Source organism: Saccopteryx bilineata, chromosome 5 (assembly GCF_036850765.1).
Source record: "Saccopteryx bilineata isolate mSacBil1 chromosome 5, mSacBil1_pri_phased_curated, whole genome shotgun sequence".
Classification (NCBI taxonomy): Eukaryota; Metazoa; Chordata; class Mammalia; order Chiroptera; family Emballonuridae; genus Saccopteryx; species Saccopteryx bilineata.
The window spans coordinates 49,598,627-49,670,715 of NC_089494.1; the positions used below are offsets into that span (position 1 = coordinate 49,598,627).

Sequence of the window (72,089 nt, forward strand, 5' to 3'; positions counted from 1 at the left end):
TAAGGTGTCGCAATGCGCAATGAAAACTAAAACTAATGATTGATGCTTCTCATCTCTCCGTTCCTGTCTGTCCATCCCTGTCTATCCCTCTCTCTGTCTCTGTAAAAAAAAAAAAAAAAAAAAAAAAAGAAATGAGAAAGAGATCAAAGACAATTGAAAACTAGCAGAAGAAAGAAAATAAAAATTAGAGCAAAAATAAATAAAATAGAGAACAGAAATACTATAGAAAAAATTAATACAACAAAGAGCTGGTTCTTTGAAAAGATCAACAAAATTGATATACCACTGGCTAGACTTACTAAGGAAAAAAGAGAAAGGACTCATAAACAAAATCCGAAATGAAAGAGAAGAAATTACCACAGATATCATAGATATACAAAGGATCATTGTAGAATACTATGAAAAACTAAATGCCACCAAATTCAACAATCTAGAAGAAATGGATAAATTCCTAGAACTATACAATCTTCCTAGACTGAATCACAAAGAAGTGGATAGCCTAAATAGACCCATAAGCAGGGAGGAAATAGAAAGAACCATCAAAAACCTTCCCAAAAATAAAAGTTCAGGGCCAGATAGTTACACTAGTGAATTCCATTAAATATTCAAAGAAGATTTGGTTCCTATCCTTCTCAAAGTCTTCCAAAAAATAGAAGCAATACTTCCAAACACATTTTATGAGGCCAATATAATCCTTATACCAAAATCTGGCAAGGACAACACAAAAACAAACCCCCCCCCAAAACCAACAAAACATACAGACCAATATCTCCAATGAATACAGATGCAAAAATCATACCCCAAATACTAGCAAATTGAATACAACAACGCATTACAATACATCACGATCACGTGGGATTCATCCCAGAAGCACAAGATGGTACAAAATATGTAAAATGATTAACACAATACACCATATCAATAAAACAAAGAAAAACCATATGATCCTATCAACAGATGCAGAAAAAGCATTCGATAAAATACAACATCCCTTTATGTTCAAAAAATAAAATGAGTACAGAAGGAAAATACCTCAACATAATAAAGGCCATATATGGCAAATCATTAGCTAACATTATATTAAATGGTAAAAAAACGAAAACTTTTCCTCTAAAACCAGGAACAAGACAAGGCTGCCCACTCTCTCCACTACTATAAAACACAGTGCTGGAAGTTCTAGCCAGAGCAATCACACATAAGAAAGAAATAAAAGGCACTCATATCAGAAAAGAAGTCAAGGTTTCACTTTTTGCAGATGACATGATCCTGTATACAGAAAACCCCAGACTCCACAGAAAGACTATTAGAAACAATAAACCAATACAGTAAGGTTGCAGAATACAAAATTAATAACAAAAACCTATTGCTTTCATAAACACCAACAATGAAACTTCGAAAAATGAACTAAAATAATAATCCCTTTTATAGTTGCAACACAAAAAAATAAATAAAACACCTAGGAATAAACAACAAAGAATGTAGAGGATTTATATATGAAAACCAACAAAGCATTATTAAAAGAAATCAAAAAAGACACAAGAAAATGGAAAAATGTCCCATGTTCTTGGATAGGAAGAATAAATATAGTTAAAATGGCTATATTACCCAACGCAACATACAAATTTAATGCAACTCCCATAAAAATTACAATGTCATTTTTTAAAGAAATGAAACAAAAATCATCAGAATTGCATAAAAACTTTGTAACCAAAGTAATCCTGAGAAAAAATAAAATGAAGCTGGAGGCATTACAATACCTGACTTCAAACTAGACTACAGAAAAATCAAAACAGCATGGTACTGGCAGAAAAATAGACACACAAACCAATGGAACAGAATTGAGAGCCCATAAATAAAACCACATATATATAGACAAATAATCTTTGATAAAGGAGCCAAAAATACACAGTGGAGAAAAGAATGCCTTGCCAATAAATGGTGCTGGAAAAATTAGAAAGCCACATGCAAAAGAATGAAACTTGACTACAGTTTGTCTCCTTGTACCAAAATTAATTCAAAATGGATCAAAGACCTAAATATAAGACCTGAAACAATAAACTACATAGAAGAAAATAGAGGTACTAAACTCATGTACCTTGGCTGTAGAGAACATTTTATGAATTTGACCCCAAAGGCAGGGGAAGTGAAGGCAAAGATAAATGAATGAGACTATATCAAACTAAGAAGCTTCTGCACAGCAAAAGAAACTGACAACAAAATAGCCAGCCAACTAAATGGGAGATGTTATTTGCAAACAACAGCTCAGATAAGGGGTTAATATTCAAAATATATGAAGAACTCACAAAACTCAACAACAAACAACCCAATAAAAAAATGGGAAGAGGACATGAACAGACACTTCTCCCAAGAAATACAAATGGCCAACAGATATATGAAAAGATGCTCATCTCTACTAGCTATTAGAGAAATGCAAATCACAACTACAATGAGAAACTATTTCACACCTGTTAGATTGGCTATTATCAATAAGACAGGTAGTAACAAGTGTTGGAAAGGCTGCAGGAGAAAAAATAACCCTCATTCACTGTTGGTGGGAATGTAAATTAGTACAATCACTATGGAAGAAAATATGGTGGTTCCTAAGAAAATTAATAGAACTACCTATGACCCAGCAATCCCTCTACTGGGTATATACCCCGAAAACTCGAAAACATTGGTACGTCAAGACATATGGACAGCCACCTTCATTGCAGCATTATTCAGTGGCCAAGACATGGAAACAATCAAAGTGCTCTTCAATAGAGGATTGGATAAAGACATGGTACATACTATATATACAACGGAATCCTACTCAGCCATAAGAAACAATGACATAGTGTCATTTACAACAACATAGATGGACTTTGATAACACTGAACTGTATGATTCCATACATAGGTGGGACACAAAATGAGTCTCACTGACATAAATAGGAGTGCAGTGGTTATCAGGGGGAGGGAAAACTGGGGAGGGGGAAGGGAAAATGGGGAGGGGGAGGTGGATGAGGGAGGAGGAGAGACATTAAGAAGGACAAATATAAGGTGATGGAAGATGATTTGACTTTGAGTGATGGGTATATAACATAATTGACTGTCCAAATGATGTGGAGATGTTTACCCAGAATCTATGTACCCTCTTGAACAATGTCACCCTGTTAAATTTAATCGTCTAAATAAAAAGAAAAACAGAACAAACCACATTTTGTATTAATGTTTCATTAAGGTCTATTTCTGAAGATAGGATATTTTACAGATGTTGCTAAATTCTACTTTCTAGTTCAAGTACCGTAAACTTCTACAATTTCTACCTCTGTAATTTAAACACAGCTATTACCAATAGGATATACTTAAATACAAAAACCTCAAACACAAGATTTTGTTAGTCTATCTGTTCATCTGGTATTCACATATTTATTCTAACACATGAGTTCACACAATATGAATATAATATATTCAGTACCTGGAAGTATTAACATAACAGTACACCATACATATCAGAATCACAGTCCTAAACTTAAAATAGTGAGTAGTCCCTGGCCGGTTGGCTCAGTGGTAGAGCGTCAGCCTGGCGTGCAGGAGTCCTGGGTTCAATTCCCGGCCAGGGCACACAGGAGAAGTGCCCATCTGCTTCTCCACCCCTCCCCCTCTCCTTCCTCTCTCTCTCTTCCCCTCCCACAGCCAAGGCTCCACTGGAGTAAAGTTGGCCCGGGTACTGAGGATGGCTCTGTGGCCTCTGCCTTAGGTGCTAGAATGGCTCTGGTTGCAACAGAGCGACGCCCCAGATGGGCAGAGCATCGCCCCCTGGTGGACATGCCGGGTGGATCCCGGTCAGGCGCATGCGGGAGTCTGTCTGACTGCCTCCCCGTTTACAAATCCAGAAAAAAAAAAAAAATTGAGTGGTAAGCAGTCTAGTGTATAATCATTCAAATTCTTTATACAAAGTTAATTGTCTAGAGTAGATCTCATACAATACCATAAATTATCTTTATGAACTTGTCAAAAACATCCTCTGTCCACGCTGTGTGTTAAAACCTGAGGATGAATGTGATACTTTATTAATGATGTGTTACAAAAAGTCTGATCCAGTAGTTTCATTGCTATCACATTTTTTTTTTTTTTTTTTTTAGTGAATGAGACAGAGAAAAGGACAGATAGGGACAGACAGGCAGACAGGGAGAGAGATGAGAAGCATCAATACTTTGCTGAAGCACTTTACTTGTTCATTTATTGTGTTTTCATATGTGCCTTGACTGGAAGTGGGGGGTGGGGAAGCTACATCAGAGCGAGTGACCCCTTGCTCAAGCCAGTGACCATGGGGTCATGCCTATGATCCCATGCTCAAGCCAGCAACCCCATGCTCAAGCTGGTGAGCCTATTGCTCAAGGTGGATGAGTCTGCACTCAAGCCTGCGACCTCAGGGTTTTGAACCTGGGTCTTCCGTGTCCTAGTCCGATGCTCTAACCACTGCACCACCATCTGGTCAGGCTCCTATCACATTCTAAATCAATTAATTAATGGTTAGTTAGCTAATTCAAGCACTAAAAATATATGGCATAATCATAAAATTTTATATCAGTCCACTCATGGTGGGCTTAGAGTATCATATGTCATTTGTACATAAATAGGAAAAAATGTATTACTTTGAATTAAAAACTGGGATCACTGTAGGCTGTAAATGTTAATGAAAATATGATAAAAAGTGTAGGTTATGTAATCTCCTAGATAAATCAATGAAAAGTTCTTATATTTGGGAAAATGATCTTATTTTTCAGACTATAAGGAAGTAAGTGCAAAGCCATGGTTCCCCTCCCATGGAAGGTTAAATTTAAGTTTCTGAATTTCTAAACCACAAATCTTTTAAAATGAAGCTAAATTACATAATGGGAAACTGGATTAGCAAGATCTACTGTGTTAACGATAGGAATAATATAAAAGAGCAATCTGTAAGAACTAACTAAAGATATGTATAAACAAGTTTAAAAATGAAGAGCCAATTTCAGACTTACAGTATTAACAGAGGGTGACTGTACTGTGAACAATACATAAATTATATATACTAAACTCTGAAATGTACCATGTTACTTTAGAAGCAGATTTTTCCATTTTAATATTCTCAGATTAAAATGTTTTTTGCATTCTCTGAGCATATATTGTATTTATAATAAAAGAAACCTAAGGGCAAGATAAATGAAAGCTATCCTAGATTTAAGGAATAACAGGTATCAAAAGTTACCTCAACACTGTAGTATTTTCCCCTTTAATTCACTTATTAAAGAAAATTTGGTTTTCAAAACAACATGCTTGCTGTAAGATAGTAATGCTTTAAACTAAAAGCCTCTGGCATACTTTGTTTACATAGGCCTACTTTATATACATTAAAAAAAAAAAAACCAATTTAAAGTGTACCATAAATAGATTCTAATTTTTATGAGATAATTCTTAGGAAAAGTTTTAGATGGTTTCAAAAGTGGGAAAAAAGATTGCTTAGGTAAAGCTTTAGAAAGATTTAAGCTCATCAGATTGTTTTTAAATGTTTCATTATTAAAAAATGTAATAACGTAAAATAAAACTTTTCATAAAATGAAACAATCTTATAATAGCTATAAATTAAAAGTTAAGCAGTCTTTTTAATAAAGAAATTATTTAAAGTACATTTTCATTGTAGACGGGAAACATTGGCTATATTCTATATTTAAAAAATGCCAATTATAGTACTAGTGCTGAACAGGCATGAAGTCAATTTCTTTATTGACTTTGATATTACCATTTAACAAGATTTACGATCATGTATTCTTAGGTTTTACACTTCAGAAGTATAATCATACAACTTACCTGAAGCAGAAATGGGATTAGGGCCCAGGTCACGTGACATTTTAGTGATATTATTTTAGCTGCCTTAATATCCATTTATATTTGTTAGTAACAAAAGTGCTTATACTTGAAAATACATTTATATGAAAATAAAGTGGTGTAACTAGTACTAAATATGTCATTAGCAAATTATGCCCATTTTAAATGTATTACTCTTATTTTTCAGGCGATCCCAATATCAAAGGCCCTCAGTTCAGTTTTTGATGGATTTGTTTCTACTCTTCCAAATATAATAACCAAATTCGGTATGTGCTATTACACCACCATAAAGCGCCACCAGGACGCTTAAGTAGAATTTGGTTAAACTGTAGGTGATATTTAATTAGGTTGATGATCGATCAATTCGGGAATTATCCTTTCATATAACATAACCTATAGTATCTTTTTGAGACTAACTGTGGTGCTAAACTCACAGTAGTACTGTCAGTACTCTATGTAGTTACATCACCAGCATTAAGAGAACTCTTTAAATGTCTGTGCCTTCTGTGATAGTTAACTATAATAAATATAGTTAGAATCCTCAAGACAGAAATGCTAAAAATCTTTCATAGAAAAAAAAAAGGCTCATATTTGGATTTTAGTGTATGATGGTCTTTATTTACAACTTTATTGGCAAAAAAGAAAAGGGGTAAGTTTAAAACAGTTTATCACAGGGCATTGCAGCTGATCCTGTCAGATTAAAGAAGTTTCACTTTAAATGTCCATTTAATTGTCCAAAGACATACAACACTGAATCTGCATATGCAGTTTCCTTTATGAAGTACAGCACTTGTATTTTAGGCAGTCTTTTAGACATATAAATACAAAAGAAATAAAATCACCCATTAAAAACTGCATTAAATAAAGGGTATTTTTAAATTTAAATTTATGCTGTCCTTATAGTAAACATATGCCCAATGAAGATCAAAAGCTGGAAAAGCAATAACACTTCCTACTTGAATAGACAGTTACAACAACCATTTTCTGCAATGACCATATTTTCAATTTATCATGAACTACTCTGAACTTACTATGAGATGTAGTCAAAGTCAGAAGACAAGATGTAAGGAGAATATTCTTTCTGGAGGAGAGGAAGCCCTCCAAAATCAGCATGAAAAATAAATCATTCTGTTGAAGAATTCTAGGTGGAAAAAAAATTAACGTAGTCAATTCTGATTCATGCTGAGCTGGTTTAATTTTTTCACTGATTTTTTTGGTGTCATTCTTCTAAATCAAGTGTGTTTAATTCTTCTTCTAGTTCATCCAAATCTTCCCCGGTAAAAAGATTTTCATCAACAGGAACAGCATCGATGATCCCATTTTCTTGTCCCTCCTCTTTGGTGTCTTCTTCTAAATCACTTCTTTCACCATTTTCAGCCCTACCTCCAGAAGCTTCACTTAATTTGTTTTCTAAAAGTAAAAGTTGAAATCATAAGGCACAGAAACAGAAAGCACTGTTCCATTAGTAACCGACAGTCACAGACTGGTACTACGTTTCCCCCCTTTCCAGGAAAGCCTCGCCTAAGATTACTCCAGTAAGAACTGACTTCATTTCTGGGCTTATTTATACCAATTACCTACACCTGCAGAAAATGTCTTTCACTTTAAATATCTGACTGCTTAATAGTTCATACCTTTGAGGGCAAGACTTTGTGTTCCCCACCTGACCTAGCAGTTAGGTTTTTAAACAGTCAATATCCACATATTTTGTCTGAAGAAACGGTTATGGAATCAAAAATGTTTATGATATAAGTAGCTTTTGGTTTTGCAAATAGTAATTAAATCAACTAGTTGTAGTGCTACAAATGAGTATGAATCCAGAAACATTTCATCAAGTCATCAAAATGTGAAAAAGGAGCACAAGGCCATGCAGCTACTTTACCTTACAGGATGTAAATGAGAAAACAAAAATGCTGTCTTTCCTTGTTCAGTAATAGCAACGTTCAAAGACAATTTTTAATAGTCTAATTTATAAATATTTAAAAATATTCTACTTTTTTTTCTCATAGCAAATGTACCAAATTTACTACTCAAGGCATACTCTGACATAAACTGTGGAAACAATCCTTATTTCCAAACACACCTAGTCAGACTTCCCACCATTTTCATTCTTAACTAAATTCTCTATTTATATTTCTAGATCTGTGATGGTGAACCTTTTTATAAAAACCACCCACTTTTGCAGTGCAGATCAACATGGTCCCTCCCGCCCACTAGTGGGCAGTCCAGCTTTCACGGTGGAAGGTAGCGGAGCAACCAAATGGCGCCATGATTGGCCCACCATGAAAGCTGGACCGCCCACTAGTGGGCAGGAGGGACCATATTGATCTGCACTGCAAAAGTGGGTGGTTTTTATAAAAAGGTTCGCCATCACGGATCTAGATCTTGCTTCTATAACTAACATTCATTTTCAATTTTTTTGCTTTTTAAAAATGATATATTTTAAAGACAGAGAGAGGCAAGCAAAGGGGAAAAACGGGAAAAAGAAAAGAGAAATGGGAGAAGGGGAAAGGAGAGAGGGAGAAAGAGAAGCATTCATTTGTTGTTCCACTTAGTTGTGCATTTATTAGTCATTTCCTGTATTTGCCCTGACCTGGATCAAACCAACATCCTTAGAGTCCTGGGATATGCTACCAACTAAGCTAACCGGCCAGATCCACACCTTCACTTTTTTCTCCTCTCCCAGATCCCTTTCCTCTGGCCTACAGCTATACCGTGTTTCCTCATGTATAAGGCACACCATTTTCCAAAAAATTTGGGGTAAAAAAACTGGGTGCATCTTATACAGTGGTTGCAGTTTTTTTACTTGCATTTCCCAATTTTTTGTACTTATTTTTGCGCTCTTTATTGTAGACAACTTGACACCAGCAGGAAGAGCGAAGAAACCAACTATAGAAGTTTGTACCTGGGTGAAAAGATCCTGCGATAATATCAAGATTGAGACCACTGTCAAGTCATTTAAGAAGTGTGGCATTTCAAATGCCATAGATGGAACTGAGGATGAGGCAATATATGAAGACAGTGATTTGTCATCGGACACAGATGAGGACAAGCTAATGGATGGGAGTTTTGACAGTGATGAAGAGTTGTATGAATTTTATGATGAAAACTTGAGTTCAGTAACTTTATGCAATACTTTTCAAATTTTGGGCCCCCAAATTAAGGTTTGTCTTATACTTTGGAAAATACGGTACTTAGATTTTTCATTTCCTATAAAGCCTCTTCTCATAACCATGTCTCCCTGTAAGTACAGACCATGAGTGAGTGGTATGTACTCATTTTTCTCCTCATTCCTCATATTCTTGCAGTCCTGATGAACTCTGGAACCCTATTTCTAAACTTCTTCCCTAACTGCAACTAAAGAATTATTTCCAATTCACCCTATTTGATTTTTCCAAACTCTTCTTAATTTTTCTGTCCTTCTCAGTCTTTCCCAAGCTCTTCCTCTTTTGATTACTCTAAACACTGATGTTTGCAGTGTGCTCCACAATGTTTTCATCCTATTATTACACTTGGGTGAATTCATTCTCTCAGCTATATGACTTTCAAACATTTTCCTCCTGCCAATGTCCCCATACAGTGTCATAGACAATGCCACTTTTGATAACCAAAATATCTGTATCTCATGAGGTCCCAAACTGAACTCATTAGCTCCAAACTCATTTTTGAAACCCTTCTAGTTTCAGTTAATGGCTTCAATAACCTCCCAGACACCCATTTCTATCGCCTCCACTATCCACTAGTTTTACATGCACTCAAATCATACACTTATATTACCCGTCTGCCGCCTATAGGCATCTATCTAAGTTTGCCAAGCCTGGTCTAACCCCCTTTAGACAGCTTATTAGTCCTAAGAATGACACAAAAGTTAGCATACTTACCATCTTTTTCTGAAGTATATGTGCTGAATCTTTCAAGACTGGCTACTGTAATACCTGTCTCATCTACATCCCTTGGGATGTACAGGCTTAAATCTATGTCATTAATGCTCACTGAATCATCAACCTTTAAAAATACATAGAAAAAAAAGTTGTTACTAACAAGAACGATTTTCATAAATTACTTGCCCTTTACTTTGGACATTTACCTTAATGAAACAAATTACTACTGTTGAGTGAAAACAAATGATTGACAACTGTCAAAATTTACTGTTTTCTAAACTTCTTAAAAAAATAGCAATGCCATACTTGAGGTTTCTCCCTCTGACTTCACATTCTTACACACGGAATATGATATTATCTTTCAATTGGCAAGACAGAAGTCAGAATTTTATAAACATACAAAAAAAGGTCAGCTCTCTGCTATTATTACTACATTTGCCTATAACCAAACAATTCTGCTTTTTTCTCCTGCTTCCTACTCTGTACTTTTCTATTTAGTTTCTCTGTCCCATAATAATTTTAGTATAAAATATTAAACAAAATGAGTTTTTTTACAGGAAGAATAAAATACATACTTTTTATATAGGTAATGAATATAAGCACTTAACTATATAAACGGGCACTGCTTTAAGTGCTTTAAAGAAAATATAAATTTAGTAACTCATTTGATTCTCACAAGTACCCTGTGACTAAGGGATTATCCTATGTCTACATTATGGATGAAGGGGGAGGCTTAGAGCCTTAGAGCATAGGTAATTTCCCAGGTACAAGTCAGGATTTGAACTCAGGCCCCGAGTTGACACTTAACCAAGCTGCTTTACTGTCACTCTCAATTCTCTATCTTAATCAACATGAGATGAGGTGTCAAACTTTCTCTTACCTCATCAACACCTGTTTCCTGGGTATAGCGGGTATCATCTGCTTCTTCATCATCATCATTAACCAGTTCAGGACGAAATTCAAACACTTCACGACCACTGATCTATTCAGATATAAAAACATATCAACTCAGGAATTAAAATATTTCCTGGTTACTGATTTTAGACATACACACACATGATTAAATAAGGATAAAACCTCACATGATGCAGAAATTATAAAATGAAATAATAAAGAATCTATTTGGGTGCATTTGAAACATACCACTAATGCTTTCCCTGCTTTGAAGTCTGCTTTTCTTCTTTCCATATCTTGCTCAAGTTTATCAATCTTTTCTTGTCTTTTCCTTTTCTTCCACGCAAGGAAAGATTCTAGAGTAATTTTGGTAACATTCGGACCTAGGGCAGAACGCTGCAAATATAAGAGAGTCAATTTTTTTCCCCAAGTCATCTATAATAGTGTTTAGTAGTTTTCTCTTAATGCAATTAAGTCCTTGTTACGAAGACATTAAATTTAAAACAAACTGATTTATTTTTATTTTACAAGGTAATGAGTAAAATAGGTGTCCAGAGATTAACATTTCTAAATAAAATATAGTTATGAATGACATATCCTTTCAAAACTGAAGATGAGTAAGACTCGCCATGAGAAATTATAATATGTCAACTGCTGAAAACAATAAATATGAGAAGCACCATGAGAATATCCAAGTTTCATTTGTGTTCCTCAGTAGACAAGAAAAGAAGCAAGCAAAAAATACCACCTGCTCCTAAGGGCCAATAATCAAGTAATAAACACAGAGAAAAAGAATACTTGATGACTGTCTGCCAGGTATTCATAGTTAATGCTTTATACCTATAAGCTAACACACCGATCTCCACAAGTAAACAGAGGCTGATGGGAAACTTACCAAAGGATAACAGTTAATCTGCAGTGGAATCAGAACACAAACAATCCTGAATGTACCTGACTCTAACATCTACCTTTTCCTATTAGTTTAAGTGCGAGACATCACACAACATGTACACTTAAGAACAAAAGTATAAAACCCCAACATTAGACATTTACATAATATATTTAAATTATTCAAGATATGGCAAAATAAATATAGTTTAAAATGTACAATCCTAAATCTAGTATTTCCAATAATTTCAACATTTCTGTGTCACACTCAAAGTCATATCTGCTAACTCATAGAACAAAATTCTTTTGTGCTAAGCCAGGGATGAGCAGTTGAAGATTATTTTCACTAAGATCCATTTTCCTTTTGAGTGCAGAGATAATAAAATATGTAACCAAAAAACTGCAGTGAAGGTATCTCCTTCTATATGACTTTTTTTTTAAAAATTCAGTGAGAGGAGGAGAGGCAGAGACGGACATCTGCATGCACCCTGACCAGGATTCACCTAGCAAGCCCCCTGGAGGGCAATGCTCTGCCCCACTGCTCAGCAACTGAGCTCTTCTTAGCACCCAAGGCAGAGGCCAAGGAGCCATGCTCAGTGCCTGGGACCAACTTGCTCTAATTGAGCCATGGCTGTAGGAGGTGGAGGAAAAGAGGAAGAGGTGGAGAGAGAGAGAGAGAGAGAGAGACAGACAGGGGGAGGGGGAGGGGGTGGAGAAACAGATGGGTGCTTCTTCTGTGTGCTCTGACTGGGAATCAAACCCAGGACAACCACAAGCCAGGCCAATGCTCTACTACTGAGCCAACTGGCCAGGGCCTATACAATGTTAATAAATAATAAAATGGTGGAAAAATAAGACACCAGGGGAAAGAAACATCTAAAATTTCAAGTTCAATCAATCTGAATACTAAGCATTTCAATGAGCAGATAAACTAGTATATCAATCTATAGAAAGAACTCATTTGATAAGCCAGCAGGCAGTACTTAAAAACTGTTTCATAATCCTAAAGTTAATGTCTTTTTTTTTTTAAGTGAGAGAAAGAGAGAGGTGGTGGGGAGAGGGAGAGGGGGAGGGGGAAGAGGGAGAGGGGGGAGAGAGAGAGAGAGAGAGAGAGAGAGAGAGAGAGAGAGAAAGGACAGATAGGGATAGACAAGACACAAGGGAGAGCCAGCAACTCCATATTCAAGCTGGTGAGTCCGCAGTTAAGCTGGCAACCTCAGGGTTTTAAACCTGGGTCCTCAGCATCCCAGGCCGACACTATCCACTGCGCGGTCAGGCCTAAAATTAGTGTCTTAATTGGCTTATGATTATAGGTAGGTTTACATTTTAGACATATAAAAGAAATCACTTTTTCCCTTTCTTAATAATATGCTATTGCCCCCAAGTGGTAAATATTAAATTTCACAATAAATACTACTTTTTCTTAAGATTCTAGTTACCTCTCTTTCAATTAGATCTTCTAATGAAATTTCATCTTCCTTCTCTTCTTTCTTTTTATCTTTCTTCAATACAAATCCAGGAGGAAGTGCATGACGATACATGCAAACATCACCCCCTCCAGGGCATACCCAAAACCAGCCATATTTGTTGTTTTCAATAGCTTCCAGGAAATGCTTGCACACCTACAGAGACAATATGATTCACAAGCAGTGGTTCAGTGTAGTTCATTTCCAAGGTAAATGCTTAAGTATGTGGAACAAGCATATTCTTATTCACATCCTTAGGTGAACTCATTGTGTATAGATCCTTCTTTGTGCAGAAATGTTTATATAATACTTAATAGTAACTTCTCTCAGAGAGGATCTATATAAAATTTGTCTTTGACACTGTTCTAAGTTCTGAATTATACAAAAAGACTAGCCTCGGTTTAGCCTTTGTAAATGTAATCTGAAAAATCTGGTTTTTAAATAAGAGAAAATATAAATGTCTATTAAAAAAAATAAGACCAATAATTTTGTTTTTGTTCAACCTAAAAACTAATCATATACAGTAATGATATAAACACTATTAAGTTATTTGAAATTATAGGTAATTTCTTATATTTAAGAAGGGAACAAGGTATAAAAGGAACACAAAACAGTGACCCTTCAAAACATGAATAGGTGCAAGATGCAATTGTACTGAAGCCTCAGGTTAACAAATACAAAGGAAAAATTAACTAATGAACATTTCTTTCCTGAAGAAATACAAGACGTAATAAAACTAGCACTTAGAATTTTTATTCATGTACGTTATGCATTATCCAATAAAAATTTGGTGTTGTCCTGGAGGACAGCTGTGACTGGCTCCAGCCACCCGCAACCATGAACAGGAGCGGTAGGAAATGAATGGATTGTAATACATGAGAATGTTTTATTTTTTAAGGTTATTTCTTTTTATTAAAGATTTGTCTATGAGCCAGATGCAGCCATCAAAAGAGCCATATCTGGCTCGTGAGCCATAGGTTCCTGACCCCTGTTTTAGCACAAGCTAAGTTTTTTGCTGTAACTGCACTAGAGACAGATACTGTGAACATGAACGGAGGATCTGAGAAATAAGGCACCAAAAAGTTTTAAAAGTACATTTCCTGAAATCATAGAGCCATTACCTACCAAAAACTCACTCTGCAATTCATATGTAACAGTATTTTCACCATTGTGATTTAACATCTCCCTACCATTAAAACAGAATAAATTATTAAGTGAATTAGTTTAGCAGTTCTGCCTCCATTCACTTTGCACAAAAAATAAGGAATTCTCATCTGAATATGTCACTGTGTTCATCTATATTTGAGAAAGATCACCTCAAAAAATGACAGTTGGAAGACTTCAGTCATAGGGTTTTCCAAGGGTGCTTTTGAACAAGAATTTAATTTGTATAGCTTACACTTGTAAATTCCAAAAACAAAGCTCAATACACCTCATCTTTATGAAAACATTCAATAACTTGAATAATTCAATACAAAAAAGCAGCAAATATCCTGCCACATAATTGTCCCTAATGGTAAATACCACTCAATTCAAAAAAAGGACATACTATTTGAGTTTTTGGTTTTTTCTTTTCCGCCTCACCGTGCTTCTTGTTCACTACTTCTTCCAGTTTTTTCTCATCCCAATTATCCATAGTATCTAAATAAAAGAGAAATGAAGACTAAATGCTCTATTTTTATGTGCTGTTCGTAAAACACACTGAGTGTTTTAGGAAAGTGGTATTATAAGACTCATGACTTAACATTTTCTTTAAAACATCAAAGGTAGGAATAAACAATGTTGTGAAATTATTGAACAAAATCCTTTGCAGTCTAGGCAAATGAGAAGGTAATAGTATAAGAAAGGTGAAAGACAAATCTAAAATAAGTCACTTGTTTTTAAACACCTTCATTTATTTAATCAAGGGTATAATATAGCAAATTCAGATTTTATGAAAACCAAGAACAATTACTCTTCACAAATAGCCTACTAAGACTGAAACACTCTTCAAATAGTAAATATCTTAGTATTTACAATAACTTAAAAGTCAGAGACATTTATCGTTAAGAAAATGTTTTTTTATAAAATACCTTTTTCAAGTTCTTCATCTCTTGCATCAATGTAAACACTTCGCTTTTCACACTTTCTCTCCAGAGTGAGGTCATGAGAGAACTTACACTTATCTCCTTTAGTACACTGTCCTTGCTTGAAGAATGCACATACCACAGACTTAGGATCTGCACCTGTCAAATGGCATATAGTATTTGTATTTCAGTCTGCCAGAATTTGGGTCTTACTACCCTAGGTTTGCCTTGTATACTACCAAAGATTGAATATTATAAATCAACTTTAACAGACTGTCTAAATCAGGGGTCCCCAAACTACGGCCCACGGGCTGCATGCGGCCCCCTAAGGCCATTTATCTGGCCCCCGCTGCACTTCCGGAAGGGGCACCTCTTTTATTGGTGGTCAGTGAGAGGAGCACAGTTCCCATTGAAATACTGGTCAGTTTGTTGATTTAAATTTACTTGTTCTTTATTTTAAATATTGTATTTGTTCCCATTTTGTTTTTTTACTTTAAAATAAGATATATGTAGTGTGCATAGGGATTTGTTCATAGTTTTTTTTATAGTCCGGCCCTCCAACGGTCTGAGGGACAGTGAACTGGTCCCCTGTTTAAAAAGTTTGAGGACCCCTGGTCTAAATTCTTAATTTTGCTGTAAGTTAAGGGGGGCTGGAGTTATACCTGTCTGATGACAATGCTGTGTACATATGTAGAAAAATCGTAAGAAAGTCACTGATATAGATAATCCTAAGGGAGTATCATTTTCATAGCAAATATAATCAGCTTATAATTTGAATATATATCAAAACATTACAAATTTTTAAACATGAATCACATTTGATAAAAATAACACTTCTGAAATTAAAATTTTACCTTTACTGATTTTCTGAGCAGCAACTACAGGCTTAAACAGTTCATTTAGCTCTTGTAATTCTTTCTTCTTGTCATCTTTCTTCAACTTCTTTTCCGCTTCACTTTGTGCTATCTATAATATTCCCAGGTATAACATAAAAATGTTTTCATATAATTTTTTTCATTATACGATATATATAACACTAACATAACAAAGGCATTTGCGTTTTTTATATGTATATAGTCCTTACCTCTGAATACCAGTATCACGAAGGTCTTTCAGTATATATTTAATGGTGTGGTTAAACTTGTAAACAAAACTGCTAAGTCTTGTGGCAATTACTTAAAAAAATATAAAATCTATAAATGTACCATGCCAAGTTAAAAGCATATTCAAAAGCTTAGAGCCATAAGCATTTATTAAGCATTTGCTACATGCCCAGCAAGAAAAATCTATGACTTTCTTCTTGTAACAAAAACCCACTCCCGAGAAACACATGGGCACTTTTTGAATATCAGAGATGCAAACTTTCTGAAATGCATAGTCCCACACAATAAAGAACTGTATCACCCCAAATACCTGAAGTACCCTTGTGAAAAAACACTGGGCCAAGTCAGTGTGGGAGATTAAACAAAACAAAACAAACATTACATATGACATAGTTTCAGGCATACAATTTACATACCTAATATGATTAGAGGATTCATCCAAATATTTATATGTCAGGTCCTATGTTAGATGACAGGGAATACAAGGATGAAAAGACAAAGATGCTTATTTAAAGAAGCTCAGAATCTAGTGGGAAGACATGTCAACAACTGTAACATAATACACAGTGCTCTGGCAACAAGAAATTCCCATATGCCTAAGAAAATGAGATTCATCTAGTGGGCAAGAAAAGGAGTGCAGAGAGAGCCAGTTGAAGCAAAGATACGGGAAGAGTAGAAACAGGCATGAGAAATATGAGAAGTTTGGACTTTCTCAGTAAGGTGACAGAGTAAGATTCAAAGGTTTAAAGCAGGGGTCTCAAACTCGCAGCCCGTGGGCCGCATGCGGCCCACAGACTAATCCACGAAGTTCAAAATATTTTGGATAAAATTAAGTAAGCCTAGGGGCCTACTTGTATTTTTCATTTCTCTAGCATCCTAGCTAGATATTAGCTTAGTTAACAGCAGTTGTGATGCGAACTACAGTTTCTGGTTGTTTTGTGACACTGAGTAAACTGCATGTATGATTGTGCTTGTTGTACTGATTTTTTTTGTTTTCAACTGCAGTGAGAAAAGTGTTGCGTAACAGTTGCCTTTTGTAGACCTAGTGTGGCCCGCCAAACGGCTGTGATCTTGCTCTGCGGCCCACATGCTGAGTTGAGTTTGAGACCACTGGTTTAAAGTAAGCCTGTGACCCAGCAGATTGATATAAAGATCATGATGGCAAGTTTGTGGAGTGGACTAGAAGAAACTCAAGAATGCGTAGAAGGAAAATTAGGAGGCTAATGGAATTGCAATAGGCAAGAAAGCATAAAAGCTTAAAATACGCATTGGTAATTCTTTCATGTAACACAGGGATGGAAAAGAGGCGAGAGAGTGAGAGAGAGAGAGAGAGAGAGAGCACACGTGCTCTTAAGGAGGTAGAACTGATAGGACTAATTGTCTGGACATGGAATACAAAGGAGAAGGAGAAAGCAGGATTATCATATGTATGCTTAGTGCTGTTAAAATAGGGAATACAGGAGGAACAGGTTTCAGGGTAGATAGTGGAGATAAGCTCAGTTTTAGACATACTTATGAGATGTTTACAGAGCATAGGTGGAGCAGATAAGGCAGCTGAACATGGATCTTGATGCCTAGAGTGGACTGCTTTGAGATCAAGATTTTAGAAACAGCAGCTTACAGGTAACTGATGAACACTTTGGGTGTATATGAGGTTACTCAAAGACAGCTTAAAAAATGATGAGCAGAAGATAGTTCCCTGAAGAACAGCAATGTTACACGAGCCTAAAGAATCTAAGAAGTCCATGAAAAGGATCAAGAACCATCAAAGAAATAGGTAGAAATCCAGGACAAAAATGTATTCAAGGAAGAGGAAATTTTAAGAAGGTAATGGCCAAAGGCTAGAATAAGATGAAAACACTTTCCAATGCCTGACTCTGACCATGTGGTGGATGTATTTAAACAGAAAAATGGGGGAAAAATTTAAGCCACTTTATTTTTAACAAAAGTATCCTTTGCTCTTTAGGCTCATCTCAAACATTTGTAGGGCCCAGAGCAAGAGTAGAGTGGAGACCCACAGACCATTTTTGTAAATATTTGTAAGTTAGGAATAAAATTAATGTTAAATACAACATGGTTTGTACCCCTACTTGACACATATACCGTATGACATGGAAGGACAGGTTCAAATTTAAAATGCTTAAGTTCAAAGGAGTTTAGCACTGGAGCATGCCTATAAAACAAGAATCTACCCCTGGTGTCTCCTCTTCTCATCCTGAGTTTCACCCTCCCACGAGCAGGAAGGTGGGAGGCGCAGGGGAGGACATGGCTCGAATCCAGACTCTGTTCCCACTGCTAGCACACATCCTCCCTTTGACTACTTCAGGCAGACTGGCAGCACAGAACACACGATGATGGACCTAGGGTCACACGAACTGTTTTATATGCTTTGTAGGCCCTGAGCTGTGTGGAGACGGCTGGTGCGCAGTCTGGGTGGGCACACACCCCTAGCACCACTAACTCCTTGCCTCGGAGAAGAGCTATATCTGGAAGTAACAGAGTAGGGTCAACCTCTGTAGTCAGGGCCTGTGGAAGGGCACCTTTTGCCCAGGTTTGACAGCAGGACTACGCTCTTTTCCAATGTTGAATATTGTAAGAGTTAGGTACCTCCTGTTTGCAGATAAAAGCCCAGGTAAGGTACCCAAGAAACTAAAAAAAAAAATTATAATACTGAATGTACTATCAAACCTAATTATCACCACACATTATATGGCTTCCTTGGGTCTATGACATCTGAAATTACAAGTCAACATACTTCCCACCAGAAGAAAAAGTAGGGGAAGAAGGAACAGGATTGAATAAAGGAAGAAAGTGAATTCTTTCTACATATCTATATTATGAATAAAGATTTTTATTATGTTCTCATTTATCACCATAGGAACCCTGCCGTTTCACTATATAAAAGGCAGAATCACTAGATAATTTAAGCTCCTATAACAAAAAAAAGACAGGGGAATTCATACCCAAGTTGACCTGACTCCAAGGCTTGACAAACATTTTTACTAAACTAGGTGTGAAAGATCAATAGTTTTTGGATCTAGAATTAAGCTGTGTAAGAGAAAAAAAGTGTTGAAGGCATAAATTTGTAAACAGCATGAATAAGAAAAATGTTTTAGATAGGGTTAATAATTTCTCAAATATGTATTCTCATATTAAAAAAAAGTATTTCCAAAAGTTAAGGAAAAGGAGATAGTGTGGTGACAAAAGTACTTTTAAAAATAAAGTGAAAGACCTAAAACGCCTAAAGAAAATGGGGCTAAATTTTTTTAAATAAGTCGCGAATGAATAAAATAATTTCAAACTTCATACAGAATAAATGCATAAGAAAAGCCAAGGAAAATAGAAAAGAATAACATTTTTGGGGAAAGGACATGCCTTAGCAGCCAAAAGAATATGTGACTAGGCTACTTTAATCAAAATCAATGTGACACTTGGTTAAGCGGTAGATGATAATAAATAGAACAGAAAAAAGAACCCAGAAAACGATCCTAACACATGTGAGGCTTTAATAGTCAATAGCGGTACTTCAATTCAGTGGGATAAATTATTCTGGTATAAGCGGCTATTTATTTGAAAGAATAAATTTAGCGACATAAACTTTTATGACAAATTATAAACTGAAAATAATTAGAAAAGAATCTAGGAAAAACACGAATAATCAAGTCGCAGGGGCACCTTTTAACCATATAAAAGTTAAATTTATCTGACAATATAAAAACTAAAAATCGTGTCCAGCAAAATGTTATAGAAACCTCACAGATTGTGATGCAGACAAAAGGTGTCCCATAAATTGACAAAACAAAGAAAAGAAGCTAAGAATTTGAATAGGCAAATCAGAGAAGCACAGATCTACATACTCAGCAAGCATATGAAGATACTTAAACTTACTAGAAGTGAGGGTAACAAATGAAAAATGAGGTCTTACTTTACACTTATCAGACTGGAAACTTTATTTATTTTTTTTGTATTTTTCTGAAGTTGGAAATGGGGAGGCAGTCAGACAGACTCCCGCATGGGCCAACCGGGATCCACCCGGCATGCCCACCAGGGGGCGATGCTCTGCCCATTTAGGGCATCGCTCTGTTGTGACCAGAGCCATTCTAGTGCCTGAGGCAGAGGCCACGGAGCCATCCTCAGCGCCCGGGCCAACTTTGTTCCAATGGACCCTCGGCTGCGGGAGGGGAAGAGAGAGACAGAGAGGAAGGAGAGGGGGAGAGGTGGAGAAGCAGATGGGCGCTTCTCCTGTGTGCCCTGGCCGGGAATCGAACCTGGGACTTCTGCACGCCAGGCCGATGCTCTACCACTGAGCCAACCGGCCAGGGCCTGGAAACTTTAGAAAGAAATTTAGTACCTGTAACTTATGCACTGCAAATAAAAACGTGAATCTCTATGAAAGGCAGATTTCTTAAAATTAGAAATCTATTTCCTTTGATGTAGAAATGCACCACCAAATAATTTATGCCACAGAAAGAAAAGCACAAGTGTATGTAAGAACACACATTCAAGGATATTTCTAGTAGAACTAACTTCTTTTTTTTTTTTTTTTTGTATTTTTCTGAAGCTGGAAACAGGGAGAGACAGTCAGACTTCTGCATGTGCCCGACCAGGATCCACCCGGCACACCCACCAGGGGGCGACGCTCTGCCCACCAGGGGGCAATGCTCTGCCCCTCCAGGGCGTCGCTCTGTTGAGACCAGAGCCACTCTAGCGCCTGGGGCAGAGGCCAAGGAGCCATCCCCAGTGCCCGGGCCATCTTTGCTCCAATGGAGCCTCGCTGCGGGAGGGGAAGAGAGAGACAGAGAGGAAGGAGGGGGGAGGGGTGGAGAAGCAGATGGGTGCTTCTCCTGTGTGCCCTGGCCGGGAATCGAACCCGGGACTTCTGCACGCCAGGCCGATGCTCTACCACTGAGCCAACCAGCCAGGGAAGAGCTAACTTCTTAAAGCCAGAAAGCTGGAAACAAAGTGGTCACTGATAAAAGCAGTGAAATGGATGAATACAGGACACCCATGACACTGTGGAATAATATGCAACTATTAGAATAATTTAAGAGCTAAATCAAAATGGTTGCAGGAATACCTAAGAGGTATTGATAAGGAACAAAGGCAAGATGCAGAAAATTTTGTAGAGTAGGATTCCAATTTGAAATATAATACCAAATATTTTTATCTGTAAGAGATATTGTATTACATTCAAATGAAGAAACTGCAGAAATTTATGTTCTTTACCTGACGTGGATTTTGCTGACCAAATTTAACTTGATGAGTAACAGCCTTGATAAACTTCTGTTGCTTTGCTCCTTTCTTATTCTTTAGACCAAAAGTTTTGTCCTAGATGAGAAAGAATATAAATATATTTTAGCAATTTATATTAATTTTATATTTTCATTCATACCTAAAAATCATTCTTTCATTTACTTATTGATAAGAAAATTATTCTTTCTTATGCTATACAGAGGCAAACCATTAAAACTTCATGTCAAAACAACATTAAACCTCAAATCATCACCCCAGGGTTCTTTATTATTCAATACATATTTACAACTATCATCATTCAATCTGTTACTCTATGATGCTTTTTCCAGTGTATTTTGGAATATCAGTTCTACAGGATGAGCAGAGTTGCTACATTAGAGTAAGTCTTATCATCAAATAAGTTTAGGAAAATGCTTGGTTAACAGGGTTTTTAATTCTAAGTGGAAGATAGTTTGAAGCCTTTACTAGAGGAAATACAATAGGCAGCAACTTTAAAAATTATTCTACCTCAGAATGCATTTTTCTCATGGGATCCTGAAGGATTATGCATTATTGGACACAATTTTGGAGATAGTGCATATAAAGATACATTAAATTCTGGACTGAGTTTTGGGGTAGCATTATCCTCTGAAAACAATTTAAAGAACTTGACTTGGGGTGGTGAACATCCAATATATTGTACAGATGATGTGTTACAGAATTATGCACCTGAAACCTGTTTACTTGTTACATAGTTCACTCCAATAAATTCAATTTAAATAATCAATATATGGTGACTAATTTTTATATCAATAATTATAGACCTAGTTCATTTTTAATATTCCTCTGAATTAATATCCAATTTCCTGTTTAGACACATTTGGGTTCTACCAATTTTTTTGCTTTATAAAAAGTCATGTTATGAAGAACACTACTGTGTATGATTTGAAAATTCATGCAAATCTTAAATATGTTTAACGTACAGATGAGGAAATAAAAGTATAAAAGGAAAAAAAAAAAAAAAAAAGCCCTGGCCAGATAGCTAGGTTGGTTGAGCAGTGGTTTTCAACTGCTGGTCTGTGGACAGGTGCCAGTCTGTGAAAGTTAATTACCCTGAGGTTGTATGAAGACTATAGTCTACAATCACTGGGTCTATAATCTTCATACAACCTCAGTCTGGTTAACTCTTTTGTGGACCAGCACCAGGTGAAGTAGAGTAGAGCACTGTTCCAAAATGCAAAGGTTGTCATTTTGATCCTTAGGACACCTATAGGAACAGACTGATGTTTCTATCTGTCTGACTCTCTCTAAAATCAGTAAATAATTTTTTTTAAAAAAAGGAAAAAAAGAAAAAAAATTAAAGAACTCAAACTACTGCCCTGGCTGGGCAGCTCAGTTGGTTAGAGCGCTGTCCTGATACACCAAAGTTGTGGGTTCAATCCCCCGTCAGGGCACATATAGGAATCGACCAGTGGATGCACAGCTAGGTAGAACAACAAAACGATGTTTCTCTCTCTCTCTCTCTCAAATCAATAAATAATTTTTAAAAAATTCTTTAAATTTTTTAAAAATTAAAGAACTCAAACTACTAAGAAGCTGTTATTCCTAGCTGTTGATAAAATAAAAATATTAAAGTATACCTAATTAAAAAGCAACATGTTACTTAAGCCTGGAATACTAATATAATAATCTGGGGAAACCATTAATATAATAGCAGTTAACACTTATGCAATGCTCAATATGTGTAAGGCACTCAGTATGATCTTTGGTTATCCACATTTAATAAGAATACAGTGCAAAAACAGACACCAGGACACATCTGTGTGTATGTATCTAGGGACTATAAAGTTTTTTTTAATTTTTTTTGTATTTTTCTGAAGCTGGAAACGGGGAGAGACAGTCAGACAGACTCCCGCATGCGCCCGACCGGGATCCACCCGGCACGCCCACCAGGGGCTACGCTCTGCCGCGACCAGAGCCACTCTAGCGCCTGGGGCAGAGGCCAAGGAGCCATCCCCAGCGCCCGGGCCATCTTTGCTCCAATGGAGCCTTGGCTGCGGGAGGGGAAGAGAGAGACAGAGAGGAAGGAGGGGGTGGGGTGGGGAAGCAAATGGGCGCTTCTCCTATGTGCCCTGGCCGGGAATCGAACCTGGGTCCCCCGCACGCCAGGCCGACGCTCTACAGCTGAGCCAACCGGCCAGGGCCGGGACTATAAAGTTTTAACAGCATTCCCTCAAAATTCATGTCTACCTGTAATCTCAGAATGTGATTTTATCTGGAAAGAAGTCTTTGCAGATACAGCAAGTTAAGATGAGATCACCCTGATTATGGTGGGTCCTAAATCTACTGACTGATATCTCTGTAAGAAGAGGAAAGGACACAGACACAGAGCGAAGGCAATTGAAGAAAGAGGCAGAGAGACCGGAATTACTGTATAGTAGCTGGAAGCCAAGGAGCGCCACGACTGCGACTGTGGAAGATCCAGAAACCAGGAAGAGGCAAGGAAACCTCTTTCCTAGAGCCTGCAGAGGAAGCAGGCCCTGCCTACACCTTGATTTCAGGTGTCTAGCCTCCATCCACATCTGTGTGAGAGTAAATCTTCGTTAGGTTGCCCAGTCTGTGGTAAATTGTTACAGCAGCCCTGGGAAACTAATGCAGCTGGCTTGACTAGTAAGCTTCACTAGTGAATGGGTGGCAAGAGTGTCAGGAAACCACTAAATACTGTGTCTGAAGTCTTTTTTTCTGTGTTTTTGAAGAATCCTCTAGCTGGGAGAGCAATAAACCTGACTAAGAGGACTAGAAGGGAACAGGTGGGAGATGGTGTCTCTTAGTTTATCACAGACTCCTTAGTAGCCATTTTCAGGCTTATATTTTAACCACTTCTCCCTACCAATTTGTGCCTCGATTCCAGAGGCAGGGAGGCCTCTTGATTTATCCCCCTAACCCCGTTTCTTGCAGAGGTAATCATGTGGCTGAGGGGTGGTAGATAAGAACTATCAGTTACTCCTACACTTTGAATGCCTTGTTTTCAGTTTCTTGCCTTCTGGATCACCTACTCTCCCATTAATGAACTTGTCCAAAATTTTGCAGAGCAAATCCACTTGTTTCTCAGTGGCACGGTCCTGGGTGGGCACTTAGACCTGATTGCGGTGCTCTACCGAACCAGGTATCAACTCATATACCCACTATCAATTTTTGTAAGTTGTGGTTCAAAATTAATTATGTCTCCTAATTTCAGAACAGAGTTCGTACATTTTTCTTTTTCTCTTGTTTATGCGTAGGTTTCAGAAAGAAAAGAGAGGCAAAGAGTCTTGACTTCTGAAAGTAACCTAAGATCACTGAGAGGCATTTAGTCTGAAATAAATTGTCTATTTTATAGTTTTTACTTTGGTGTCATTTGTAAGGGAAGTTACAGGGTAATAGGAAGATGTCTTATAGGCACAAAATATCTGAACAAGCTGGAAATGAAAACAGTATTGATAGGATTAGCATTTAAAAACTTCCAACACTGCATAATTTTGCACTACCTCAAAACCAATAAAATAGATCCTTTTAATGTTCTTAAGATCACAAAGAGGGTTTTACTTCTAAGAGTGCTGCTCATTGGGAAGTATCTTTTTATTCATCACAACTATATTCATCCATATTAAAAAAACTTCTCCCTACTTAAATGTTTATCTCATGTTTTGATACCCCATCATATCACAAAATTCTACATGAATTTTCTGTGGCATACACATATGAAAAAGGGCAGAACTCAGCACATACAAGCTGAAATTCTCTGCACTGAGGTTTTTTTTAAGGTTGGCTTCCCTTGTTTTTATGACCTTAACACTCAAACCAATTAGAAAATATAATCAAGGTTAATGTGACATAGTGATTTAATTGTATGCAGCAACAAGATGTGAAATGTCATTTTTTTTTTTTTACAAAAACTAAATTGTCACGGGGGTTGGGTGCACCGTGAGTAGGCAGGTGGATAACTTTAGATAAAAATATCACCAGGATCAAAGTACAAAAGCATCTACATCTATAACTTGCCAGAGAAGAGTATATCTGGGGTCAACCCATGCCCCTACTGTAACTACAGAGAAGGAGGAAACTATCAAGATAGATACTGATACATGAAGAGTTAGGAATAAAAGTCCTTTAAGGGGACCTGGCCAGCAAGAAAAGAACTCAAGACAACAGAAGATGTGTATATGATCCAGATTCCAGAAGAACAAGTTTTTAAGTACAATATCTTGTTTTAGCACTTAATTAACCAATCTAAAGAGATACTGAGTAAACAGAGTTCTGAAAGGTTCTAGAGCTCAGAAATTATTTTTTTCCAGAGATAAGGGATCCTATTATCTAGTAGAAACTACATAAACTCCGAAATATATATTTTATCAAATCCTCTAAACAATTTTATGATATACTGTTATCACACTGTAAATGTATACATTAATGTTCATAAATGTTCAATTCTTTTAAAGTATCACTGTTAATAAGGGACAGCTGGTATAGTATGATGCTTCAAGAGCATAAGCTCTGGAGTCAGACTGCCCCCATTCTAACCCCATACAGAACTGAGCAAATTACCTTCTTTACCAGTTTGCTGAACTGTAAAGTTGGTCTCATACCAACCCCTTAAGATTGTTTTGAGAGTTAAAAGATTTACTACAAAGAGACAATATAGAGGTTAATGGCCAGATATCCTGGGTTTGAAACCTTGCCTAGTCACTTGCAACCTTAGTAACCTTGGGCAAGTTATTTAACTACTGTGCCTATTTCCTCATTTTAAAAATGGCAATAATATTTATCCCAGTGAGAGAATTAAAGGAGCTGTGTAGTTATCACTTATAGATGGCTTGTTTCTCTCCTCTCCGTTACCCCAAACATTGAGAACCGTGTCTGGACCATGAAGCGTTAAATGATATCTGAATCAAGGTATATTTGACTCCAAGCAAAGACCTTGCTCTTAGAAAAAACTGCTTCCCAGAAAAACCTAGTTAGGTTACTGTGTCAGTTGGTAGACAAGTTTTCTGAATACCACACTGTGGATCTGGGATACCAACAATATCTCTTGAAAAAAGGATGGTTTGGCCTGGCCTATGGTAGTGCAGTGGATAAAGTGTAGACCTGGAACGCTGAGGTCGCCAGTTCAAAATCCCAGGCTTGCCTGGTCAAGTCACATATGGAAGTTGATAGCTACCTGCTCCTTCCCCTTCTCTCTAAAAATGAATAGATAAGTAAATAAATAATCTAACATATATATGTGTGTATACATACACACACACACACACACACACGATGGTTTGCAATTTGGAATACGTCAAAAGGGCTTTCTCCCTTTTTCTTTAGTTTAGGACAGACTTTACATAAACTTAACCTAGATTTGGGGGAACAAGGAATGTGAGGTGGGAAGAGGTGACAATCAATCCCAGGTCATGGGTAAGATGAAACTAGGGACATAATTAAGATCCCAAAGGTTAGGTTATAAGGAAGGAACAGTGTGTGTTTTTCAGATTTGAAAATTTGAATACAAAGGAGTTTAGAAAACAGGCAGTAATTCTAAGAAAAGAACAGCTCCCTGAAGCTGCATGAACCTTACACTCAGTGAATTCTAGATTTCACTTAAAACTACACCCCCTTCCTCTAGTAATCCTGCTTATTTTAAAGGCCAACCTCCACTCCTTAAATAAGATGTTTGAAAAAAGAAAGGGGCAGGAAGGCAGGTCAATACTGACTAGTGCTCGAAGATAACTGGAGTCTACCTTTTGGGAAAGTAGGGTGTGTGGAGGCTAGTGCTGTTTTACCTGCTTAGCACCCACGCCCCACACATTATTTAATGTATTTTTGTAGTTTATTCATGCAACGGACATCCTATAACTGCTTAATCCAGCTTCAAGTGATCAACAGTTCGGTCTGAGTTTTTCATTACCACCAATTATTTCTCTTCCTGCATCCTTTACACACCATATTCCATCTCTAGAGGTCTCTACATATTACAACTCCCTTGCTACTACAAATCCTTTGCTGGACATATTCTATTTGCTTGCTCTAAACCCAAAGATTAATTCCCCCCTTTCCATGATCAAACGTTCCATTTTTTAAAGCTGACTTCAATTTATTAAATTTTAGCTCAAAGTAAAGCAAATGGTATATGCCTGTTGGGCAAACAAGTGTATTAGGCTTCCTCGCTTGTACTTTCCCTGACTGGTGCATGAGCAAGGGGCAGTATCACGTGTGTAGGTTTATGTAAGGCTGCAGGTGCTTGCCCTCAGGGCGGCAGACTGTAGATTGCAGATTGCCTGCGCCATTGGGAGGGGCCATTTTTTGCTGTTTGCCAGAGAAGCCCTCCTCCCCCCATTTCTGTTTGCTCATCAGCCCTGAGAGAGAGAGAAGCAGTTTTCCCTGTCTGCTTGCTTGTCAGCCCTTGCGAAACTCTAATAAATGGAATGGCCCACCGTTTTTCAGCTCCACTGTTCCTTTACCATCTGCCTGAATCCAATGTGAACCTACAAGGCCACAATCACCGGCCTTACAATGACATTTGGGACAACTGCATGAACATCTAATAAAACCACAATGCTTTTTGGTATGTTCATTTCAGAAGAAAAACACATTAATTCAAATAAATTCATGAAATTTTAGGGAGTTTAAAGAGGAAAAGAAAAAAATGCAAACAACATAAACAATTTTTCAATCAACAAAAAGCAAGCACTGCATAGATAATTCAGGTTACTCTGATCATTTCCTGCAACTAGTTCTTAATTATGATATGAATAACAGGTGTCATTTATTGCATACTATATGATTCCTTAAATGTCATCTCACTTAACCTATAGCTCTGTAATACAGAAATTAGCTTCTTTTTATTGAGGAGAAACTGTGGTTTAGACAGGTCAAGTAACATGCCTAAAACTACAGGATTTAAAATATGGGACTCAAACCCAGGTCTACCTGACCCCAAAGCTGGCACTTTTTTCTTTATATTATGCTGCCTCTCATGTCTATTTTTACTTATTCCTTTAGAGTTCCCCAAAACTTGTTTTTTTCCTACAGTAAGTGCCTATGGTGGTGGCAGTGGAAGCAACAGAGGTACAGAAGAGGGAACAAGAATACAGGGAAACCAGTTATTTTAAAGTCTATTCAAAAGTGCTTCTTAGGCCCTGGCCAGTTGGCTCAGCGGAAGAGCATCAGCCCGTGTGGAAGTCCCAGGTTCAGTTCCTGGTCAGGGCACACAGGAGAAGTGACCATCTGCTTCTGAACCCCTCCCTTCCCCTCCTGCAGCCATGGCTCAAATGGTTTGATCAAGTTGGCCCAGGGTGCTGAGGATGGCTCCATGCCTCTCCTCAGGTGCTAAAACAGCTGGGTTGCTGAGCAATGGAGCAGCAGCCTGGATAGGCAAAGCATTGCTTGGTAGGGGGCTTGTCAGGGAGCCTGTCTGTCTGCCTCACCACCACTAACCTAATAAAAAATAAAAACAAACAAACAAAAACTGCTTTTTAAAAGTGTATATTCTACTTAATTATTAATTTTGAACAATTTATAATCTCAGGTCATATTACTGTAAAACTGCAACAAAATAACCATATCTGAATAAGTATTAGTCTTTAAAAGTCTAAATAGACTATAAAGAAACACTTTTCCAAGAAAATTATGATAGAGATCAATAACTAGTATCAATAACCAGAATGAACCTGGTTTCAAAAATGTTCATTAAGAGTCTGTCATAAAATATATTTAACTTTTATGCCCCTTGCATTAGCCATTGAGACATGCTAGGAATTGGATTTATTTTTTTTATTTTTTTTTGGCGTGCAACATGCATGTGAAAGAGAGAAAAGGACATTTACAGAGAGATGGGATATGATAAAAAACTTTCATGTACAATTTCTTATAACAAAAACACCAGTCCTACCAATTTAAAGTGAAAAAAAAATGATTGTATATAAAGTAGGTCACATTACTATGGTTGCTTACTGTGTTTTCAGTTACCCATGTTTAACTACGGTCCAAATATATTAAATAGAAAAATTTAAATAATTAAGTTTTAAACTGTGTGCTGGTCCAGTGGCATGATGAAATCTCCTACCATCCCACTCGGGATGTCCATTATCCCTTTATGTGGCATATTCACAATGAATACACTACCTGCCAGTCACTTAGTAGCCAGCTAAGGCAGGTTATGAGATGGTTATCAGAGAGAGACCACATTCACATGATTTTTATTACAGTACATTGTTATAATTGTTCTATTTTATTATTGTTCATTTCTTATTGTACCTATTTTATAAATTAAACTTCAACATAAGTATGTACATATGGGAAAAAAACACAGTATATACAGAAAGATTTGGTATCAGGCATCCAATGAGAGTTGTGTAAGTATCCTCTTCTGATGAGCAGGAACTAATGTAGTTAAAGCTCAACAATAATCAAGTATACTTTAAATTGTCATAGAATATTTAGTTTCACACGTATATGGGATTTTACTTTGCCGTGATGGTCAGTCATGTTAATTCAAACTCAGTAAAGGAAAACGCCATCCCTAAAATGCCCTGGTTTAGTTAGCAATAAATGCTATAAGATCACCATCCCCAGAGATCTACCTAAATGCCAGCAGTGGCTATGCTAGGTCATGACAGTTCTAATGAGTACAAATTGGCAATAAGATTATAGGTGCTGCGCTGGTGGTTAGCTCAGTTACAGCATGGTCCTGAAACACCAACCAAGGTTGGGGGTTTTGATCCCTACTCCCGTTAAGGGCACATACTGGAAGTGAGGAATGAATGCCCAACTAAGTGGGACAACAAATGAATGCTTCCCTTTCTTTTTCTTTCTCTCCCTTCCTCAGTTTCTCTAAAACGATAAAATAAATAATTTTAAAAATAAGGAGTACAGGTGCTGCTTCTGATTTGGAACTTGGCCCAAATTAGTAGAACTCTTCCTAAGTGTATTAATTAAGTGAAATCAGAATTCCTAAGCATATTAATTAAGTGAAATCAGAATTTACCATTTATAAACATTTCATTTCAAAATACCTGAAATGCATTTTGGTCATGTTCTAATAAAAAGTAACTATTCTAAAAAAGGCATTATTCAGATACACTTTATACAAAAATATGGTCACTGCTTTTTCAGTTACATCCAAACCACATGAAGAACTATTGATTTTAATTATGAGAAGGAGTAATAGCAGGAATCGAGGGAAAAATGCCTCGTTGGGGAATATGTGACATGTTTATGGAATCTTAACTATGGTTCACTTGAATCTCATTAATACAGTTGTTGGTAGACAACTATTTAAAACATTTACAAATGTCAAATGCGTTCCTTGGCAATTTAAGGGCTACAGGCGCAATGCACTAAACCAACACATATAAAACAAATCCAGATTCGGCACTTAACACAGTTAGTGACAATGAAACCTAATCCCTCTTACAAGCGTCATTCCATTTAATGCAAAATATATGTAGCAAGCGCCATGTAGCACAGGGTGGGCTGCCACCTGAAAGAAGCCTCCATTTTTTACGAAATTTGGAACACTTTAGAAATGAATCGAAAAAGCCACAAAGTATTAATTTGTTGGCTCGAAAGAAGTTAACCACTACTTCTAGGTGATGGATGATAAGGAAAATAAGGAGCACAAAGGCTTGTCAGGAACCGGCCTTCCTATTAATCTTGCTCGAGTCCGTCTAGCGTTATGATCTTAAACGCAAGTCCAGAAACATCTGCAACTTTGAGAACCACCGCAGGATAAGACCCTGCAGCAGGCACGGGGTGAGCGAGGGGGAGGTGCGGCTTCGTACCGGGCTCGGAGAAGGAAGGCGTGAGAGAAGCAGTGGCTTGGCACGGGGGCGCCAGCAGCGTCACTATAGCGATGAGACGCAGCGAGCGTCACCAGGGGGCTGAAGGAGGGGCAGTGGGACATACAGAGACGAAGGGAGGGACACATGGCCCCGGAAAACGCAAGCAGGACCCCGGGAAGGGGGAACGCGGTGACTGCCTCCCCGAGGGCTCGCAGCCCGAGTGGGGGAGGGGACGGGTACTCACTTCGATAATCTTCTCCTTTTTTTTTTGCTCCGCCTTTTTGCTGCCCCCGGCCTGAGCCTGTTTTTTGGGGGGCATTGCGGAAACAGGTGGCACCGGCCAGACTTAGGCGCAGCTGAACACCGTCAGGGTTTCTGGCCCCGCGGCAGCAGGAGGAGGAAGACGCGGGAGCCGTCGCCGCCGCCGCCGCCGCCGCACTGCACGGAAAGTGAGGCGTTCAGTCGCCGCCGAAACGCGGCCTTTGCGACAGGTCGGCGCGGCAGAGCATTGTGGGTAGGTAAAACCCGCTCCCGGAAGCGGAGCTGCGCGTGCGTTTCTGTCCAGGTCGGGGGCCGGGATAAGTACGTGGGAAAAGGACTGCGCGTAACACGTGACGTCGTTCACCCACCTAACTCTCCCTCGTTTGAGGCAAGCAAGCCTAAGGGTGAACCTGCGCGAACGGGTCATGTCCTCCTCCGTCCGTGTTCTGTTTCGCTGAGGATAGGACTCTTTTTGTCCATCTGCGCTTCAGGTGGGGGTTTGTCTGCGGGTGGGTTCGTGGTCCCCTGTACCATTCTGAGTCACCACCGAGCAGCCTCAGCAACTCAGGACTGGATAGACGGCCAGGGTTCCCTGTGACCCTCTTCCCGTGCCGGGTGGGCCGGGCCAGACCGGACCGGGTCTGCCGGCGTGCACGTGCAGCTTGCTTCCAGTTCCTGGGGAAGTTTTTGAAGAAATGAAAAGCGTTTCTTTTTATTTGAAGAGTGCCGCCCACAGAAAGAGTCACTTGAACTCCTTTGATGTACTATGTATATATCAAGTTATTTTCAGATTTCAGGAAAGTGCCTAAACGCTTCCAAAATCCGCTTTATAGGGTGAAATTCACTAAACCTGGTTTGAAGGTGGAGAGCGCCTCTCAACAGCTTTCATTGAGTGCTGGATAAGTCCAGAAACTGCGTGACAGGTTTCACACATCACTTCATGTAGTTGCCACAGCGACACTGAGGGAGGCAGGCGTTTCACTGTGACCATTTCATAGATGAAGCACAGAAAGGAGGTGAGATGTCCAAGGTCGTGGTAAACGTTAAGCCAGAAATGCCAACTTTGGCAGTCTGACTTCCAAGTCTAAATGCCAATCGCTAATACTACAAAACTAGATGATCCTGTTTGAGAAGGTATTTTATAAATAAATGGATCCCGTTAATATTTGTGCAAAAATACTGTCTTTTAAAAATCTCCTAACAGTGGACCCAATTTCATACCTCTTAACTCCCTTCTCCATCTGACCTTTGCTTTTACTTTTGGCCTGAACATGTGATTCGGGTTGAGAAAAAAGATCTTCCTTTCCTCAAATGGAAAGTATTCATTTCTAAATACAGTACCTGCTCTGATAGTCCTCCACCCTCAGTCATTTCTTCAGAAATTAGAAAGAAGCCTAACTCATTGAATTCACTGTTTTCAGAAATGAGAATTGCTTGTTTGTGGTCTCTCTGAATAGCAAATGGAAGCAAAGTTAGGAATTCTATAACCTTTTCTCTACTCCTAGCTCTGTTGGTTAGAGCATCCTTGGGATAGGCAAAGGTTGTGGGTTTGCACTCCATTCAGGGCACAGAGAGGAACAGGCTGATGTTTTTCTCTTCCTCTCTCTAAATAATAATAATAAGATAAAATTTAAAAATAAATAAAAATACAAAAAATTCTCTGATCCTTTACAAAAAAGTTTAATGGTGTAGTGTAAGGGTTACAAATTCAAATAGTGAAATGTCCCCCAGCCTTCACACCCTGAGGTAAATGCTTACCATGAAAGAGCTGGGGAAAAAAAATGCTGAATCTAGTTTGTTGATTTGGTAGGACAGGCTGTGGATTTTCTGCATTTAATATAGTCCATTTCATAACTATGTTTTTAGAAGACATCAGAATATATTTCTTGGACCTTAATCACTAGGCAACAGGAGATTTGGTATTGAAGTAGGAATTCTTTTTTTTTTTTTTTTTTTTGCCTCAGCATCCAAAGGTTCTTACTATAGTTAACAATACAGTGTGTCTATAAAGTCATGGTTCACTTTTGACCAGTCACAGTAAAGCAACAAAAGATGATAGAAATGTGAAATCACCAAATAAAAGGAAAACCCTCTCAGTTTCTGTAGAATGATGTGGCAGCATGTGCGCATGTGCAGATGATGACGTAACACCGTGTATACAGCGGAGCAGCCCATGGCTATGCCAGTGGAGATGTGGACGGTACAAAGGAAAGTTCAATGTGTTCTGTGGCTCGCTAAATTCGAATCCGTGACCAAAGTGCAACGTGAATATCGGCGTGTTTATAACGAAGCGCCACCACATAGGAATAACATTACTCGGTGGGATAAGCAGTTGAAGGAAACCGGCAGTTTGGTGGAGAAACCCCATTCTGGTAGGCCATCAGTCAGTGACGAGTCTGTAGAGCAGCGGTTCTCAACCTGTGGGTTGCAACCCCGGTGGGGGTTGAACGACCAAAACACGGGTCACCTAAAGCCATCGGAAAATACATACTTTATTTAAAAATGTATTGTATAGAGCCATTGGAAAATAAATATTTTATTAAAAAATCTATTGTATAAAGCCATCGGAAAATACATATTTTATTTAAGAATGTATTGTATAATAAATATGTATTTTCCAATGGCTTTAGGCAACCCCTGTGTTTTGGTCGTTCGACCCCACCGGGGTCGCAACCCACAGGTTGAGAACCGCTGCTGTAGAGGCTATATGGGATAGCTACCTAAGGAGCCCTAAAAAATCTGTGCGTGAGCCCACATCGAACTACACTGAATAGGTATGAAACTGGGAGAGTTTCCCTTTTATTTGGTGCAGATTTCACATTTCTATCGTCTTTTGTTGCTTTCCTGTGACTGGTCAAAAGTGCACCATGGCTTTACATACACACTGTACTGTATTGTATACTGGAAAGTTGCTAAGAGAGTGTATCTTATAATTTCTTTCTCTTTCACACACACACACACACACACACAGTAACTACATGGGATGGTGGATGTTTAACTTTATTGTGGTAATCATTTTGCAATATATACCTATATATTCACATTCACATTGTACATCTTTAACACATTATATATTAATTATATCAGTAAAACAGGAAAAAGGGATTAAGATCCAAGATCCAAAATAAAACTGGAACAACAACAAAAATAAATAAAGGCCCTTACAGTGTATGTATGGAAGAGTGCCTGTTAATGTTACAATACACAATTTAGAAGCTAAGGGTCAAGGTTCTCCCCCTTGTCCCACAGAACCAGATACTAGATACATAGTTTAGGGTTGGGCAGGCAGATTCTTCCTGCTATCTCCACCTAAGCCTAAAACTTTCAGTCTCAAAAGAATGAGACAAGACTCCTTAGGAGTTCAAGAGTTCTTCAGGGCTTTAGAAGAATACATGTATTCTGCAGTGCTGGTAAACCTTTGCTGCATCTGCACTAGGACTTGAACTACATTGTTTACTACTATCTCTTCCTGCTTTTGTTGTTTTAGCTTGATTTTCCAGGCTGCCCAAGATTTCTGGATTTCCTCAAATTTCCAGGATTCCTTAGATTAAGGTGACCATTGTCTTCCTTTAGGGAGGACAGTCCTTCTTTTGTAAGTTCTGTCCTCCCTCAAAAAGTGTCCTCCTACATGTCCTCCTTTTTGATTTTGGAAGACTAATCTGTAAATGTCCGTATTTGATCGATGCAGAGTTGATCCATTGTGTGACGTGACATATTTGTATCTAAATGAGTACTTTTTTCTTACTATTATTATTAAAAATTAATAGGCATGTGTTGGGCAAGTAAGTTTAATGTGATTTTTATGCTCACTCTCATTGTTAAAAATGGCTGCTACTCACGTGATGGTGCTCTCACATGATACAGCTAATTGACTTTCTTGCTTGGGAAGGGGCTAGGTTATGCTAATGTGTGCTGGAGGAGGAATTTTCTTTTTTTTTTTCTTTTTTTTTTTTTTTAATTTTTCTGAAGCTGGAAACAGGGAGAGACAGTCAGACAGACTCCCGCATGCGCCCGACCGGGATCCACCCGGCACGCCCACCAGGGGCGATGCTCTGCCCATCCTGGGCATCGCCATGTTGTGACCAGAGCCACTCTAGCGCCTGAGGCAGAGGCCACAGAGCCATCCCCAGCGCCCGGGCCATCTTTTGCTCCAATGGAGCCTTGGCTGCGGGAGGGGAAGAGAGAGACAGAGAGGAAAGCGCGGCGGAGGGGTGGAGAAGCAAATGGGGGCTTCTCCTGTGTGCCCTGGCTGGGAATCGAACCCGGGTCCTCCGCACACTAGGCCGACGCTCTACCGCTGAGCCAACCGGCCAGGGCTGGAGGAGGAATTTTCGTGCTAAAAAGTTTTAAAAGGAGGAGTTAGGAGGCCATTTTGAGAGAGCCTACGTTGTTGTAGAGAGGAGGAGACCATGTTGTAGCAGGGCAGGGAGGCCATGTGGAGGAGAGGAGGCAGCCAAAATGGAGGCGTGCAGAAGGGACTGAGGCTGATAAAGCCTTTGATTCTAGAAAAAACTGGAAAGATTCTCCTGGTTGTGGAACAGGAGAACATGTGAGTGCCCTTTGTGTTTGTTTTTACTTGTTGACCAGTATTAGTTTAGGATAAAGGAAAACGGCCCACTAGTTCTTGGCTCTGTTGTTTCATTACCATCTTCCCAAATCAAATGCGAACCTGTATGGGCCAGGCGGTTGTAATGGTGACCATGGCTACTGGCATTACAGCATGTAAGCATAATTACAATATAAAATATTACAAATGTTTTTATTATGGATTTATCATATTATAGTTATTATTGTTACAATGAACAAAATGTTTATTTTATTTATGATATTTGTTTTCTCTAATATATTTTTGTCCTCTTTTTCACTGTAAAAAAGTTGGTCACTTTAGATTCCATGAAAAATATTTCCAAATAACTCTTTCATAACAGAAAAATTAGGCATTTGACTTGATTTATGACTATATTTTACATAAATATTCCCACATTATTTGGAATGTCTATAAAAGCATTTTATTATATAAAACATGATTTATCTATTTCTGCTGTTTGTTTTCTGCTAGCTAAAAAACATGCTAGCAACCTACTAATTTTTTTTTTAAATAAATTTTTATTAATGGTAATGGGATGACATTAATAAATCAGGGTACATATATTCAAAGAAAACATGTGTAGGTTATTTTGTCATTAAATTATGTTGCGTACCCCTCGCCCAAAGTCAGATTGTCCTCCGCCACCCTCTATCTAGTTCTCTGTGCCCCTCCCCCTCCCCCTAACTCTCTCCCTCCCTCCCTCCCTCCCATGTCCTCCCTCCTCCCACCCCTGGTAACCACCACACTCTTGTCCATGTCTCTTAGTCTCATTTTTATGTTCCACCAATGTATGGAATCATGTAGTTCTTGTTTTTTTCTGATTTACTTATTTCACTCCTTATAATGTTATCAAGATCCCACCATTTTGCTGTAAATGATCTGATGTCATCATTTCTTATGGCTGAGTAGTATTCCATAGTGTATATGTGCCACATCTTCTTTATCCAGTCTTCTATTGAAGGGCTTTTTGGTTGTTTCCATGTCTTGGCCACTGTGAACAGTGCTGCAATGAACATGGGACTACATGTGTCTTCACGTATCAATGTTTCTGAGGTTTTGGGGTATATACCCAGTAGAGGGATTGCTGGGTCATAAGGTAGTTCTATTTGCAGTTTTTTGAGGAACCACCATATTTTCCTCCATAATGGTTGTACTACTTTACAGTCCCACCAACAGTGAGTGAGGGTTCCTTTTTCTCCACAGCCTCTCCAACATTTGCTATTACCCGTCTTGCAACCTACTAATTTTTTAAGGAGAAATGACTAATTTGACTAGTCATGTTAGTTTCTGATCTATTTTATGGGTTGAGGCAATATATATTAGGATGTATTTTAAATTAAATACTGAATGCTTCAAAATGTTTCTAACATGTAGGCAGTTTCTTTGAGACATTATTTTTCTCAAAATAATGAACTATTACAAAAGATTTGCCAGTATTTCAGCAGAGCTTGTAAAATCTCTTCGAACTTGTCAGTTTAAGTTTCAATTTTGTAAACCTTCCCTTCAGGTTATACTGACAGACTTTTATTAAATCAGTGAATTAGATGGGTGATTTACTGTTTCTTTTTGAAATATTTCTTGGTGCTGTTATGATAATAGTTAAGGCATTTGTCAAGAAAGCAAGATGTACAATTTCCAAATATTTGCTTCATTGAAGCTAAGAAGATTTCCTATGATTCTCATCAATTATGTCATTTCTCTAATAATAGCTTCTAATGGTTCCCTTTGACTTCAATACAAGGAATTCCATGCTTTTTTCAGCCCAATAATGTCTGCTTTTTATATTGTTATATCAGCTTATACTCCACTTTTAGGCCAACTGGCCTCTTCCCCACCTCCACACCCCCCACTTACCAAAGCTTTAAAGCTTTTCATAAATAGCCTTACAAATACATTACCAAATAAAAACTAGTCTACCTTCTATCTAGGTGCCAGGAATAGAAACTTTGATGAGTCATTTCTGATTCCTCCTTCAACCTCCAAATCCAGGCAAGTCCTAATGACTCTACCTCTTAAGTTTCTTTCAGTTTATGCTCTTTCTACCTCACTACCTTATTTCAGGGCCACATCTCTCGCTTAGGCTATTGCAAGAACCTCTTGTTCTCAATTTCAAGCTCTATCCCTCACATTTTTCCTTAAAACATTAGTAGGTTCTTAGCATTTTTTTAAGCTAGCAGACAAATGAACAAAGAGGAAACAAGCAGAAAAAATAAATCATGTTTTATATAATAAAATGTTTTATATGTATACCAAATAATATATGTAAAATAGTCATAAATCAAGTTAAATGCTTACTTTTTGTGTTATGAAATCTAATTTCTTCTTTTCTAGATCATATTTTGGAGTCAGAAATTTGTGGGTTAAATATTAAGGCTTCCCCTTTTATAAGTGACTTCAGGCCAATTGCTTAATATCTATCTCTAAGCTTTAGTTTCCTTATGTATAAAAGAGAGATAATTATAAGTTTGCATCTTAAAGAATTATTGGAAGAATGAAATAATGCATGTGAATCACTCAGATTGGCACATGGTAAACACATAATTAGTTTATATTACTGTATTTAACCATGTATAAGATGCTCCCATGTATAAGACACACCTTAATTGTGGGGCCTGAAATTTGAAAAAAAATGTATCACATAAAGTTATTTTTTTTTTATTTTTTGGCTAAGGATGATTTATTTATTTTTTAATAAATAAATTTTGATTTTAATGGGGTGACATCAATAAATCAGGGTACATATATTCAAAGAAAACATGTCCAGGTTATCTTGTCATTCAATTATGTTGCATACCCATCACCCAAAGTCAGATTGTCCTCCGTCACCTTCTATCTAGTTTTCTTTGTGCCCCTCCCCCTCCCCCTGCCCCTCTCCCTCCTTCTCTCCCTCCGCCCCCAACCACCACACTCTTGTCCATGTCTCTTAATCTCGTTATTATGTCCCACCAATGTATGGAATCCTGCAGTTCTTGTTTTTTTCTGATTTACTTATTTTACTCCGTATAATATTATCAAGATCCCACCATTTTGTTGTAAGTGATCCGATGTCATCATTTCTTATGGCTGAATAGTATACCATGGTGTATATTTGCCACATCTTCTTTATCCAGTCTTCTATTTTTTTTTTTTACAGTGATTAAAGCCTTTAAGCAAACTCTTGGCCAATACAGCAAGAATCCATAAAAGAATAGTGTCCTTAACATGTTCACCAAGTCCAAGTTGGCCCCAACACCATACGAAATCCCTGAAAAATGCAACCCAACCCCAGTTCAGTCTGTTAGGAGCTGTCACAAGGAGCAGGAGTCCAGGAAAAGTCCACATGGCACTGGAATTGTCACAATTCTATACTTTGCAACTCACGTCCAAGTCCCATTGACCGCTGCTTCTAGCTGGTAATGATTCAGGTAGATTGGAAAAGCCATCTGCAGCATGTGTGGATATGGAGCTTCTGTTCTACTCTGCCTGGAGAGATGAGACCAGGTTGCTTTTCCCTGGAGCTCTGCAACTGTGGCTTGGTAAAAAGAACCTTGGGATACACTAAGCTGGGTGGCAAAGGTAGATTCATAATAGAAGTTGGCCAAAGGGGGAAGAGAGCTCTAAATTAGGAGTAGGTCCCAGCCTGAAATATGAGTGTGGCATTGAGGTAGGAGGAATAAAGGAAACACTATATATTAAACAAAGCAGCAGAAAATAGGACTATCAACACCCACAACAGAGATCTTTGAAGGAAGAATAAAAAACCTGATTATTCAGGCAAGACATAGTTAAGTGGCCCTTGTGCAAATGAGATCAGTTGACTTGCTTCTTGGAAGAAATACCCTAGTCTCGTCCACAGTGTCGTAGATGGGGCCAGCGGCCCTGGGCACCTTCAGCCTTCAGTGGCAAACCCCAGCATTCTGGGTAAGGTTAGGTCATAGGTGGCTGGAGCAGGGCTGGAAGAGACTGAACCTTCCCTTAGAGGAGTGAGGGAGAAGCCTACCTTCCAGAGTCCCTGTTTCCTCACAGCAGAAGCATGTAAGTCTGGCAAGCTTTAGCTCAAATGACCTTCCTTTCCACTATTGAAGCAGGACCCAGATGGCATCCTATGAGACCCCTTTGGGGCGTTGGAGCCTTTAAGGGTGTATCCTAAAAGCTGGTAGTTCCCTGATCTCTATTGGGCTTTTTCTGCCTCTTGGTATCTTAAAAGCCATGCTCAGAAGATCTCGCTGAGGGGTTTGAGGATCCCCATCTGCCTATATAAATCTTTTCCATGTATCTGGAGCTATTTGGAAAAAGACCAAACAGTGTTATTTGTTGGATCAAATAAAGAAGGTAGTAGTTTGCCGAAGAAAAAGATTTGGCATCTCCTGTTCATCAGCATTCAAAAGAAATTTAAATTTTTTAAAGTAAAAAGCATGATGAGGTAGACCAGTAGGAGTTTCAGGATATGACTTCCCCCTTTTAAATTTTTTTAAATTGACCTTAAAATATTTGCTGGGTACACTTTAATAATACCTTGACTTTAAAGATTGTAAGAATGACAAAATACAGTAAATGCTTTTGCTCCATATGCAGGAGCATTGTCAGTTTAACCAGTTTAGGAAATCCAATAATAGAACAGTGCATACAGTCAATGAGCTATAACATGCTTAGCAGCCTCTCCTGTTCTGACAGAGGTTACTATAAATCCAGAATATGTATCCACTGTAACGTGGACATAGGACTCAAGTTTTATTCATCATAAAATTCATACAACTCCTCATCACTGTTGAAAGTCGCATCCATTACCTTGTCCTCATCTGTGTCTGATGAGGAATCACTGTCTTCAACAATGAGTACAAAAGCACGAAAAAGCAGGAAATGCAAGTAAAAAAACCCTACAACCACTGTATAAAATGCACCCAGTTTTTAGACCCAATTTTTTTTTTTTTTGCATTTTCTGAAGCTGGAAACGGGGAGAGACAGTCAGACAGACTCCCGCATGTGCCCGACCTGGATCCACCCGGCATGCCCACCAGGGGCGACGCTCTGCCCACCAGGGGGCGATGCTCTGCCCATCCTGGGCGTCGCCATGTTGCGACCAGAGCCACTCTAGCGCCTGAGGCAGAGGCCACAGAGCCATCTCCAGCGCCCGGGCCATCTTTGCTCCAATGGAGCCTTGGCTGCGGGAGGGGAAGAGAGAGACAGAGAGGAAGGTGCGGCGGAGGGGTGGAGAAGCAAATGGGTGCTTCTCCTGTGTGCCCTGGCCGGGAATCGAACCTGGGTCCTCCGCACGCTAGGCCGATGCTCTACCGCTGAGCCAACCGGCCAGGGCCAAAATTTTTCAAAAGGTGCATTTTATGCATTAGGGAATACGGTACTATATAATCTAGGTAATATTGTAAAGGAGTAAAAAATTCAGTGTTGACAACAATTTCTTTTATTAATATAAAAGTTTTTATTATTTATTGATTGACTTTAGAGAGACACAGAGGGAAGGAGGGGGGGAGAGATGTGTTTATCTGTTGTTCCACCTCGTTGTGCATTCATTGGTTACTTCCCATAGGTGCCCTTACTGGGGATGGAATCTACAACCTTGGCATTTCAGAAGGATGCTCTGACTGAGCTAACTGGCCAGGACTTGCCTCATTAATTTCTAAGAAACTCTCTCCAAAAAATATTAAGAGTGTAAAATTGGGAGATTGGATGATTGGATATGGGAGTTGAGGGGGAAGAAGTCAGAAAGTAGGAGAGAACTTTCAGGTGTTAAGCATGGGCAAATGATCACTGATGGTGCTGGGTAAGTTACCCTGGCAATGTATGAAGTGTGTGGTCAGAGAAGGAACTAATGTTTCCAGTTTTAGCATTGTTGGATTTAGGCTGCTAGTGGGCTATCCCTGTAGACAAATCCAATGGCATTTGATTATTTGATTTGGAAACGCAGTTGGAACATATTGTGTCAATGGGAATGGACAACTTTGAAGGGGGTTATTCAGAGAAAAAAATAATTTGGGGGATATTTAAAATACACATATAGAAAAAGTTCAGGAAGGGAAAGTGAGGCAAGGCAACTAAGACAGGGTCACTTAGGGAGAAGAACCTTTCTGGTAGGGTAATTTTGACTCTAGAGTTGGCTTAAAAGTGTAGCTACTCATTCAGAGTGATTAGGGCACTTAGTACATTTAGGGTGTGTTTGCCCTTGTTCCCTCTTTGGTGTGTATTCTTGTAGACCTCCACATAACTGGCTTGTTTTCATCCCAGAGGTCTCAGCTCAAATGCCAACTCCTCCAAATGGCTGTCCCTGACCATTATTATATCTACAGGGCCTCCATCACTGACTTTCAGTTCATCTCTGTCTTATCACTCTCTTCATGTCTTTAATAGCAGCTGTCACAATTTGTGATTAGTTTGTGTTTTTGTTTATTTCTTACTTGAGTATCTGTTGCACCAGAATGTAAGCTTCATAGGAGTAGTGATTCAAACTCTTTATCACTGTATTAACAGCACCTAATACAACCTGTCTCTTGGAAGGAACTTAATAAATGTGTTTAAGAAAGTGGATGATGGCTGAGAACTAAGTTGAAAGTTGGAGGTTATTTCCCATTTATTTTGTAAGATGATATTTAGTTTTGGTATTTGAGTGTTTATCTTATGTATTGAAGATGAATTTAATGAAAGCCACTGTGCCAAGGTGTTATGAGCACCCAGATCCATCTGGGGAACTTTCCAGTAATAATAGGGATGTATTATAGGTCACTAAATTCCAAGGTTCCACAATAAAGGATAAAATTAATAGATGAGGCTTCTGAGGATAAATGTCTTTAATTAGTGGGTTCTCTCAGTTCTCCTGATGACACCTCAGCTGTTTATGGAATGTGGGTGTGTAATGGTGTGTTGGGCGTTGTAGTGAATGGGAAATGAGCAATGTACACAAGGGTATAAACATTGGTAAATATTTACTTGTGCTCTAGGCTTGAAATGACACTTTGCCATCCTCAATAATGTATGTATGCAACACAAAGTCAGAAAATATTCAAAAAGTTCTGTAAGACATAAGCATCTTCTTGCAATTGGTTATTCTGGAATTGCTGGAAGGGACAAGTAGTGTCACTAACAATCATATTTTCTGAAATAAAAAAAGTAGGAAACATAATCTGACAAACTTATTCACATTCTTATGAGGGCATGAAGACAGAACATTTGAAATAGAAAAAGTCCTAAAAACATCTATGATGTATAGGTAACAAGTATGTGCCATTAGTATATGCAAGATGATGTGGAGCCATAGTAGGTCAAAATGACTTCTCACCTAGGGAAGTCAGAGAGAGGAACTTAGAGAAGGTGCTGTTTGAGCTGTGAATATAGAAATTTTTCAAGCCGAGTGGAGAATAGTAGGTATTCCGGGTAGAGAAAATAGCATGTGCTATATGACATTTTTATGGAGTGACAATGATTTGGTGAACATGTGAGGCAGTGACAAGAGATGAAGCTAAAAACGCTTTAGAATTAGATTTTAAAGGGCCTGATATTGTTTTAAAGGATTTGGGCTTTACACTAAATATATATATTTTAGTCAAGATATATCTGGCAAAAGATAAATTAGAAAGTGAAGAGATAAGGCATAGAGATCATATATTAAGCTACAGCAGTGGTTTTGGAGAGAAATGATAGCCTGTACAAAGATAGTGATGATAGAGGAAACAAATTGAGAATTATTTAGGAGATTCAAAGAATATGGATAAATCTCTTTTTTTAATTTATTTTTTATTTTTATTATTAAGACAAACTCTTACATGCACCCCAACCTGGATCCACCAGGCAAGTCCCCTATGGGGCAATGCTTGGCCCATCTGGGGCCACTGCTATTGTGGCATCTGAGACAAGGCCATGGAGTCATCCTCAGTGCCTGGGGCCAACTTGCTTGAACCATTTGAGCCATGGCTGCTGGAGGGGAAGAGAGAGAGAGAGAGAGAGAGAGAAGGAGAGAGTGATAGAAGGGGGAGGGGGAGGAGTGGTGAAGCAGATGGTTGCTTCTCCTGTGTTCCCTGACTGGGAATTGAACCTGGGACTTCCACATGCTGGGCCGACATTTTACTACTGAGCCAACTGGCCAGCGCCCAATATGAGTAAGTCTATATCAAAAGATATGAGAGACAAGGAGAGGTAGGAATTGAATACGATTCTATGTTTTCTATCTTGGGTAACTGGGCTGAAGATACAGAAGAAAACCAGATTCAGTGTAATGAGAGAGAAAAACAGGAATTTGGTTTTGATTAGGCTGAGTTGGCTTTTTAGGTGATGTATTACTGGAAGCTTAAAATACAAATATAGGCTTTGGAAGAGAGATCAGGATTAAAATAATGAATCTCAAATAATTTGATATTCAAAATAGGTGAATATATTAAACAATATAGCTGGTACTTAGAGGCACTGGAGTAGTTGATGGCACCCAGGGAGGGTGAATAAAGTGAAATGGTAAGAGGACTGAGGTAAGACTCTAAGTACTGCTAACATTCAAGGAATGAAATGTAGAAATTTGTGGTAATATACAAATATGTCCACAAATTAATATGTATATACTCTTCAAGATGTAGAGCCTACATCTTCTAAAGTGTTGGGATGAACTTGGTGACTTACTTGCAACAAATTATAGAAGTGGCAATGTACAATTTCAGAGACTAGGGCATCAAAGATACCATGAAGACACTCAGACAGCCCAATGGAAAGACCCGTGTAGTGAGGAACTGAGACTTTTAGCAAACAGCCAGTGAAGAATTGAAACATCTGTCAAAAGTTAGAAAGGAACTGAGGCCTTCTGTTAACAGCCTTGTAGGTGAACCATCATGAAAGTGGATCCTCTGTCTCATTCAAGCCTTTAGATGACTCTAGCCCTAGTCATAGTCTTGACTGCAACCTCATTAGAGATCCTGAGTGAGAATGCCACTGTTCCCCAACCTCAAGCTGCTCCTTAATTCCTGATCAACAGACACTTGGAGATAGTTAAGGTTGGTTGTTTTGAGCCAGTAAGTTTAAGGGTAATTTGTTACACAGTAATGGATAACTAATACAAGATATTAAAAATAAAAAGGCATTATCAGACAGAAGGGAAATAAGGAAAGGACAGTGTTGTAAAAATCAAGAGAGGTGATATTTTTAGGAGGCAGAACTGTGTGAAATGCTATAGATAAATAGTACTACGTTGAAAAAGGCCATTGGTTCTGATTAGGAGGGCACTGGTGATTTAAATGACAGCAATCTCATTAGAGTTGATAGCAATGAAAGCCACATTATAATATGTAGAAAAAGCAAATAGAAAGTGAGAACAGGAAACAAAAATGATTCCTAAGGAAAGTAGATTGAGGGAATGTCAAAAATAAGGAAAGATACGTTCAAGATAGTGGGGATGTTTGACCATGTTTATAGATTGAGAGGACTAAAACAGCTTAGATGCAGAAATTATGAGTGAATTAATGATGAAGCAAAACCAAGGAGGCTGAAGGAGATTAAAGAACATAGGAAGAGATTCTTTCCTTGGAGAGGTGGAGAAAGTACCAGTCTCTGTGAAATAAGAGGAAGAGGAGTATAGTGGACACAAATAGAGGTGTTTGGAAGTAGAGATAAGGACAGGTGAATTTCTTATAGTTTCCCCCCACATTTTTAAGTGGTTATTGGCCAAAAAGAGGGGGAGCAGGGTGGGTAGTCAGTATGGTGGACACAAATAGAGGTATTTGGAAGTAGAGATAAGGACAGGTGAATTTCTTATAGCTTTCCCCCCACATTTTTAAATGGTTATCGCTGAAAGAGAGGGAGCAGGGTGGGTAGGCAGATAACTAAAGAAATCACTGGGAAGCATTCTGTGCCCATTCCAGACTAGTCTTTCCCTCCTTGATCTATCCATTTTCCCACAATCTACCTTTTATCTCCAGTTCCTACTATTGAGTACTGCAAGGGAAAATCATGTTAACTGGTATTTTAAATATATTTAAAATATATTCTTATCTATATTTTCTTGTGGGGAAAGTATTTTTAAAGAAAGAATATTCTAACTAACTTCTATTAGAGGAAGATTATGGCAGTTGCTTTATTGAGGCCTGCAGAATAGGGTGGAGAAGTGACATGTTGATTCACTATCAGATGTCTTATTGAATGCTATAGCCATATTGTCTGTGCGGCTTTCTGACCCCTACTAAACCACAGTTTTTTAGTTATTTATTTTTATTAAGAGAGAGGTAGGGAGACAGAGACAGACTCCTGCATGTGCCCCTACCAGGATCCACCCAGCAAGCCCCCTACCAGGTCATGCTCTTTCTGGCTCAGCTGCTGCTTCATTGCTGGGCAACCAAGCCATTCCAGCCCCTGAGGCAAGGCCATGTAGCCATCCTCAGAGTCCAGGGCCAACTTTGCTCGACCATTTGAGACATGGCTCTAGGAGGATAAGAGAGAGAGATGGGGGTGGGAGAAGAAGCAGATGGTCACTTCTCCTGCGTGCCTTGACTGGAAATCAAACCGGGATTTCCACACGCCAGTCTACACTCGACCACTGAGCAAACCATTCAGGGCCTAAATCACAGTTTATTAACTAACTTACTTTAATATATTTTTTAACCAGATACAATAAACTCACAGGTAAATTGGAGGGAGAAGTGTGATATATTAATTCAAAAGTTAAGTGCAAAAAATTCAAAGCTCACACAGAGCCAATGGTATTCTTCAGTAAAGGGTCTCCTTTTTATATTGTGAGGCACAAGTGCCACACACAGCTTTCAAAAAGACATTGTGAAGGCAGAGTAAATGCAGCAAACCTTATTTCATGACTTTAATCAAGTTATTAATTTCCTAAGGAAACTAACATATAAATTTTACTGACATTTACATGTGAATCCAAAGTGTAATTCATGTTTTATTACCATATGTCAAGGCTAAAAATAAAAATATACTTGTCAATTAAATAGAAAGTAGGTTTCTAAAATTGCTATAAACTGAAAATTAGGCTTAATGACTGTGGTCTGATAGCCTTGCTTGAATAACTACAGGAATTGATTAGTTGTTTAAACATTTCCAGAGTGTTTCCCTCCTCTGAGCTTTCAAAAAAGTATGTTTTAGATATTGGCTATTGTAAATAATGCTTCAGTGAACATAGTTGTGCATATATTTTTCAAATTATTGTTTCGGGATTCTTAGGGTAAATTCCCAGAAGTGGGATTACTAGGTCAAAAGGCAGCTCCATTTTTAACTTTTAGAAATAATTCCATACTGCTTTCCACACTGGTTTACCAATCTGCATTCCCACCAACAGTGCATAAGGGTTTCCTTTTTAGCTACACCCTTACTAGCACTTATTTATTTATTGATGATAACCATTCTGACAGTTGTGAGGTGATATATCTCATTGTGATTTTAATTTGCATTTCAGTGATTAGTGATGTTGAGCATCTTTCATATGTCTGTTGGCCACATACAGTCCTCTTTAGAAAAGAGTCTATTCAGGTCTTTTGCCCATTTTTTTAATTGGATTTTTTTGGTGTTGAGTTTTAAAAGTTCTTTATAAATATTGGATAGTAATCTCTTATCAGATGTATCATTGCCAAATATGTTCTTCCATTCAGTAAGTTGTCTTTTCATTTTGTTGATGGTTTCCTTTGCTGTGCAAAAATGTTTTAGTTTTATGCAGCCCCGTTTATCTAGTCTCTTGCTTCCCTTGCCTGAAGAGACATTTCTGAAAATATATTACTATGAGAAACGTCCAAGATATTACTGCCTATGTTTTCTTCTAGGATTTTTATAGTTTCGTGTCTGCTGTTTAAGTCTTTAATAACTCATTTTGAGTTAATTTGTGTGTGTGGTGTAAGAAGGTGGTCTGATATATTTTTTTGCACATTTCTGTTCATTTTTCCCAACATTTATTGAATAGACTAGACTGTCTTTGTGCCATTTTACGTTGTTGCCTTCTTTGTCAAATATTAATTGACTGTATAGGCATGGGTTGGTTTCTGGGCTCTCTAGTCTGTATATCTGTTTTCTGCCAGTACCATGCTGTTTTGGTTACTGTGGGCTTTTAGTATAGTTTGATATCAGGTAGCATGATTCCTCCAACTCTGTTCTTTGGCAAGATTGCTGAGGGCCATTTGGGGTCTTTTGTGGTTTCATATACATTTTTGGAATATTTATTCTAGTTATGTAAAATACATCATTGGTACCTTAATGGGAATTGTGTTGAATCTATAGATTGCTTTGAATAATATGAACATGTTAGTGATGTTAATTCTTTCTATCCATGAACATGATGTATGCTTCTATTTGTTTGTATCTTCTTCAATTTCTTTCTTCAGTGTCTTATAATTTTCTTAGAACAGGTCTTTTACATTCTTGGTTAAATTTATTCTTAGGTATTTTATTCTTTTTGAAGAAATTGTGAATGGTATTGTTTTCTTGGTGTCTCTTTCTGATAGATCATTTCTGGAAATTTATTTTGTATCCCGCTACTTTACTGAATTCATTTATCAGTTCTAGTAATTTTTTGGTGGAATCTTTAGGACTCTCTATATACTGTATCATGTCATCTGCAAATAATGACAGTTTTACTTCTTTCTTTGTAATTTGTATGCCTTTTACTTCTTATTGTCTTATAGCTGTGGTTAGTACTTCCAGTAGTATGTTGAATAACAGTGGTAAAAGTGGACATCCCTGTCTTGTTCTTGATCTTAAGGAAAATGCTTGTAGTTTTTGCCCATTGAGTATGGTGTTGGCTGTGGGTTTGTCATCTAGGCCTTTATTATGTTGAGGTATGTTTCCTCTATTCCCACTTTGCTGAGAGTTTTTAACATAATTGGGTGCTTGATTTTATCAAATGCTTTTTCTGCATCTAGTGATATGAACATGTGATTTTTATCCTTCATTTTGTTGTTATGGTATATTATTAATTTTTGGATGTTGTGCCAATCTTGCATCTCTGGAATAAACCCCACTTGATCATGGTGTATAATCTTTTTAATATATTGCTGCATCTTGTTTACTAATATTTTGTTGAGGACTTTAGTATCTATGTTCATCAGGGATATTGGCCTATAATTTTCTTTCTTTTTAGTGTCTTTATCTGGTTTTAGAATTAGGATAATGCTAGTCTTGTAAAATAAGCTTGGGAGCCTTCCCTCCACTTGAATTTTTTTGACTAGTTTGATTGGTGTTAATAGGATTGGTGTCAATTCTTCTTTGAATGTTTGGCAAAATTCATCCGTGAGGCTGTCTGGTCCAAGACTTTTGTTTGTTGGGAGTTTTTTGATTACTGCTTCAATTTTATTGGCTGTAATCTATTTCGATTTTTTTATTTTTCCTAATTCAGTTTTGAAAGATTGTATTATATATTTCTAGGAGTTTACCCATTTCATCCAGATTCATCAGTATTTTGGGATATAATTATTATATTTTCTTACAGTGTATTGTATTTCCTTGGTATCTGTTGTTACTTCTCCTTTTACATCTCTGATTTTATTTATTTGGGTCCTTTCTCTTCTTTTCTTGAGTTTGGTTAAGGGTTTGTCATTCTTATTTATCTTTTCAAAGAGCTAGTTTTTGGTTTCATTGATTTTTGGTATTGTTTTTTTCAGTCTCTAGTTCATTTATTTCTGCTTTGATCTTTATTATTTTCTTCCTTCTACTCACTTTGGGTTTTTTTTTTATTGTTGCTTTTCTTTTTTTCTTTTCTTTTTTTTTAATAATTTTATTTTTTTTAATGGGGTGACATCAATAAATCAGGATACATATATTCAAAGATCAACAAGTCCAGGTTATCTTGTCTTTCAATTATGTTGCATACCCATCACCCAAAGTCAGATTGTCCTCTGTCACCTTCTATCTAGTTTTCTTTGTGCCTCTCCCCCTCCCCCTTTCCCTCTCCCTTCCTCCCTCCCCCCGTAACCACCACACTCTTATCAATGTCTCTTAGTTTCACTTTTATGTCCCACCTACGTATGGAATAATGCAGTTCCTGTTTTTTTCTGATTTACCTATTTCACTTCATATAATGTTATCAAGATCCCACCATTTTGCTGTAAATGATCCGATGTCATCATTTCTTATGGTTCAGTAGTATTCCATAGTGTATATGTGCCACATCTTCTTTATCCAGTCTTCTATTGACGGGCTTTTTGGTGTTTCCATGTCCTGGCCACTGTGATATTGTTGCTTTTCAAGTTCCTGTAAGTGTAAGGTTGGATTGTTCATTTGATATTTTTCTTTTTCCTTGAGGTAAGCTGGTAATGCTATAAATTTCTTTTTAGGACTACTTTTGCTGTGTCTCATAAATTTTGGATTGTTGTGTTCTCATTTTCATTTGTTCCAAGGTATCCTTAGCTTTGTTCCTTAATCTCATTGTTAACCTATTCATTGTTTCGTAAGATGTTCAGCCTCCATGTCTTTGTGCGCTTTTCAGGTTTTTGCTTCTGCTTGACTTCTAGTTTCACACCATTATGGTCAGATAAAATGCTTAATATGATTTCAGTCTTCTTAAACGTATTGAGACTTGTTTTGTTTCCTAACATGTGGTCTATCCTAGAAAATGTTTCATGTATTCAGGTTTGACGTGCAATGAACAAAGCTGTCTGCCTTCAGAAACCAAATGGCTTTGGAAGATATCAAAGGGGAATACAAAAAAGAAAAATAAGAGGACACTTATGAAACCTAAGGACCTAGGTTGAACTTCCTGCTGTCTTGTCAGATAAGAGCTTTGAGTTGGATTTAATTTGATTTAAAAGAAATAATGGAATTTGACATTTCTTGCGTACCTGTTTGTAGTTGAAAATACAGTATATTCCTAGTATATCAGTTAGAGTGCTCCAAAGAACATTGTGTGTATATGTGTGTGTGTGTATTTATTTATTTTCAGAAAATGGCTCATGTGATTTTGGAAGCTAACAAGCCTGAAATATGTAGAGCAGGCTGGCAGGCTAGAATTCAAGCAAGAGATGATGTTGCAATCTTGTACTATCTTGAGGCAGAGTTCCCTTTTCTCTGGGAAACTTTAGTTTTGCTCCACAAATTGTCTGTCCTTTCAGTTAAATTACCTGTATATTTGTTTTTGTCACCATAAACAAAGTAAAAAGGATATCAAATGCTCATGAGGAAAAAGCAGAGAGAATAAAATATCAAGTACTTTTCTAGTGCCAATTAATGTAACCTAAAGTAAATGAAAATTTCTTAAAAATCATTAATTTTTAGAAGTTAGCACCCACACACACAACTTTATTCTACTCTGATTTTATAAAATTTTGTGTCTGTTTCATGTACAATATACCTGATTTATTTCAATTTCTATTGTTCCCTAGTGTTTTTAGAAAATACTAAAAAATATTGAAAAGTCTTCTATCGACCAGGAAAAATAATTCTTATATGCAAGAAAATTATTTGGAATGAAGTTGGAAGTACAAATTACATGAATTAATTCATATTGCAAGGTACATAAAATAAATTATTTATTGCGCCTTCTTTCTATAACCCTCCCTCCTAAGGTCCTATTGTTCTTCATAATAAGTCAAAAATAGAAGTTTAATCAATGGAAATGAGCTTGGTTTCAGGATAAGAGTTAACCTTGGATTTGAATGATTCTATTGATTTGGCCTTCTGAACCCGAGGCCGGATTGTATCTAAGGATTGGGGTATACTTTAGTTTAAAGTGAGTGCTTCTTAAGTTGTTGGCAAATAGACTGCAATTGCCAGTAATCTTGGCTGAGACAGGCTCAAATAATAGCTGAGCTCATACAGAGATTATAACTCAGATAAATATAGGAGTCACAAAAATGTTCACTTTAAAGAATCTACGTGATAATTATAAAAATAAATATCACCAGTAATGAAAAGTGAGGCCAACCAGAACACCTCAAGGGTACTACTCATGACCTTCACTGTGGAAAACCAGAGAATAGTTTTAATCTTTTTTTTTTAAGAAATATATTCTTTTTAATTTCTCTCACAGTCTTCTACAATATACATCAATTTCACCTACAGGAAAATCACATTTTTATCAATTTTTTAAAAAACTTCATTCATTTTAGAGGGAAGAAAGAGAGAGAGAAGGGGGAAGGAGCAGGAAGCATCAACTTCCATTTGTGCCTTGACCAGGCAAACCAAAGTTTTGAACCAGTGACCTCAGTGTTCCAAGTTGACGTTTTATTTCCTGTGCTACCACAGGTCAGGCTTTAGTAATGTATTTTTTTTTTAATTTTTATTAAAAATTTTTTTTCTGAAGTGAGAAGCGGGGAGGCAGAGAGACAGACTCCCACATTTGCCAGACCAGGATCCACCCAGCATGCCTACTAGGGGACGATGCTCTGTGCATCTGGTACTGCTGCTCCATTGCAGCTAGAGCCATTCCAGTACCTGAGGCAGAGGCCATGGAGGCATCCTCAGCACCTGGGCTAACTTTGCTCCAATGGAGCCTTGGCTATGGGAGGGGAAGAAAGAGTTAGAGAGAAAGGAAAGGGAGAAGGGTGGAGAAGCAGATGGGCACTTCTTCTGTGTGCTCTGGCTGGGAATTGAACTAGGACTTCCACATGCTAGGTCGATGCTCTACCACTGAGCCAACTGGCCAGGGCCAGCAATTTCTTAAATGGTTATTAAACAAGTGTGACTCGGAAATCTTAAAAAAATGACAATGGTTCAGTTTTGTGGGAGCTGGAGAGGGAGGAGACACAAGTCGATGTTTATTTTCCCTCTTCTTCTCCCTTTCCCATTGGTTCACCCAAATAAAACATTAACTAATTGCAGAAGGATAGGAAGTTTACTATTGCGATGATATGTTTGTCTTAAATGTTTTAATTAAGCTAAATTAGATAGTATATTTTATTTTGTTTTATTACCTTTTAGAGATTATTGATAGCAGATTGAATAAGGCATGGTCCCTGTTTTTAGTTTAATGGTGAATATAGACATAAACTAGTTACTATACTACATTGTAAATTTTGGAACAGAAGTCTACAAAGTGTCTTAGAGCTAGAGTGACAAAAACTCTTTCCTGGTGTGACAAGAAATATAATATGATAAAAAAGTAAGTCTTATTATATGTATATGGAAATGTGTTGACAAAGTAAAAAGAAAACTAAGAAACCAAGGCTTCTTCCAAAAATCAAATGCAAAAATACAAGGATAGTGAGAAAATAGGTCCATTGGCCTGATATCAACAGACATTAGGGAGGTTTAACAAGAAGAAGATAGATAGCTCCTTGTATTCTAATAACATGCAAATGAAAAAACCAAGGCCTGGGTGTCATACAGTCCCACGGGAAGCAGTCAATATTGGAAACAAAAGGACTTTTTATTTTTTATATAAGTCTGTAGATCCAATTCTGTGCACCTGAGAACGTTTTGGAAAACTCTAGCTTCATTCACTGGCTCTGATGAATCAGGTAGATAATCACAAAATTGCCACACAATGTTGTCACACTTGTTCTCCTAGTTGGCCTCACAAAATAGAAAAAACTTTGAGAAAAAGCAAAAGCTATCCAGAAAGTCAACAGAAGACAATGGGAAAGATTCACAAGAGAGATGACCTTTACCAGGCATGGAAGCAATGTAAATTTATTCCAGAAAAAGCAAAATGTATTTGCAAAGGCTGAAGAGCATAGGAAAAATTATGATGATTTTGATGAATAATAAGTTAATTGGAGGAGCTAGAGTAGACAGCCACTACCCTCAGAATCATTGAAGACTGTAGGGCACAGCTCTTTGTGTGCCATGATTCTTTGAGTTAATCGTCAACTTGAGGAAGCTTGGGTGGAGACTATGCTATACATTTCAGGAAGCCAAGGCAGCAAAGTGAAAGGTCTCTGATACTAGAACTTCTAAACTCTGATATGAACTTCTAAATTGTTAGGAGCTCTGTTTAGAGGTCCCAGCTTAGGTATGAGCTCAGAAGGATGGGTTTCACCACTCTCCAAGAACCCTGGATTTCCCTTTACTCCCTCCTTCTTCACCATTAGAAGTCTAATAATCTTAAATGCCAAAACACAAAATGATGAAGGAAAAAAAATGTATCACTGCTTTAAATTTAAAGATCTCTGAGCTGGGGCTTCTGTGATTTACATAGTAGCACAGTTCTACTGAGACTTTATATAATTTCCCTGTATTTATTTCTGTTTTTATTATATATGTGCTGATAAAGTACATAATACAATAAAGTACATTCTGTAATAAAGTTATGATTTTCATCACTGATTTTCTCTTATGATGAATATGTCTCAGGTGAAAAAGGAAAAATAATCTTATGAATTATTAGTAATACAACAACAACATAAAGTAAAAATGGCTTGAAGATATAGTGTATGAGTTTTCTATTGTTGCATAACAAATTATCACAAACTTTATTCTTTAAAACAATATTTACTATCTTGCAGTTTCTGTGGATCAGGAGTCCAGTCACAGGTCAGCTGGGTCCTGTCTCAGGGTCTCAGAAGACTACATTAAAGGTATCAGACAGAGCTGCAACTCATCTGAGGTTTAGGTCCTCTTCCAAATTTACTGGTGGCTGGCAGAATTTGTTTTTCTATAGCAGCAGATCTAAGGCCCTCAGCCCCTAGAGATTGTCATCCCCTGCCATGTGACTCTTTCCACAGCATCCAAGTTTGTTGCTAGGCCAACAGTATAGCGGCCACTGCTATTTTGACTCTCTTTAAGGGCTCCTATGGTTAGGCAGGCCCCACCTAGAAAATTTCCCTGTTTTTTAACTCAATGACAACTAACTAAGTATCTTAATTACATCTTTGAAATCTCTTCATTATTGCTGTATAATGTATGTTAATCAAGGGAATGCTATCCCATCATATTCAAAGATCTTGCCAACTCTCAAAGGGAGAAAATTATACAAGGATGTGAGTCATTGGCACTCATCTTAAAATTCTACCTAACCTTATGGTGATGGAAAATGATATGACTTTAGATGATGGGTATATAACATAATCAACAGTTCAAATGCTATAGAAATGTTTACCTGAAACCTATGTACTCTTATTGATCAATGTCACCCCATTAAATTTAATTTTCTAAAAAATAAAATAAAATTCTGCCGCCTGTCCAGGTGGTGGCTCAGTGAATAAGAGTGTGGACCTGGGATGCAGAAGACCCAGGTTCGAAACCCCAAGATCACTGGCTTGAGCGTGGGCTCGCCATCTGAATGCAGGGTCCCTGGATTGAGTGTGGAATCAGGAACATGACCCCATGGTCCCCATCTTGAGCCCAAAGGCCACTGGCTTGAAGCCCAAGATGACTGGCTTGAGCCCAATGTTGCTGGCTTAATCAAGGGGTCACTGGCTCAGCTGAAGCCCCCTAGTCAAGGCATATATGAGAAAGCAATCAATGAACAACTAAAGTGCTGCAACAAAGAATTGATGATTCTCATCTCTCTCCTCTCCTGTCTGTCTGTCCCTAACTGTCCCTTTTTCTTTCTTACTTTTACTCTGTCTTGCAAAAATAAAAATAAAAAAAAAATTAAAAATAAATCCTGCCTACCCCATATATCAATCTTAAATTACAAATATTTTTTCTGTTTTCACAAATGAGCTGAGAAATTTTATAGCTTTATAATATTGAAGGCTTAGATGCTGTCGTAGGACTCTCTAGTGGAAATATAATCTGAGCCACAAATGTGAGCCACATCTATACCTTAAAATATTTTAGGAGCTATAAAAGAAAAAGTAGAGTATTTCCCCATGTAGAAGATGTACCTTTTTTCTAAAAATTTTGGGCCTAAAAACTGGATGTGTCTTATACAGTGGTTGTAGATTTTTTACTTGCATTTCCCACTTTTTCACTCTTGTTTAGGAGTTATATGAATTTTGTGATGAATAAAACTTGAATTCATTAACTTTATATAATACATTTTTTTTCAAATTTCAGGCCCCAAAATTAAGGTGCATCTTATACATGGGGAAGTAAGGTAAATAGAAACAAGTGACATTAATTTTAATAATATATTTTATTTAACCAATATATCTAGAATATCATTTCAACATGTAATCAATATAGAACATTATTAATAAAATATATTCTTTTTTATATTAAGTCTTTGACTACCACATCGCAGTTTGGATCAGCCACATTTCAAGTGTTCAAGAGCTGCAGGTTGCTGGTGGTGGTTGTATGGAAAGTGTGTACTGGCCTGACCTGTGGTGGCACAGTGGATAAAGCATCAGCCTGGAATGCTGAGGTCACCAGTTTGAAACCCTGGGCTTGCCTGGTCAGGGCACATATGGGAGTTGATGCTTCCTGCTCCTCCCCCTTCTCTCTTTCTCTCTCTCTACTTTCTAAAATCTTAAAAAAGAAAAAAAAAGCATATTACTATTATGTGCATTTTTAACAGTATCCACCAGGTGTCACAATGAGTTTACAAAAAATTTTCTCTCTTGGTGATAATTGTTGGGATTCTATTTGTTTTTACACATTTTTTGACTTCTCGTGTATTTGGATTTCCACTTGAGATTTTTGCCTACATAATTAAAAAAAAATCAAGCAATATGGATTTTACTACTTAAACAAATGAATATGAATTAAAAACGATTTGTTTCTCAGACCCACACTTCCTTAATTTTTCTGTAATCTCTTCCGAGATGATCTACTTGTTGAGAACAAATAATTATGAATTACATACACATGTAATACTTAACATAATAGAAATTATTTTAAAGTTAGATCATTTCAAATATTTGAGCAATTGTCAGAACCTCAGATGCAATTAAATGGTGTTCTTTTTACCTTCTCAACTTGTTTAATAGAACACATTAAACATAGAAAACCAAAGGTTTTGAAAAATGACAAAATAGCCTTTAATTTTTATACCATTATTGCAATTTACTAATTGCAAAGAAAAATTTTTACTTCTCAAACACAATGAGCCTAATGGAATTACAGTGTTTCAGCTTATTAGTGCTTATTATTTTGAAAAGCAGAATCGCTTTAGAATTTTCATTTAGTCATTTGGAGGGTGTTATAGGATTCCTTTATAATCATTAGGATTCCTTTATAGTCATCCCCCCTCCCCCAGAGACATAGACAGACAGACAGGAAGTGAGAGAGATGAGAAGCTTCAATTTGTAGTTGTGGCACTTTAGTTGTTCATTGATTGCTTTTTCATATGTGCCTTGATGGAGGAGGGGGGCTCCAGTAGAGCCAGTGACCTTTGGGCTCAAGCCAGCGACCATGGGGTCATGTCTATAATTCCACGCTCTAGCTGGTGACGCTGTGCTCAAGTTAATGAGCATGTGCCCAAGCCACGACCTCAGTGCTTCAAACCTAAGACCCCAGCATCCCAGGTCAGTTATTTATCCACTGCTCTATTACTGGTCATGCTGGGTTACTTTTTAAATGAGAGATAAATTGTTTTTACTATAATATTCTGTTGTTTTAATTTTTATAGTCCTGTACTTTAACTATTTCCTAGGTAAAACTAAGTATATATTTAGAGATTGAGACATCTCAAATACTTTTTAACTTTTAAAGTGTCACTAATTTACAAAATATTAAAAAATATATGAACAGATGCCATACAGAATTAATCACAAGGGGTGAGAAGATTAAAATGTGTTTTTATTACTAACTTCTATGAAATGAGGATAGTTTACTTGTACCGTAGTTTTATACCAATAATTAAGCCTTCTTAAGCCCTATTAATTTCAATTATATTATGTCCATAAAATAAAAATAAACTTGATTCTAGTTATTCTACACATAAATATTACATATTAGATAAAAGTATTTATTTCTTCACATTATCAGCTAGCCTTAGAAGAACTGAATCCAGCATGACATCTTATTAACATATATTAAGGAGAGAAGTGACCAGCATTATAGCTATAACTATATTAAAATATGGGTGAATCGCAAAGTGGAGGTATGCAATATTTTAAATGAAAACATAAAGTTTAAAGTTACTCTTTTCTTTTTGCCACCTGTTTGGATAAACTGCTTTTATAACACCCAGGAAAATTTAACCACATATGTAAATACTTTATAAGTAAACTTTTTAGTGAGATAATCAAATACATGCAAATAATATTACAACTTCGTTATTTCTTTCTTGAAGAAATCTTAGCAACATTAAAGACTGAAGACCTAATTTGTTCATGTTTTTTAAAAGCACAATTCTTGAACAGTCCAAGAGATGGCAGCCAATACCTCTTGTAAAATAAATGATTATGTTGATACTTTATTGTAATTTTAATGTGATTTCTTTATTTTAATAGCATCAGCACCATAGCAATTATTAAAAGGAAAAAAACTGTTTAAGTTCTAAATATGCATAGCTTATGTGCAAGTGTGCTTTTAAGAGATTCCTCAGAGTACTTTACAAGGCAAACTGGATAGATTTCTTTCTCTCCTTTTTTTCTATTGCTTCAGAACAGTGATTTCTACCAGAATACTAACCTAGATTACCTACCTATAGAGCAATAGGATTAAAAAATAAAATGCTATATTAATAAATATTTTAGAGGTATTTATTATTAAACATGTAAAATACTAGTAATATAATCTAGGAAGTGTGTCAGAACTGATAGCTGAGGTTTTTTGGAATAATATACTTTTTAAAATTCATAATTAAATTTAACCCATTTTTATGGCAGGTAGGAGAGATTCTCCATAAAGGAAAAAAAAAAAAGAGGACCAATACAGTGAATATTTTGCTTATGTATTTGTTCTGAGAAGCTATTTTAAACTGGATGTTTGTATAATATTAAGCTATTTTTGTTCTAGAATTCTACAAAATAAGAAAGGCATTGCCTTGTTTTTGGTCATTAATCATATACAGCTTTGGATCTAGGAAACAGCTTCTCTGAATTCCAAAATTCAAATAAGAAACTCTTTACATCAGTGTGTTAGTTCTTTTAATTCTGTCCAATATATTACCACAGATTTCACGGCTTAAAAAAACCCATTTATCAGCTCATAGTTCCATAGGTCAGAAGTTTGGGCATAGCTCAACTCAGTTCTCAGTTTAAGATGTTGGTTAGCTGTGTTCTCATTTGAGCTCATATGTTTGTGGCAAGATTTAGTTCCTTGTGGTTTGACCGAGATCCCCATTTCCTTGCTGGTAGGCACCCAGGGTCTGCTCTCAACCGTTAGAGGCCACTGACATTTCTTGTTATGTGGCCCCCTCTGTACTCAAAGCCTGCAGTAGAGAATCTCCCTCACAAATTTCTCTCAGGTTCCTGTCTAATTCCTCTAATACTCCCTCCATGACTGGTTTCTCATCAGTGGAGCAAGATAAGGGAAATACCAACTCCAGATCTTGAAAAATTTCTGTAATTTACCATGGCTGGTAAACTGTCATGACTATCTCTGGAATATTTTAACTGGAGTCTTTCTGAACCAAGATTCGGTATCATTTACCTATCACCGCAATAATGCTGTGAAATAAGCAACCACAAACCTCAGTTACACAAAAAAATACATTTATTTTTTCTTCATGAATGTGGGAGTGGGCTGGTCTAGTCTGCTAATCTCGGCTGGGCATGACTGATAATATCTGGGCTCACTAATAGGTCTGTGGTGAGTTGGGGTTCGCTGGGGACTGGGTGATCTACCATGGCCTTGTCTGAGATGACTCAGCTGTGTTTCCCATTGTCTCTCTTCCTAGTCAAGGCTTATTCTCATGGTGATACAGGGTTCCAAAGGATAGTGGAAGTGCACAAGAACTCTTGGTACTGGCACATGATCACATCCAACACATTAATTAGCCAAGGCTACATGGGTTAGGGGAAGTCGATTTTACTTCTTCATGAGAACTGCTGTAAAGTTATGTTGCAAAGGGTGTGAATACCCTTTGCAGTCAATCTATCATGAGTTTCATAGCCTGTATTGAGTTCTTTTCTGGTTTCCTCAAAGATAGTGTCTACAGAAAACAGTATAGAGGATCCTCAAAAATTTAAAAGTATGATCCAGCAATTCCACTTCTGGGTATATATCCAAAGTAAATGATATCACTATTTTGAAGAAATGTCTGTATTTCTGTGTTCTTTGCAGCATTATTTATAAATAGCTAAGGATATGGAAACAAACTAAGTGGCCATTGATGGTGAGTGGACAGAGAAGAAGTGATATATCCATATAAAATAAACTATTGTTCAGCCTTAAAAAAGGAGAAAACCCTGCCATTTGTGACAACATAGATAAATTTAAAAGGGCGTTGTGCTAAGTGAAATAAGACAGAAAGGGAAAGAGAAATTATGCATAGTATCATTTCTATGAAGAATCTTAAAAAAAAATGAAACTCAGAAATAGAGAGAAGAATGGTGATTGCCAGGGTCTGAGGGTGGGCAAATAGAGTGAGAATGTTTAAAAGGCACAAACTTACATAACTGAAAAATTTGCTAAGAGATTATAACTTAAGTTCTCACACGCAAAAAAATAGTAAATATGTGATGCAATAGGTGTATTAGTTAACTCCATGGTGGGAATCTTCACAATGTCTTTTTAAAATTTAAAAAATTTTTTTTTTGACAGAGACAGAGAGTGTCAGAGAGAGGGACAGACAGGAAGGGAGAGAGATGAGAAGCATCAATTTTTTGTTGTAGCACCTAAGTTATTCATTGATTGCTTTCTCATATGTGCCTTGAGAAGGGGGCTAGAGCAGAGTGAGTAACCCCTTGCTCAAACCAGAAACCTTGGGCTTCAAGCCAGCAACTTTTGGGCTCAAGCCAGCAACCATGGAGTCATGTCTATGATCCCACACTCAAGCCAGCGACCTCAGAGTTTCGAACCTGGGTCCTCCACATCCCAGTCTGACGCTCTACCCACTCACTGCACCACTGCCTGGTCAGGCAGGAATCTTCACAATGTTTATCTGTGAATTATACCTCAATAAAGCTGAAAAAACAAAACATTTAGTACGTAACACTTCTCCCTTCACATTTGCTCTTTTCTCATTTTTTTCTTTTTAGTAATTTTGTATTTTTAAATATCATATGTCATCAGTGGTTTTTGAAGCTATTGATAAAATTAAAATATTTTATAGTGTATATTACCTATCTTATATTACTTGCCATATGTTAATTAAATTCTTATAATCATTTCATTGGATTTTTATAACGACTCTAGAAGGTATTTTCAACTTAATTTTTCAGATCAGAGAAATAAGGTTAGAGTTGATAAGTAACTTTCTTCAAGTCACACAAATAAGTGGTAGAGCATTATATAAAATCCGGGAAATTAATTCAGAGTTATTTTGAATATATTAATCCTTGATATATCTATCTCTTTTTGTATAATGAATCAAATTCTATAAAAGCATATCTTATAATAAATTCTTGCCACATTTTTCTCACAATCACATCCCTCAAAAGGTCAAAAGAGACTACAGGGAATAGTTACTCTGTAGTTAATTCTAAATAAGAAAGAATTGATTGATGGTGTGGAGCAGATGTGCCTCCTGAGAGAAAAGTCTGCAGGATGCTGAACATAGTCAAGTATAGACAGTGAATTTTAGAAAAGACAATTTCAAGAACTTCAGAAAAAATTATAGGCATGAAACTGTGGCTGGAGACTTAAATGGAAATGGGGCTTGAGATGGGAAGTTTGAAAGTAAAGGCAGAATGGACAATGTATTCTACTGATAATGAACAGGGAGCTACAATGGAAAAAACCAATACGAATAAAATACTGAAGGGAGACACTAAAGGCTACGTATAGAAGATGGGAAGAAAATAAATACCAAAAGTGGTATGGGCCTCTCTTAGAAGTGGTAATTAGGATGAATCAATTCATAATACACATTTTGAAGCATGCTAGAAATAATATTAAAAAGAAATGTTTTTAGGTAAGAAGAAGAAAGAGAAAATGAAGTAGAGGCAGGCTTGCTGTTTGGAGCTGTTGGTGTAGTGTTAACAGATATTTTGAAAGAGCCCATCAATGTGTATTTTTCTCCTAGTTTATCTATTAAAAGGGAATGGTCTTAAAATTATGAAGTAAACAGTAGAAATTGGTAAGAAAAAAAGTATAGTAATTTCAATGAATTCATCTCCTTGGGCTGGTTGAATTGTACTTTTTTTAAAAGTACATGAATAATACCTTTAATATACTGCTCACAAAAATTAGGGAATATTTTATTGCTTCATATTCATTTTGAAATATCTGCTTAAAGACATAAGAAATAGCAAAAGTCTAGAGATAAACAACTTTGTTATTTTATTAATTTTAGCGAGAGAGGAAGGGAGGGAGAGAGAGAGAGGTAGACAGGAACATTGGTCTGTTTCTGTATGTGCCCTGATGAGATCGAACTGGCAACCTCTGTGCTTCAGGATGACACTCTAACCAACCAAGCTATCCAGCAGGGCTAAGCAACTTTGATTTTTAAGAGGAGCAACAGTTTTAATTTTCAGGAAGGGAAAGAGTGAATCCTAGAAATTACAGCCTGGTAAATAGGTTCTGAGTAAAGGTACTGTTAAACAAGTCATGAAGAAAAAGCATTATTTGTGCCAAGGTCTATTCATGCCACTTAGCCTTTCTTCTGTCCTCCCAACTTGCTTTTTCACATTGAAAACTATATTTTGTCTGGCTTGAGATGGTGCAGTGGATAAATCATCGACCTGGAATGCTGATGTCACTGGTTCAAAACCCTGGGCTTGCCTTGTCAAGGCACATACAAACAAGTGACCAAGGAGCAACTAAAGTGAGGCAACTATGAGTTGGTACTTCTTGCTCTCCACACCGATTCCTCTCTTAAAATAAATAAATAAATAAAATTCCATGACGCAAAGTACATAGTGAGATGTAATAAAGGATCCTGACAAAGTCGAAAGTAGTCTCTCCAATACTGAAAAAAAAAAAAGTAACCTAGTAACTGTAAGGTTTTGATTGTCTATAAATGTATGACAATCATGTTCAAGTTTAATTTGGATGATAGCATAATGATCACACATTCTTATCATGGAGTCTTTACAGAGGAGAGCACATATTTGAAACAACAAACAATAGTATTTCTGTTTTTGTCTTATGATAATTATTTATTTAACAGACCTTTATTTTATTTTTTGACTAGATGCCAGATTGTGCTACATGTTTAGGATACAAAGATAAATAAGGTGCAAAACCTTGAAAGCTCAATATCTAGTGATGGGAATAAAAACATAAACAATTATGGCAATATTATAAATATTATAGTATATTAAGAAAAAATATAATAAATAGTATTTAAAAACTACAAAGGACAATGATAATACAGAAGCGATAATAATCAACTTTGTCTTAATAATTCATTTTAGAAAAGAAAGTTTTATGAGTTCAGAAAAAAGAGTATAAAACTATGTGGGAGTATTTATATTGAGTCTTGAAGCATAAAAGGTAAAAGGAAAACCATAATGGCAGGAAAAAGGACTAGGCTATGAAAAGCCACAGCTTGAGACAGAATTGTGTCTTTGGGCACCAATAAATAGCTTAGTATAGTTAAAAAATAATGAGCATATTAAGGGAAATGGATGATAGGACTTGGGACTGAATAGCAGGTACCAGCCAAAAAGGAATAGCTGACATCAAGTGTGTTAATGAGTTGTTGGGAAGGAAAAATAATATTGGTAAAATAGGAATACTGTCTTTGAAGGCAAGCTAATGGAAGGGCCTTGTATGCTAAGGATTTTAGAAATAAACTAATAATATCGAGGAGAGGAAAAATCTTTGATTTCTTTTATGGAAACATCACTCTCATAGCAGAAAAGAGGTTGGATTAAAGAAGGTCAAGATGGGAAGGAGGGAAGTAGGCTACTAAAGTTTATAAGAGAGGAGTTGAAATAAAGTAGTGGGAGGCAAATAAAAAGAGGAGAGGGTACCTTTAGCTAGAAAGATTCACTGATTTTATTAGAAAAGAAGCAATTTCAGATAACCTCTAGGTTCCTGACTCAAGAGACTAGTTAGATGGTAATGTCATTAAGAGAGTACATAAAAGAGAATCCTATTTTTGGAATAAAATACAAAATTTTGGGGTATATACCCATTAGAAGAAATACAAATGGCTAATAGATATATGAAAAGATGCTCATCTTCATTAGCTATTAGAGAAATGCAAATCAAAACTGCAATGAGATACCACCTCACACCTGTTAGATTAGCTATTATTAATAAGACAGGTAATAACAAGTGTTGGAGAGGCTGTGGAGAAAAAGGAACCCTCATCCACTGTTGGTGGGAATGTAAAGTAGTACAACCACTATGGAAGAAAGTATGGTTGTTCCTCAAAAAATTAAAAATAGAACTACCATATGAACCACCTTGGTCCTTTTATCCTCTTTCTGTTTTATTCTTTTCATTTTGAACTTCATTACCCATAGGTGTTACATTTTCCATTCTTTTTTTTCTTTATGAGGATTACATTCCAAAACCCTTAACTCTCTCCTTTTTTTTTTCTTTTCTCTTTTTTTCTCCCTTTTTTTTGGTTTCTTCTTTTCTATTTCACTTTTCCTCTCATTTGATCCTCACTCACAAACAAGTTATTTTATTTTGGATTCAAATTTTTGATTTGTGGCATTTTGTATACATTATACTTTGCTGTTTATCTCATTAGCATTCCCCCCAACATCAGCTCTCCATTCTATGTAGTTTTGGTTCCACTTAATACAATAGAATTTGCATCTTTCTCTGCATATTTTTTCTTTTTCTTTTTCCTCTCCTTTTCTCTTTCACTATATCTCTTATTCAACCATCATTTACAAATAAATTATTTTATTCTTGATCCACATTTTTTTCTTGTAGCATATTGTGGGTTCTTATCTTGTTTTTTGCCTCTTTATCACTTCTCCCCAACTCAGGCCCTCCATTCTATGTAGTTTTTGTTCCACTTAACACAATATAATTTTCAGTTTTTCACTGTATTTTTTTTTTAAAAAAAATTTTTATTCTTTATCAACTCTTACTAGTGTTATTAACAATACCACTTTCAAATGCCATTAAGGAAAAAGAAATTGAATATCACAGATACAAAAGACAGAGATGTAACTCAGATAGATGAGGAAAAATCTATAGAAAAAAATTTCAATAGCTTGGAGACATTGGACTTAAATGACAGAGAATTTAAAATTGAAGTCCTAAAAATACTCAGGGATATACAAGAAAGCACAGAAAGGCAATTCAGGGAAATAAAAAAACAATTCAATGAACAGAAAGAATACATCACCAAGGAAATTGAAACTATGAAAATGCATCAAACAGAGATGAAAAACTGAATTCATGAACTGAAAAACAAGATAAAAAGCTTAGCTAATAGAACAGGCCACATAGAGGAGAGGATTAGTGACATAGAAGACAGGCAACTAGAGTCACTACAGCAGGGATACCCAAACATTTTACGAAGGGGGCCAGTTCACTGTCCCTCAGACTGTTGGAGGGCTGGACTATAAAAAAAAAACTATGAACAAATCCCTATTAACACTTCACATATCTTATTTTAAAGTAAAAAAGCAAAATGGGAACAAATATAATATTTAGAATAAAGAACAAGTAAATTTAAATCAACAAACTGACCAGTATTTCAATGGGAACTATGCTCCTCTCATTGACCACCAATGAAAGAGGTACCCTTCCAGAAGTGTGGTAGGGGCCAGATAAATGGCCTCAGGGGGCCGCATGTGGCCGGCGGGCTGTAGTTTGGGGACCCCTGCACTACAGAGAGAAGAGGAGAGAGACTCATGAATTTTAAAAAACGAGAAAGCCCTACAGGAATTGTCTGACTCCATCCAAAAGAGCAACATAAGAATAATGGGTATATCAGAAGGAGAAGAGAGAGAAAATGAAATGGAGAATATATTCAAACAAATAACAGACAAGAACTTCCCAAGCCTGTGGAAAGAACTAAAGCCTCGAATTCAAGAAGGAAATGGAACACTGAGTTATCTTAACCCTAACAAACCTACTCCAAGGCACATCATAATGAACTTGGCACAAACCAACGACAAAGAAAAAATTTTCAAGGCATCCAGGGAAAAGAAGAATACAACATATAAAGGAAGGCCCATTAGATTATCATCATATTTCTCAGCAGAAACTCTACAACTAGAAGAGAGTGGACCCCAATATTTAAAGTCCTGAAAGAGAGGAACTTCCAGCCAAGAATACTATACCCATCAAAGCTATCCTTCAGATACGAAGGAGAAATAAAAACATTCACTGATACAGAAAAGATGAGGGAATTTATCACCAGAAAACCCCCACTTCAGGAAATAATAAAGGGGGTTTTCTGACCAGACACAAAGAATAAAACAAAAACAAAACCACAAGTAAAAGCTCCTTCAAGAACACAATAAAATTAAATTTAATCTGTAACAAAAAAAAAAAACACAAAAAAGGGGAGAGGACAAAGATTAACAGTAGCAAAGGAGGATAGAGTGCAGAAGCACTCATGAGATAATGTATTACAATGAACATGATAGGTACCGTTTCTATTACTTAATGGTAACCACCCCTGAAAAAACTACTCAGAAGCACATGGCTTGAAAAAAGAAGCAACAGAGGAAAGAAGTATGGAATAGGACCAAACAAAAACAAATGATAGAAAAACAAAAGAGAAGAATCAAACAAGATACAAAACTAACAGAAAGCAATATATAAAATGGCTATAGGAAACCCTCAAGTGTCATTAATTACACTAAACGTGAATGGATTAAACTCACCAATAAAAAGACACAGAGTAGCAGGATGGATTAAAAAAGAAAATCCAACTGTATGCTGCCTACAAGAAACACATCTAAGCTACAAGGATAAAAACAAATTCAAAGTGAAAGGCTGGAAAACAATACTCCAAGCAAATAACATAGAAAAAAAAGCAGATGTAGCAATACTCATATCTAACAATGCTGATTACAAGACAGCAAAGGTAATCAGAGACAAAAACGGTCATAATGACAAAGGGGGCATTGAATCAAGAAGACGTAACATTTCTTAATATATATGCAACAAACCAAGGAGCACCAAAATATATAAGACAGCTACTGACTGACCTAAAAACAATAACTGACAAAAATACAATCATACTTGGAGACCTCATTATACTGCTGATGGCTCTAGATCGTTCATCCAAACAGAAAATCAACAAAGATATATTGGCCTTAAAAAAAACACTATAACAATTGGATATGATAGACATCTACAGGACATTTCATCCCAACATGCCAGAGTATACATTTTTCTCTGGTGTACATGAAACATTCTCAAGAATTGACCATATGTTGGGCCAAAAATAACATCAACAAATTCAGAAGGATTGATATTATACCAAGCATATTCTCCAATCATAAAGCCTTGAAACTAGAATTCAACTGCAAAAAAGTGGTAAACCCACAAAAATGTGGAAACTAAACAACATACTTTTAAAAAACGAGTGAATCAAAGAAGAAATAAAAGCAGAGATCAAAATTTACATACAGACAAACAAAAATAACAATACGACATATCAGAATCTCTGGGATGCAACAATAAGAGGGAAGTTCATATCACTGCAGGCCTATATGGACAAACAAGAGAGAGCCCAAGTAAACCATTTAACTTCACATCTTAAGGAACTACAAAAAGAAGAAGAAATGCAACCCAAAAGCAGCAGAAGAAAGGAAATAATAAAAATCAGAGCAGAAATAAACGAAATAGAGAACAGAAAAACTATAGAAAAAATAATAAAACAAAGAGCTTGTTCTTTGAAAAGATCAACAAAATTGACAAACCCTTGGCAGGACTCATTAAAGAAAAAAGAGAAAGGACTCAAATAAAATTCAAAATGAAAGAGGAGAAATCACCACAGATATCATAGATATACAAAGAATTATTGTAGAATACTATGAAAAACTATATGCCACCAAATTTAACAATATAGAAGAAATGGTTAAATTCCTAGAACAATACAATTTTCCTAGACTGAATCATGATAAAGCAGAAAGCCTAAACAGATCCATAAGCAAGGAGGAGTTAGAAATAACCATCAAAAGCCTCCCCAAAGATAAAAGTCCAGGACCAGAAAGCTATACTAGTGAATTCTATCAAACATTTAAAGAAGACTTGGTTCCTATTCTACTCAAAATCTTCCAAAATATTGAAGAAGAAGCAATAGTTCTGAACACATTTAATGAGGCCAACATAACTCTCATACTGAAACCTGGCAAGGACAACACACAAAAAAGAAAACTACAGACCAATATTACTAATGAATACAGATGCTAAAATACTAAACAAAATATTAGCAAATTGAATACAACACATTAAAAATAATACATCATGATCAAGTGGGATTCATCACAGAATCACAAGGATGGTTCAACATACGTAAAACAGTTAGTGTCATACACCATATCAACAAAACAAAGGAAGGACAAAAACCATATAATCCTATCAATAGATGCAGAAAAGGCATTTGATAAAATACAACACAATTTTACATTTAAAACACTCAACAAAATAGGTATAGAAGGAAAATATCTCAATATAATAAAGGGCATCTATGATAAACTATCAGCTAACATCATATTAAATGGCATAAAACTGAGGACTTTTCCCTTAAAATCAGGAACAAGACAAGGTTGTCCACTCTTTCCACTCTTATTCAACGTAGTGCTGGAAGTTTTAGCCAGAGCAATCAGACAAGAAAAAGAAATAAAAGACATTCGTATTGGTAAAGAAAAAGTAAAGGTTTCACTTTTTGTAGATGATATGATCCTATACATCAAAAACCCCAAGGACTCCACAAAAAGTCTACTAGAAACAATAAACCAATACAGTAAGGTCACAGAATACAAAATTAGTATACAAACATCCATTGCCTTTCTATATGCCAACAATGAAACATCAGAAAACGAGCTCAAAAAAACCCCAAACAATCCCCTTCATGGTTGCAACAAAAAAATAAAATACCTAGGAATAAACATAACAAAGAATGTAAAGGACCTATATAATGAAAACTACAAAGCATTGTTAAGCGAAATCGAAAAAGGTACAATGAAATGGAAAAATATTCCTTGTTTCTGGATAGGAAGAATAAATATAGTCAAAATGACTATATTACACAAAGTGATTTACAAATTTAATGCAATTTCCATCAAAATTCCAATGTCATTTTTTAAAGAAATGGAACAAAATATCATCAGATTTATATGGAACTACAAAAAACTTCAAATAGCCAAAGCAATCCTAAGGAAAAAGAATGAAGCTGGGGACAGTACAATACCTGACTTCAAATTATATTATAGAACCACAACAATCAAAACAGTATGGTATTGGCAGAAATATAGACACTCAGACCAATGGAATAGAAAGTCCAGAAATAAAACCACATATATATGGTCAACTAATTTTTGATAAAGGGGCCAACAACACACAATAGAGAAAAGAAAGCCTCTTCAACAAAAGGTGCTGGGAAAATTGGAAAGCCACATGCAAAAGAATGAAACTTGACTATAGTTTGTCCCCTTGTACTAAAATTAATTCAAAATGGATCAAAGACCTAAATATTGATATAAGACCTGAAACAATAAATTACATAGAGGGAAACATGGATCTTGGTTATAAAGAGCACTTTATGAATTTGACTCCAAAGGCAAGGGAAGTGAAGGCAAAGATAAATGAATGGGACTACATCAGACTAAGAAGCTTTTGCACAGCAAGAGAAACTGACAAAAAAATAAACAGCCAACTAAATGGGAGAGGATATTTTCAAACAACATAAGGGCCTAGTATCCAAAATATACAAAGAACTCATAAAACTCAACAACAAACAAACAAACAAAAAATCCAATAAAAAAAATGGGAAGAGGACATGAACAGACACTTCTCCCAGGAAGAAATACAAATGGCCAACAAATATATGAAAAGATGCTCATCTTCATTAGTTGTTAGAGAAATGCAAATCAAAACTACAATGAGATACCATCTCACACCTGTTAGATTAGCTGTTATCAACAAGACGGGTAATAGCAAATGTTGGAGAGGCTGTGGAGAAAAAGGAACCCTCATTCACTGTTGGTGGGAATGTAAAGTAGTACAACCATTATGGAAGAAAGTATGGCGGTTCCTCAAAAAATTAAAAATAGAGCTACCATATGACCCAGCAATCTCTCTACTGGGTATATACCTCTAAAACTCAAGAACACTGCTACGTCAAGACACATGCAGCCCCGTGTTCATTGCTGCATTGTTCACAGTGGCCAAGACATGGAAACAACCAAAAAGTCCTTTAATAGATGACTGGATAAAGAAGATGTGGTACATATATACTACTCAGCCATAAGAAATGATGACATCGGATCATTTACAACAGTGGTCCCCAACCCCTGAGCCGCAGACCGGTACCAGTTCGTGGGCCATTTGGTACTGGTCTGCAGAGAAAGAATAAATAACTTAAATTATTTCCATTTTATTTATATTTAAGTCTGAACGATGATTATTTTTAAAAAATGACCAGATTCCTTCTGTTACATTCGTCTAAGACTCACTCTTGACGCTTGTCTCAGTCACATGATACATTTATCCGTCCCACCCTAAAGGCGGGTCCATGAAAATATTTTCTGACATTAAACTGGTCTGTGGCCCAAAAAAATTTGGGGACCACTGATTTACAACAGTATAACATTATACTGAGTGAAGTAAGTAAATCAGAAAAAACTAAGAACTATATCATTGCATACATAGGTGGGACATAAAAAGAGACTCAGAGACATGGACAAGAGTGTGGTGGTTGTGGGGGAAAAGTGGGGATGGTGGGAAGAGGAGGAGCACAAAGAAAACCAGATAGGGCCCTGGCCGGTTGGCTCAGCGGTAGAGCGTCGGCCTGTCGTGCGGGGAACCCAGGTTCGATTCCCGGCCAGGGCACACAGGAGAAGCACCCATTTGCTTCTCCACCCCCAACCCCTCCTTCCTCTCTGTCTCTTCCCTTCCCGCAGCCAAGGCTTCATTGGAGCAAAGATGTCCCGGGCGCTGGGGATGGCTCCTTGGCCTCTGCCTCAGGCGCTAGAGTGGCTCTGGTTGTGGCAGAGCGACGCCCCGGAGGGGCAGAGCATCGCCCCCTGGTGGGCAGAGCATCGCCCCTGGTGGGTGTGCTGGGTGGATCCCGGTCGGGCGCATGCGGGAGTCTGTCTGACTGTCTCTCCCCGTTTCCAGCTTCAGAGAAGTGCAAAAAAAAAAAAAAAAAAAAAAAAAAGAAAACCAGATAGAAGGTGACGGAAGACAATTTGACTTTGGGTGATGGGTATGCAACATAATCAAATGTCAAAATAACCTGGAGATGTTTTCTCTGAACATATGTATCCTGATTTATCAATGTCACTCCATTAAAATTAATAAAAAAATAAAAATAAGTAAAATAAAAAAATAAAAGGTTTATTGTATTGCATCTTTGTGATTCTACTAATTGTCATGTGACTTATCCACATACGTACATCCAAGGAGTAACAAATTTTCAATTAATACAGCATTTCTGAGCTTCCAGTAGGCAGCTCCAGTGTATTAAAAGGTTTAATACTTTCAACATGGAAGGAGCATAAAAAGTAAATGAGTAGAGTATATAAGGGAGTTCAAATTTTTATCTAATAGTACTTAAATGTGAGGAAAAGTTGTACAGTTAAAATGACTACTGGCGGTGGTGAACACACAATGCAATATACAAAGAATATATTATAGAATTGCATATCTGAAACCTGTATAATTTTATTAACCAATGTCCCCCCAGTAAATTTAATAAAATAAAATAAAATGACTTATTTAAAAAGTTTTTTTAAAGACTTTATTCAACTTTCAGAGAGGAGAGAGAGAGAGAGAGAGAGAGAGAGAGAGAGAGAGAGAGGGAGAGATGGAGAGGAGCAGGAAGCATCAACTCCCATATGTGCCTTTATCACACAAGCCCAGGGTTTTGAACTGGTGACCTCAGTGTTCCAGGTCAATGCTTTATCTCACTGCGCCACCACAGGTCAGGCATAAAATGGCTATCTTGAGTTAAACTAATAAAAGAAGAGAAAATTATCTTTTTAAAATATGAATAAATCTTAAAACTAATGAAATATTAAATAAATAAAAATAAGTACTTATATTCATAGTGTTTTTATAAACTTGAGTATACATAGATAAATAAATAATGAATCTATTATGAAATTTATAGTACAGATGTTTATAT

General features: G+C 37.0%; 1 protein-coding gene across 1 annotated transcript; it reads right to left on the bottom strand.

Moving 5' to 3' along the window:
- Window positions 1-6,428: 6,428 nt before the first annotated feature.
- Window positions 6,429-31,646, bottom strand: ZC3H15 (zinc finger CCCH-type containing 15). The gene is made up of 10 exons (XM_066281268.1): window positions 31,424-31,646; window positions 21,374-21,475; window positions 15,899-16,010; window positions 15,051-15,203; window positions 14,528-14,619; window positions 12,952-13,134; window positions 10,874-11,020; window positions 10,611-10,712; window positions 9,731-9,854; window positions 6,429-7,259 (listed from the first exon to the last, which is right to left on the bottom strand). The coding sequence occupies exons 1-10, from the start codon at window positions 31,496-31,498 to the stop codon at window positions 7,069-7,071; spliced, it is 1,281 nt and encodes a 426-aa protein (XP_066137365.1). The 5' UTR covers window positions 31,499-31,646; the 3' UTR covers window positions 6,429-7,068.
- Between the last annotated feature and the right edge of the window lie 40,443 nt (window positions 31,647-72,089).

Excerpts from the sequence above, each read along its gene's own strand:
- ZC3H15 (XM_066281268.1), bottom strand. The coding sequence starts at position 31,498 with ATGCCCCCCAAAAAACAGGCTCAGGCCGGGGGCAGCAAAAAGGCGGAG. Across the intron at positions 21,476-31,423 it reads AAAAGGAGAAGATTATCGAA|GACAAAACTTTTGGTCTAAA; the intron begins GTGAGTACCCGT and ends TTTCTCATCTAG. Across the intron at positions 11,021-12,951 it reads AAGATCTAATTGAAAGAGAG|CGTTCTGCCCTAGGTCCGAA; the intron begins GTAACTAGAATC and ends TTATATTTGCAG.